The sequence below is a fragment of the Simochromis diagramma genome, unplaced genomic scaffold, assembly GCF_900408965.1.
Source record: "Simochromis diagramma unplaced genomic scaffold, fSimDia1.1 OVJJ01000155.1, whole genome shotgun sequence".
In the NCBI taxonomy this organism is placed as follows: Eukaryota; Metazoa; Chordata; class Actinopteri; order Cichliformes; family Cichlidae; genus Simochromis; species Simochromis diagramma.
In genome coordinates, this window is record NW_024387413.1 from 4,308 (window position 1) to 67,234 (window position 62,927).

The 62,927-nt window shown below is 38.7% G+C and overlaps 2 protein-coding genes and 3 long non-coding RNA genes across 14 annotated transcripts; 3 read left to right on the forward strand and 2 right to left on the reverse strand.

Moving 5' to 3' along the window:
* Positions 1-869: 869 nt before the first annotated feature.
* On the forward strand, positions 870-1,368 carry LOC120720817. The gene is made up of 2 exons (XR_005693053.1): positions 870-1,005; positions 1,147-1,368. It is a non-coding gene; the product is annotated as an uncharacterized LOC120720817 (long non-coding RNA).
* A 17,599-nt stretch (positions 1,369-18,967) lies between these two features.
* LOC120720820 lies at positions 18,968-26,055 on the reverse strand. Its single transcript, XR_005693059.1, has 3 exons — positions 25,829-26,055; positions 19,086-19,175; positions 18,968-18,998 (listed from the first exon to the last, which is right to left on the reverse strand). It is a non-coding gene; the product is annotated as an uncharacterized LOC120720820 (long non-coding RNA).
* A 4,643-nt stretch (positions 26,056-30,698) lies between these two features.
* On the forward strand, positions 30,699-37,775 carry LOC120720819. 4 transcript variants are annotated; one of them, XR_005693058.1, is made up of 4 exons: positions 30,832-30,910; positions 31,011-31,045; positions 32,984-33,030; positions 36,051-37,775. It is a non-coding gene; the product is annotated as an uncharacterized LOC120720819 (long non-coding RNA). The 4 variants fall into 4 exon arrangements; XR_005693054.1 differs by lacking the exons at positions 30,832-30,910; positions 31,011-31,045 and adding an exon at positions 30,699-30,812; XR_005693056.1 differs by lacking the exon at positions 31,011-31,045 and having other exon boundaries at positions 30,802-30,910.
* An 874-nt stretch (positions 37,776-38,649) lies between these two features.
* On the reverse strand, positions 38,650-41,560 carry LOC120720818 (CD276 antigen-like). The gene is made up of 8 exons (XM_040010615.1): positions 41,435-41,560; positions 41,231-41,342; positions 40,774-41,094; positions 40,371-40,634; positions 39,927-40,214; positions 39,692-39,793; positions 39,565-39,613; positions 38,650-39,265 (listed from the first exon to the last, which is right to left on the reverse strand). The coding sequence occupies exons 2-8, from the start codon at positions 41,322-41,324 to the stop codon at positions 39,262-39,264; spliced, it is 1,122 nt and encodes a 373-aa protein (XP_039866549.1). The 5' UTR covers positions 41,325-41,342; positions 41,435-41,560; the 3' UTR covers positions 38,650-39,261.
* Positions 41,561-42,818: 1,258 nt separating this feature from the next.
* Positions 42,819-58,046, forward strand: LOC120720816 (protein NLRC3-like). 7 transcript variants are annotated; one of them, XM_040010608.1, is made up of 11 exons: positions 42,819-42,968; positions 43,151-43,215; positions 45,120-45,297; positions 46,603-46,688; positions 48,343-50,119; positions 50,719-50,892; positions 52,230-52,397; positions 52,997-53,170; positions 54,210-54,380; positions 56,083-56,155; positions 56,580-58,046. In XM_040010608.1, the coding sequence occupies exons 2-11, from the start codon at positions 43,194-43,196 to the stop codon at positions 56,664-56,666; spliced, it is 2,910 nt and encodes a 969-aa protein (XP_039866542.1). In that variant the 5' UTR covers positions 42,819-42,968; positions 43,151-43,193; the 3' UTR covers positions 56,667-58,046. The 7 variants fall into 7 exon arrangements, with proteins under 7 accessions (XP_039866542.1, XP_039866546.1, XP_039866547.1 ...); XM_040010612.1 differs by having other exon boundaries at positions 45,132-45,297; XM_040010613.1 differs by lacking the exon at positions 42,819-42,968 and adding an exon at positions 44,608-44,670 and having other exon boundaries at positions 42,988-43,215.
* Positions 58,047-62,927: the final 4,881 nt, after the last annotated feature.

A 62,927-nucleotide genomic window follows, 5' to 3' on the forward strand; every position in this document is an offset into this window, starting at 1 on the left:
TAGACTTAATATTGGTTCATCACTGCAAAAAAACGCGTTCAAAGTACCACAACGGTAGCCCGATATCAGGCAGTAAACACATTAAGTGTGTATGTTTTTTTTGCTCATGAAAAACAAAATGCCATAATATAGATTGAAAATGAAGGTCATTTAATTGCCATTAATGAAAAATGAATCCAATGTTTTCTACAGTGAAACGTTTGAACAGTCATTAATTCTTTTTAACACCAGGTTGGATGTAATGTGTTAGAACTACCAGTAGGTGGGGATAAGAGACCTTTAAGGTGTTTGGTGCCACACTCCACCTTCAGGTTTAAAACTAGTGTTAATGGAGGGAGTTTGAATGTTGAGTTTGTTCCACGACTGCATTTCACTCACTGCCTCTGTTTGTATCTCTGTCACTGCAGGACCAACATGGAGCGAGAAGTCAGCGCTCTCAGGAGGCCGACAAACTTCACAGAAGAAAGAGAGACAAAACATACAGCTGTGACGAGTGTGGGAAGGAGTTTACTGAGAAGGGTAATCTAAAACAGCATCAGGTCATCCACACTGGAGAGAGACCGTTCAGCTGTGACTTGTGTGGAAAGTCTTTTTCCTTGAAGGGTTACCTAAAATCACACCAACTCATCCACAGTGGAGTTAAAGCGTACAGCTGTGATCAGTGTGGCAGAGCTTTTACTCACAGTAGCAGCTTACAGAAGCATCTAGTTACCCACTCTGGAATTAAGGCATACAGGTGTGACATCTGTGGCAAAACTTTCAGCCATATACGGAATCGAAATAGACACCTACGCATTCACACTGGACATGATGTGTACTGCTGTGATCAGTGTGGCAAACAGTTTACAACAGACGCACAGTTACAACAACACATGTTTTCCCCACACTGAGGAGAGACCTTATAAATGTGACCTGTGTGAGAAGACTTTTCAATCTCCACATTCCCTAAGACGACACCAACAGATCCACACCAGAAAGAGACTCTACAAGTGCAGTTACTGTGAGGTATGTATTTATATTTTTATCTGTGTTAACTGAAACAGTCAAATGTAATTGGACGTCTGCAGAGATGCTCTTTCCTTCAGGCGACGTTCAGGAAAAAAATGTTGAAGGACTGACTTACACTGTCTTTGTGTCTTTGTTTAGAAGCAGAACGACACACATGGATCCAGTTCTCAACCCTGTCATCACTGTGGTGGTGGGAAAGACTTTCATTGTGATCTTTGTGGAAAAACTTTCAGTTGGCAAGCTGACCTAAAAATACATCAACGTAGACACACTGGAGACAAACTGAAATACTGCAAAGAATGTGGGAGAAGCTTCCCCACATCAAGTTACTTAAAACAACATGAACTGATTCACAGCGGGGTTAAAAAGCACCTCTGTGATCAGTGTGGGTCATCCTTCATCACTGCAGTCACCCTTAAAAGACACAAAACGAGTCCACACAGGAGAGAAACCATACAAGTGCAGACACTGTGAAAAAAGCTTCTCACATCCAGGTAGTCGTATCTATCATGAACATGCACACATGGAAGGAAACTACAGCTGTGACCAGTGTGACAAGAGCTTCAGGAATCTCAGTTCATACTCCGAACACAAACGATCCCACGTTACTAATAAACTGTTTCACTGTTACCAATGTGCCCAAACATTCACCTCATTGTCTGCTCTGTGCAAACATCAGCGTGATCACTCAGGGCTGAAATCACTCCCATCACTGGATCACAGTGAACCTGAAGAGACAGAAAGTTCTTGTGGTTTCAGTGTCAGACTTAAAACCCTTGAAATCAGGCTCCACAGAGTTCAGATCGAATCTCCTGTAAAGATCTGATGAAAATGTTCCACTGGATGGATGGATGTATAATCTCTTTTTCTGAAGGTTGCTCTCTTCCTGTTTCTGCCAGTGCTGACTGCACAGATGTAATATAGATCCATGTCACTGTTTGGAAGTATCAGAGAACTGCTGATGCTGTAAAGCTGCTGCTCAGTCTATTGGGCTGTTGTGTTGTTGTTGGTGATGCTGGATGAAGGACTGGTGGACCAGGTGGGCTCAGGGTGAGGGTAGATCCCGTCTGAGCTGCAGGTGATCCTTTGTCCTACTCTTTGGAGATTAACTTTACGGACTGGTGCTGAAAAAAAAAAACACCTAAGAATTAAAAAAACCAAAAGAAAAATATATTTCTAAAGAAGTCAGAAAGAGATTTTCATGTCACAATTTTCCTTTTCTGAAAATTGAATCTGAATCTCAGACCACAGTAAAATATAACATTCGTCTTAGTGTTTTGACAAAGCATTTCTAAATACAGATAATGATTAATGATGTAACATGTCATGTAATCTTTATGTTTTTGAAGTGTTATAAAAATGACTCTGGATCAGTCCTGGTGTCACAGACAGGCCTCGGGGCTTCAAACCTCAGAAAGTCTCTTTGGCTCTCAGCTGAATTCCTCTGACACACTTTAACAACTATGAGTCAAAGGTCAGAGGTCATATGATTTGGGAATGACAATGCTGAATAACCACATCACTGATTAGGTATTGTAGTAACAACTCAGACTATTATAATTATTTAGTTAATAATACGGGTTCAAGATGTTGTTTGTGGTTCAATTTCTTGCGTAGGTTGTAAACGTGGCAGCTTTAGTCTTTCCTCTCTTTTTAAAAAGAGTTTTGTTACCGTCCACATTCAGGATGATGAACATTTCACTGATGGTGCTGGTGTGGCACTGGTATCTCCCCTCATCCTGAATGTTCACCTCTGTCAGCTGGAGTGAGGCGTTTCCTCTGGAGACCTGATCCTTGGAAAGTGAAGTCCTACTTCTGACTTAATATGTGATCGAGCAGTTATATAAACATGAATCTATCCACCGAGCTCCTCCTCGTCTGCTGTGCATCCGTGTTCAGCAGCCTTTCATCTGTATCTCAGCTTTTGCTTCTGGGGTTCGACATGTTTCGGTTGTCTTATTTTACGTATATAATTAAGATGTTGTGAATAAGTATTTCAGTTGTATCCCGTAGTTGTTTTGCTTGACATCGAGCTTTATCGAAGGAAAAGATTTAGCAATCCTTATATTTTGCTTGTTTTATTTTATTGTATTTTTGCGCAACGCTGTTGCTTGTGAAGCTCGCACACAAGAATTTCACTCGCATGTAATGTACCAGCGTACCTGCACATGTGATAATAAAAGTGATTTGATTTGAAAAACAAAAACACTGTCTGTCTTTCCTCCAAAATCACACTTGGATTACAGTTGGACTGATTTACCAGGTGGTGATACAAAAATGAAAAAGTCTAAGCTATTTAAATCTATAGAACATAATCAACAACAGAGACCAGACCTGAAAGTGTGAAACATACTGTATTTGGCAAAAATATATATACAACAAAATATAATAAAAAATAATTATAAACAAAAATATTTTTTGAATAAGTGTTTTCATTAAGTGTTAGATAATAAACTCAAAAAGCTGCACTGTACCATAACAGCCAAGGAGCAACAAAGTCAGTGTCCACGTCTACGTCACATTAAACAGACATATTTCATATGAAATAACTGAAATGTAAAACTGTAGAAAGCTGACTAAAATATTTTAATTCTCTTGAAAACACCATGAATGGTTTTCATGGGTACCCCCTTTAATGAGCTGATGGGGGCACCCAGTGTATTTATAACTGAAGCAGAGTCTCTCCGAGTGAACGTCCAGATGTGATCAATGGTGAGTCAGGATGTGATTCCTTCAAGAGTATACAGTCGTGGTGAGAATTACATAAATATTGGAAATTGGAAAAGTTGTTGCTTAAGTTTTATAATAGCAATTTGCATACACTCCAGAATGTTATGAAGAGTGATCAGATGAATTGCATCATCCTTCTTTGCCATGAAAATTAACTTAATCCCAAAAAAAACCCTTACCACTGCACTTCATTGCTGTCATTAAAGGACCTGCCGAGACCATTTCAGTAATCGTCTTCTTAACTCAGGTGAGAATGTTGATGAGCACAAGGCTGGAGATCATCATGTCAGTCTGATTGGGTTAGAATGGCAGACCTGACATGTTAAATGGAGGGTGATGCTTGAAATCATTGTTCTTCCATTGTTAACCTGCAAAGAAACGCGTGCAGCCATCATTGCGTTGCATAAAAATGGCTTCACAGGCAAGAATATTGTGGCTACTAAGATTGCATCTAAATCAACAATTTATAGGATCATCAAGAACTTCAAGGAAAGAGGTTCAATTCTTGATATGAATGCTTCAGGGCGTCCAAGAAAGTCCAGCAAGCACCAGGATCGTCTCCTAAAGAGGATTCAGCTGCGTGATCGGAGTGCACCAGTGCAGAGCGTGCTCAGGAATGGCAGCAGGCAGGTGTGAGCGCATCTGCATGCACAGTGAGGCGAAGACTCTTGGAAGATGGCCTGGTGTCAAGAAAGGCAGCAAGAAGCCAGTTCTCTCCAAAAAAAAACCCATCAGGGGCAGATTGATCTTCTACAGAAAGTATGGTGAATGGACTCCTGAGGACTGGGGCAAAGTCATATTCTCGGATGAAGCCAGTTTCCGATTGTTTGGGGCATCTGGAAAAAGGCTTGTCTGGAGAAGAAAAGGTGAGCGCTACCATCAGTCCTGTGTCAGGCCAACAGCAAAGCATCCTGAGACCATTCATGTGTGGGGTTGCTTCTCATCCAAGGGAGTGGGCTCACTCACAATTTTGCCCATAAACACAGCCATGAATAAAGACTGGTACCAAAACAGCCTCCAACAGCAACTTCTTCCAACAATCCAACAACAGTTTGGTGAAGAATTATTGGAATTATTTTCCAGCACGATGGAGCGCCGTGCCATAAGACAAATGATAACTAAGTGGCTCGGAGACCAAAACGTTGAAATTTTGGGTCCATGGCCTGGAATCTTAATCCCATTGATAATTTGTGGTCAATCCTCAAGAGGCGGGTGGACAAACAAAAACCCACTAATTCTGACAAACTCCAAGAAGTGATTATGACAGAATGGGTTGCTATCAGTCAGGATTTGGCCCAGAAGGTGATTGAGAGCATGCCCAGTCGAATTGCAGAGGTCCTGAAGAAGTAGGGCCAACACTGCAAATACTGACTCTTTGCATAAATGTCATGTAATTGTCAATAAAAGTCTTTGAAACATATGAAGTGCTTGTAATTATATTTCAGTACATCACAGAAACAACTGCCAACAAAGATCTAAAAGCAGTTTAGCAGCAAACTTTGTGAAAACTAATATTTGTGTCATTCTCAAAACTTTTGGCCACGACTGTACTGGTCACTTACATAGCAGCTGCCTCTGTTCCAGTTCATCTATCCCTGCCTTTGTCTTTACTGTTTAAATCCAGAGTAGAAACAAGAGTCTAATACATAAAAACATCCATGCAAAGTGCTCAAACTGTGGTACCATTCACACTGAAATCACGAGTTAGCCAGATGACTTCAAAAAACAGATCTAAAGCAGGTTTTCCATCTATGAAAGTTCCTGTTGAGTTTACATGAGAGACAAAATTATTTCAGCTCCTAATTTGATTCCAGAAACAATGTGAGCATTCAAAGTTGGCATTGAAAATGTTTTTTAAAATGTTTAAAAAATCGAAAGTAAACTGTACTCATTAAACTGAACATATTAATACTGCTTTGAGAATTACATGGAAAAAATAATTACAGATGAAAAAACATTTCAACACCAGCTTTCAGAATCTTCTCCTGTGGAACCAGCTCCCAGTTTGAATTCAGGAGACAGACTCTTCTTTCTGTTTCCTTCCCAGCATCAAAGTCCTCACTCGTCTGCTTGTTGAGGTTTTTTTCTAATACTGCAGAAGTTTGGACAAAAGTCGCAGCACTCTGTGGGACACTTTTAGTGTAAAAACTGATAAAACATTATTTTACCTTCACGTGACCCTAAGACTCCCTTGTAAATATTGTTTGGTGTCACGTGGCATTTCTTTCCTCACAGGAAAACTGGCTTCAGTGAGTCATGAAAAGAAGCATTTCTGTTAAATGACAATAAAAACAATCACATACTGTGTATTCATCACGAAGCACAACTTCTACAGATTTAAATAAACTGCAGTGATTCCAGCTGTTTTCTATGATAACATATCAGTTATGCATAGTGGTGAAATAATTTCAATCCTGAATTCAAATGAATAAGTAATAATCTATTAATTATTTATTAAATCATATCAAAAAACTAGAAACTAGACTGAACGGAGAGAACAGTTTAGACCTTTAGATTCCACACTGTTCACAGAGAGCTGCTCTGTGTTTTAAGACATAAGATTTAATCATGTTCTGGTTTCACTCTTGAAAGTTTTCTCACATTTTCTTTGTAACCTGAGGAATGTTTTACAAACCATGAAAAATCATCACTTCAAACAACAAACACAATATTAAGATGGAATTAAATACTGTGTGTAAAATGTCTTTTTACCTGATTATTCCGCAGTACCAGGAGAGTTACTAACAAGCCTAAAACTACAATGACTGCAATGACCACTCCTACGATTGCTCCAACATTAGATGAATTCCCTGAAATGAAAAAGAGGTCAGATAACTGATTTTTTTCCTTGGAAGAATTTAAAAATGCATTTTGAGTTTATTAGCTGTGAGATGAACAACTCTGAGTCTGGCAGCAAAACATCATCAATGGAGCTTTATTAGCACAGTTCACCATGGCAACAGGTAAATAAATTGTAAATAAATGTGGACCAGGGAATATAAAAATGTCAGTGATATTAATCTTTAAAAAGGAGGGAAGAAAATAGTCAGTTTGATCAGCTCAGTCCACTCCACCATCATCATCACACGCGGGGAAAAACTTTTTTATTAAAAAAACAAAACAAAATATTGACAGTGTTCCTGACAGATTACTCAGTTATATCAGTAAAGGTATCGAGCAAAACATTTTCCCCACTGATATCTGATATTCAAAAATTGCAGTGTGTTTTTTTTGCTATGCTTACACCCATAAAAAGGAAAATAATGATGTTAATTTACCTTCATTGATCTTCACAAGGATATTAGTTATTTTAGCCTCCACAGCATCAGCGAGTTCACACGTGTATGTTCCCTCCTGATCTGAGGAGAAGTCCTGCAGTGTGAGGCTGCCTGACTCTGACACATCCTTTACATGCTGCTTCCACTCCTCTGAGACTGTGTACTGACTGTCAGTCTTTGTCAGGATGATCTGACTGTGGTCGAATCTCCAGATGAGGTTTGTTACAGGGGTGTGTGATGGGGAACAGTGGATTATTGTTTCAGACTGGCTCTCAGTCACTAATCCTGAAAAAACAGATGCAAACACAAAAAACCCCATTTTTTTATTTGATTCTGATTTAAAATGTTTGGTTTCACCTTTCTAGTGTGTATAAGCTGATGACTCATTACAACGTGACTTAATTTTTAAAATATCTGTAGAGACTTATCCTCAGACACCAAACTCTGAAGGATAGACTAATATTTCCTTTGATTACATGAAATACAAAAAAGTAAGGTATAACGTTTAAGAAAAGAACAAAATGACTTCAACAACTTTTCAAACCTAAATGAAGATTTTAAAAGGAGGAACTCTTATTTTCCAAATGAGATGTTAAACTCACCTTGTTGCCTGAAGGTTGCGCTCTTCCTGTTTCTGCGAGTGCTGACTGCACAGCTGTAATTCAGATCCATGTCACTGTTTGGAAGTATCAGAGAACTGCTGATGTTGTAAAGCTGCTGCTCAGTCTGATGGACTGTTGTGTTGTTGTTGGCGATGCTGGATAAAGGGCTGGTGGACCAGGTGATCTCAGGTTTAGGGTAGATCCCCTCTGAGCTGCAGGTGATCCTTTGTCCTACTTGTTGGAGATCGACTTTACGGACTGGAGCTGAAAAAAAGAAGAAAAAGACAAAACAAAAGAAAAATAATTACTAAAAAAGTCAGAAAGAGATTTTCTTGTCTTTTCTATTTATTTCATGTTAACATGATTTAATTCAACAAAAAATGTGTAATTTGTGAATCTCAGATCACAATAAAATATAGAATTTGTCATAGTTTTTTGACGCAGCATTTCAAAATATAGTTATTAATTAATGACATAGCATGTATTCTTTTCATAATTTGAAGTGTGATATTAAAATACTACGTCTCAGCCCTGGTGTTACACACAGGCTCTGGGGCTTCTAACCCCAAAATGGTCCCTTTGCCTCTCAGCTGAATTGTGCTGACACACTTTTACAACTATAAGTCAAGATGAAGTCAAATGATTTGGTGATGACAATGTAAAAAACCCACATTATTATGGTAACAACCAAGTCCATTATAATTATTTAGTTAATAGTAAATTAGAGCATGTACACCAAATGTAGCAGCATGACTGAGGAGGACACTTATTTTGGAGAACATAGGCCTATACGAGTCGGTTTTTGAAAGCTGGCAACCCCTTGTATAAGTAAAAAATATCATCAGTTCATGAGATGGTCTTTAAGACATGAACTACTTGATATGAGTGTACTGTACGTTTATGGTTATTGTGCAAACGGGTTTGTGATGTGGTTTTAGGTTGTTTATGCTTGAATTTGTTGTGTAGGGGTGTAAATGTGGCAGCATTAGTCTTTTCCCTTAAAAAATGAAATAACAAAGTGAGTCTAACCTAACTCCATCAGACCTGGTCATTCTGCTCTGGTGCTGATGCTGCTATTAGTCAAGTAGAGTAGAACCAGGGGTAATAACTGGATATATATTTTAAGTATTTTAAAATACAGTATTCTCAGTCAACAGAGGATTTAGACCAACACATAAGGTTGGAACCCTGACCTCATCTTCCAGGCTCCACCAGTACTGTATTTATTGGAGAAGATGTGTGACCATCTTTTCACAACCATGTAGTATCCCGATTAGCTGCCATTATTGTAACCCCCCCCCCCCCCAAAAACAAACAAACAAACAAAAACAAAACAAAAACAAAAAACAAAGCAAAACAGGTCCGTGCCACCTGCCCGCACACCCAAATTTGCATCCGTTAGCTTGTGAGTGTTGTGTTGTTGGTATTTACTTGTTATTTACTTCATATGTGCAAATAAGTGTTAAAACTTGTGCTGTCAGCGTTAATCTCATTAAAATGACATTTACACCATAACCGCATCAACGGGGCAAATCTCTGTTTGCGTGCAGTCCCATGCACAGGGCGATCCGCGCTTACTCACTAACGGAGATTTGCCCCGTTAATGCGGTTATGGTGTAAATGTTATTTTAACAACATTAACGCTGACAGCGCTAGTTATAATAAATGTATATTCATGATGCTTTGACTCCATAGAAGATGCCACTTGATTTTCATTTTATATATTTATTTCTTTACCGTCCACATTCAGGATGATGAACATTTCTGTGTTTCCACTGATGGTGCTGGTGTAGCACTTGTATCTCCCCTCATCCTGAATGTTCACCTCTGTCAGCTGGAGTGAGGCGTTTCCTCTGGAGACCTGATCCTTGAAAAGTGAAGTCCTACTTTTGAAGCGCTGGTGTTGTATTACAAGCTGGTCTTGGTCACCGTAGTATGAATGGACATGAAGGTTTCCTTCTGTCTTAAACCAGTGGACAACAGGTTCAGAACTGCCATGGAAGCTGCACGGCAAGATGCATCTCTCCATAAAAATACAGGAGACCTGAGAGTCTGAGAATCAGTTAAAGACTGTGTTAGTGGGAGATGACATCACATTTACAGCAGATATTTACTTTTAATTATTGTCCTGTTAGTGTCATTTGTGTCTTGGCAGGAGAAGCAGAGACTAACATTGGGTGACTGTTTACAACATACAGATAACAGTGTGAATATCAAACCTCTCATACAGGCTAATGTGATCAACTAAACAACTTCAGTCTCATTATGTGTCCCTGTGGACCCGTAACTGGAAAACAGTGGCTTGTGGTTACAACTGGTCCATTAAAAATTACAAATTTCTTTCTTTCTTTTTTGTTTTACAGATCTGCTTGTATAAAGTTTTATTATTTCCATTCAGCCTTTTGCTTGAGATAAGCAAAAATATTTTGACATTACCTTTGCTCCATGGAAACTAAAATGTAAGAATTGTCTTATAATCTGCTGAATTACAAGGGAATTACAGATTTATATGAATATAGTGATGTAAGAAGTAAGAAAGCTGTATATTTGTTATGATAATGCTGCTTTTATGTCATGTGCATTAATATGTGCATACGCTTGTACATACTTGGTAGTGATTTAATAAACTCAGTCAAATAGCAAAGTTTCACTTCATTAACACTTAAGAGTTGAATATATTGTGATATCAAGGGCAAGTTAAAGCAAAGTAAATATTTTGGCATCATGCTGCTCCGGTATTTGCTTCACTTACCTGCTCTGGAAACTCTCAGTAGCCACAGAAACTCCACGACCACCAAAAACATAGTGCAGGAGACCCTGATCATATTTCTCTAAGATTTCATGTGATGGTGCAGCAGTGAACAGAAAAAATTACCATACGGGGTGGCAGTTACATCCAGATAGGCAGGGTTTTCATTCCTTTAAGTAAAGTTTGAACATGCCTGAAATACAAGGAAGAAAAAAGTCAAACAAATGCTGAAAAAAGAAATGCTGTTAACAGTCATTGCCCTTTTCAGTTCTTTTAACTGCAACAGTTCAGTTCACACACAGAACAACAGAAAAACCTGCAAAACAAATCCAACTATGCAACACAGAGGACAAATCTCTTTCTACAGTTGAAAAAAACTGAATGATTATTATAAGTTCTTCAAAAAGAAAGTCCAATGCAGACTGTAGCAACATTATGTACATTTTCCCAGTTAGTGGTATGTAAGACATCAAGCAAGCATAACCTAAATAGGAAGATTACAGATAGATATGAGTAGATGGAAGTCAGAAAAATCTCAGGAATATGTCCTGAAAATAGAAAATGCCCCAAAGCAGCTGAAGGAATGAAATGGAATTTACATCGAGAAAAGCCAAAACAGTGTTAGCAGTGTAATGCATTTGTTAATGATTCCAACGTTTTTCTACTTGGTCTGCAAAAGAAACATCCAACAAATAAGTTTTTCATTTTAAATTGTATGTCTCACAAAGACAGAAACTCGAGCCATTAAACAAAAATGTTTTATATGTTTCGGTGATTAGTTTATTTTCTACAACATCCCAGATGTGTGCTGATTTCATTACTTTTTCAGGTGCTGTATCAGAAATCACCACAACAAACAAACAAATGTGTCGATTAAAACAGACTATTTTTTAAAATGTATATCAATGAGCAGAGTTTAACAGTCTCAAACCTAGAACCAGATGATCTGGTTCACAAGTAACAGAGTTAGTTAGATCTCAAATGCCCTACGACGGCCAGAAACTTAAAATTAAAACAGCAAGTATGAAATCACACCCAGTCAGACCACAGCGAGGAACAAGAAAATGAGAATCTCTCACCCACACATTAGTTTCATAACTCTCCCGACAGCCTGTGTGCAGAAACCCACCGGAGAACAGTACGAGGCAGGATTTAGCACTCCGTGAAGTAGCTCCACATGTGTTGTGGATGTGAATCACTGCGCTCCAGACGTGAGAAAAACAAAATGCAAAAGCTCCGCCTACGGATGGGAAGGAGCATGTCATTCCTCCAAGATCCCGAGAAGCTTGGAGTGCAGGTAGAAAGTGTCTAGTTTTTTCTGAGTATCAATAAGAAATTTAGATTCTGTTTTCATTAAAACAGCGAAGATTTCCAAATAAAGTTAAGCCAAGGCTGGATGTTAACCTGACACACAGGCACGGACACGGTGTATCAATACATTTTTCAAAAAATGCCTCTCTGTGCAAAATGGGTTTAAAAACATAAACAACTGTAGGATACTGTTTGTCTGTGTTAAGAGATATACTCTAAAACACTTCTTCAGTAGAGACTCAGAGAAGAGAAACACACAGAACTTCTTGCTAGCAAGGGCAGCCTCCAGAACTGAGACTCACACTGAGGACTGCCCTGGTCTTTATTTATATGCTTCAGTGAGCGTTTGTTCCTTACATTGGAATGTGGAGGTGCACGTGTGTGTGTGTGTGTGTGTGTGTGTGTGTGTGTGTGTGTGTGTGTGTGTGTGGTGTCAGAGTGTGACCCCATAAATGACTTCCGGAAACCTGCTGGTCTCGAAGTCCAGCAGTTCATCTAAACAAAGCACTTAGACTAAGACAGATATAGCTACGTTAATCCTACTGTAAAACAATAAAACAAGGTACGACCTCTCCCATACTCCTAGGATGTGGGGGTGAACGCCAGAACACCCTGGAATGTTACAGACCTCCTAGGATGAGACATTCTTTCAATATGCCACCAACTATATACTTCTAAACACAAATGATTACATGCAGTATTCTACCATATGCAAACTTATATCATTAAAAGACTATACTGACTACTAAGTACAATTTTCCATTGACAGTCTGTGATTTGAACAGCCCAGCGTTGCTCCCGACGAAGGGAAAACCAATTCTGCAAGGGAGACCTACCTTGGCACTTGTACAGGTGAAACCAAAGGGCAGATATGCTTCACCATATTTTCTAGTCTTTGGCTTAGAAAGAAGTTGGTTTGTAAACATATTCAGCTATGCTTCATCTCCTGCTTTGCGTTTCTGTGGGCGCCCCGTGCTAGCAGTGTCCAAGCGTTTTGTTTTTTTTCCCCCCCTTTTCATTCTGCGCCCCCCTGCAATGGCTCTGTGCCCCCCCTAGGGGGCGGGCCCCACACTTTGGGAAGGTCTGGGTTAATTAATGTATACCAGAGGGTCCAACAGGACAGATATTATGATCTTTATGAACTTCATGATTTTTTACTAATATGAAATTAAAACAAATAGCAAAAAAGGTAACATTTTATAAAAATAATTCATATTATACAATGAAAACATGTTTCCTTTATTTAGTCATTTTGGTAAGATATCGCTTAACAACTTGCACAAATAGAACACATTTGAACAACAGAGAATTTGAAAAGAAAATGTTTATTTGTGAATACTTCATTACAAAGGATTCTTCAAAGAGAGTTGTAATACAGATGTATTTACTGCTGTTTACACTTATCTAGATTAACACGATGGTTTTGTGTTTAGTACGTTGCTCTGTTTTTTTTGCTTGTTTTCTCTTCTTTTTCTCTAAACAGGTGTTCCAGGAGATTTTTTTTCTTCTTTCTCTTTTTAAGTGCCCTTTCTCACTGTCCCTCTTCCCTTCTGTTTTTCTTTTCTTCATCTTTCTTTCCTATAAATAATATCAACAAGGGTTGATCAAATGGACCAATACGGCAAGGCCGTGATGATCCATTTGGCAAAGTAAATCCTTGTTGGTCTTCAGACAACAATTCTGATGGCTAAAGAACCAAATGGGACAGGCAAAAAAACAAAGGGAGTTGTAATATACAAACACAAAGTTCTTCATTTTCCAGGTATGCTACAACTAATAATTTGAATTGAACTGGACTTCTACTTTTGTTTTGTTAAAGTTAGGAATATATCGCCACCTGTTGCTTCGGCATGATTCTAGCAGCATTTTCCTTCATTTCTGCGTTTACGTGTGGACGTGATAATTTTTTAAAACGAAAACGGAAAATCTCAGTTTTCAAAAATATCCGTGTACGTGTGGACGTAGCCTAATACATGATCTAAAGTGCAGAACAGACTGCTTTTTTTCCCAATGTGAGCATCCTCATATCAGTTGGTTGAGAAATGGCTGTCTTGCTTTGTTACTTCTTGAAATTTGCAGGAAAGAAAGATTGCGTTCAGACATATGGAAAAAAATAGGAAAAAATAACTGAACAGTAGTGCTGTAGGGCTACATGATAAGAAGATCACACGACGGTTTCACATTATTATCTGAATTAAAAAATGTCATTTGACTGAAATTAACTGCTCTTGGGAGAGAATTGGACCGTCTTCGGGGGTTCTGATGAAGCATTGCTGTCGTCATGTTGTCAGAATTGTCTCTGCAAGCAAGAAGATATTAACGTTTAGTGAAATCAGACTTTTTCCTTTCGTGTGTATCATTGTTCGCTATTCAAAAAAACAAACAAAAAAAACATGGAGTTTTCATAACAGTCGGTCTGGTCCTATCCTTGCTTTGCCATACAAAGTTAAAATTTAAATTGAAGATGAACCTGAAGGTTCAAAGAGAAACCAAAAGGAAATAGACTTAAAATTTAAGAGGTGCCTACACAGGGAATTTATATAATAAAGTGAGTATCTTCACATATATGTACAAGTTATATACAGGTTATTTATGCCATATAAAGTAGCAGGTGCAATATAAGGTGCAATGTGATCGGTTGTAGTGCACATTAGAGATGGCACGATACCACTTTTTTATGTCCAATACCAATATCATAAATCTGGTTATTGGCCGGTACAGATATGAATCCAATATAGTGTGTTTTTTAATCAATAAAACTGTTTTTTTAATATCTTGCTGCATTTTGTATAAGTTCATACTCAAGTTTAAAAACAAAAACATTATTTTAAAAATTATAAGTCTGTATCATAATGTCTGGTGTTTTGGTGTTTGTTGGTTTGTTTTTTATTTTGTTTTATTTTGCGAGCTGGTAGATGCTGCTCCAGCCACAGAATCCCCCGCCCCGCCGCCCCGCCCTCTCCTCCCTGTGCCGCAAGCAGCAGACGCACCTCTTAATAAACAGAGGGCGCCCTTACTCCCAGCAAATGGGCGATAGAAAACCGATCGGTGCCTGTGCCATTCCCAATATGTGCTGGCATGACGTTGGGGCAGCATGAGCCCGAGCAATTATTTATTTATTTTTTGCCAATGCCCACGATGCCGCCCCGGGCAACCGCCCGTGTCAAAAACCGCTACTGGTTGTTAAGCTTAACGCTGGAATGCTTTACAAACATTCATAGGTGAACTTACACACTTGCTTTACTTCTCTCTGGGATAACTTTCTTGGAGATGAAATGCCGGTTTGGTAGCGAGGCTCCAAATGCTCAACCAGACCACCGACAGGTCCCGCACGCCACAGCCACTCTATTAGGTGATGTATACTACTCCGACGTGCTACAGTTATGAGCCGAGTTTTACCATGTCGCAAGTTTTGTGGGGTGCTTTTTTGATATTTAATGGATTGGATTACATTTTACATTTCTCTCCGATATCCGATCCAGTAACTTAGGTCACTATCAGACCGATACCGATACGTGATATCGGATCCGTCCATCTCTACTGCACATTGAGTAAGAATTAGGACTAGAAGAAGGAATGCTAATTACTAATGATTACATATTGATTTTCTTGCACTGTCAAGCGCTTCAGTGCATTCTAATAAAAAAAGAAAAATAAAACTTCTGACTTACATCTGAGTCACTTCTTGCCTCTTTGCAATTCTTGGCTCCTTGCATTTCTTCTGATGATCTGGGGAAAAGAGAAAAAGCATCAATACAAACAGATTAACCCAAACTACCTCAAAGTCAGTTCTTTGTAAAGTAACGGGAGACGATTATTTTATCCTTTTTCTTTTTACAGTGAATTAGCAGCACTACTTTTATTAGTACTGCTACTGCTATTGCAATAGCATGCTATAGCCAGACTGGGTGTGGTGGTGTGGAGGTGTTGGAGAGGGAACAGTGGATTATTGTTTTAAGCTTTGAGGTTCCAGGTTAAAAGAGAGTTTTTCCTTCCCACTGTCGCCAAAGTGCTTGCTCATAAAGGTCATATGATTGTTGGGTTTTTCTCTGTATGTTGTATTGTAGGGTCTACCTTACAATATCAAGTGCCTTAAGGCAATTGTTGTGATTTGGTGCTGTATACATAAAATTGAAATAAATTGAATTACAGTGGAATTACATATTTATATAAATATAGTGATTTTTTAATATTCATAACATGTTTCTCTTTTACACTGTCAGTCAGACAGAAGTAAGAAAGCTGTACATTTTTTATGATAATGCTCCTGTTATGTCATGTGCATTAATGTGAGCATAGGCTTGATGCAAACACTTGGTAGGGATTTAATAAACTCATATAGCAAAGTTTTACTTGATTAACACTTAAGAGTTGAATATATTGTGATATCAAGGGCAAGTTAAAGCAAAGTTCATGCTGCTCCGGTATTTGCTTCACTTACCTGCTCTGGAAACTCTCAGTAGCCACAGAAACTCCACGACCACCAAAAACATAGTGCAGGAGACCCTGATCATATTTCTCTAAGATTTCATGTGATGGTGCAGCAGTGAACAGAAAAAATTACCATACGGGGTGGCAGTTACATCCAGATAGGCAGGTTTTTCATTCCTTTAAGTCAAGTTTGAACATGCCTGAAATACAAGGAAGAAAAAACAAATGCTGAAAAAAGAAATGCTGTTAACAGTCATTGCCCTTTTCAGTTCTTTTAACTGCAACAGTTCAGTTTACACACAGAACAACAGAAAAACCTGCAAAACAAATCCAACTATGCAACACAGAGGACAAATCTCTTTCTACAGTTGAAAAAAACTGAATGATTATTATAAGTTCTTCAAAAAGAAAGTCCAATGCAGACTGTAGCAACGTTATGTACATTTTCCCAGTTAGTGGTATGTAAGACATCAAGCAAGCATAACCTAAATAGGAAGATTACAGATAGATATGAGTAGATGGAAGTCAGAAAAATCTCAGGAATATGTCCTGAAAATAGAAAATGCCCCAAAGCAGCTGAAGGAATGAAATGGAATTTACATCGAGAAAAGCCAAAACAGTGTTAGCAGTGTAATGCATTTGTTAATGATTCCAACGTTTTTCTACTTGGTCTGCAAAAGAAACATCCAACAAATAAGTTTTTCATTTTAAATTGTATGTCTCACAAAGACAGAAACTCGAGCCATTAAACAAAAATGTTTTATATGTTTCGGTGATTAGTTTATTTTCTACAACATCCCAGATGTGTGCTGATTTCATTACTTTTTCAGGTGCTGTATCAGAAATCACTACAACAAACAAATGTGTCAATTGAAACAGACTATTTTTTAAAATGTATGTCAATGAGCAGAGTTTAACAGTCTCAAACCTAGAACCAGACGATCTGGTTCACAAGTAACAGAGTTAGTTAGATCTCAAATGCCCTACGACGGCCAGAAACTTAAAATTAAAACAGCAAGTATGAAATCACACCCAGTCAGACCACAGCGAGGAACAAGAAAATGAGAATCTCTCACCCACACATTAGTTTCATAACTCTCCCGACAGCCTGTGTGCAGAAACCCACCGGAGAACAGTACGAGGCAGGATTTAGCACTCCGTGAAGTAGCTCCACATGTGTTGTGCATGTGAGTCACTGCGCTCCAGACGTGAGAAAAACAAAATGCAAAAGCTCCGCCTACGGATGGGAAGGAGCGTGTCATTCCTCCAAGATCCCGAGAAGCTTGGAGTGCAGGTAGAAAGTGTCTAGTTTTTCTGACAAGTATCAATAAGAAATTTAGATTCTGTTTTCATTAAAACAGCGAAGATTTCCAAATAAAGTTAAGCCAAGGCTGGATGTTAACCTGACACACAGGCACGGACATGGTGTATCAGATTAATCTTCTTTATCGATATAATTATACAGACTACATTCTTGCATAAAGGACCTACGAGCACTGAAAACAGCCCATTGGTTTATTTCCAGTACTGACACTGGATTGTCCAATCAAATCTCTTAACGCAAAAGACCCCTCCACAGTGTTTCTTGTGAAAGAAGTGTTTGATAAAGATGAACAAACAAAAGCGAAAACGTCTAGTTCAAAAGCTCAGAGAGAAAAATAAACTAGAAATAGATGCAGGAAAATGTGTTAAATGAAACTGCTAAACCTCAGCAGCTGCACCAGCGACAACAACCAGTAACAAAACCTCACAGTCACGTGAACCTGCAGTTACTAACGGTAAACGTGCAGTACCTCGTTAACCCGCAGCATCACGTTACTACCACAGTGTGATGGTGTCATCGCCACATTACGGATGATTTTAGTTCTTAGTTAAAGGGTAAATGAGCTCACCACTGCTCGAAGTAAAGAAAAAACAGATCCAATTTACTTTCTCAGAGAATATTGAGCCACTGGTACAAAGTTTGTTTTGCATTTGTTGTTTTTAACCATGATCGTCTACAGATATTCAAGCAACACGCTTTCATTTCTGTGCTAGTGATTGCTGTTGTGTCTTGTATGGAGGACCAGAAATTCTTAATTTTGATGCTTGTGACTTTTTGTGACTCGTCCGATATGCTGCAATAACACAGCAGAATTTTGAACTCAGTCCTTTCCCCACAGTGGTGACAGCAAATTGTGCCAGTCGATGCGTTTCTCGCCTCCTCTTGAAATAGTCAGCATACAAGTGACTTGAGGCAACTGCTGTTGTGATCTGTTGGTATATAAATAACACTGAATTGAACTGAATTGGATGAACCACAACAATCGACAACAAAATAAGGCACTGGGGTTTTGGCACAGTGCTTTCACCAAGGAGAATAGGATTTAATGATTCGTGCATTATTTTAAAGGCATTTCATACTTGCCTGAGGCCATGTTGGAACTTCCCAACATACCTGATACATTACCTGTATTAGCTACATTTACATTGTTTTTATCTTTTTGTGCTGTTAAAATTATTTTCTATTTTTATTTAAAGCAGTTAGGAAGATTTTCTATCGTAAAGAAAAAGTAGCTAAAATGTACTTTAATTAAAAAACTTAGTGTTTGTTTTGTTTGTTTTTTTGGATAATCTGTTCTCAGAGTTTACCTGAAATATATTCACCATTAAAGTGTTTCTTCTAGAGTCACTGCTCGATTTCACACAAGCAGGGATGTTTATCTTTGAGAGAAGATTATTGGTTTCTCAAAGCATGTTATTCCTAAAGTCTTTAAAAGAGAACTGGCTAAGACTTCGTCACTCTGATGGTCTGAAACTGTCAGGCATAATCAGGCATACACAGATTCATTATTGTTTTCCACAGCAGATTTTCTCATGCATGCATTTCGCTGTCTTTACGTTGTTGCTCTGAGGAATTGAATCCAGAAGATATGATCATCAGTAGAGATAACATAAACAAAATGAACTGCAAAGTGAAGGGAGAACGTCATTTACCTCTTCTGCTTTTATACAGCATGAAGCCTACTGCTTCTCCTGTAACCACAATAGGTCTAATCACCCCTCCTAAAATAGCTCCTGAATATCCTGAAACACAAAGAAACAGAGTCAGTTTTAATGTCTTTTGGCTCTGAACTCTGAACTGGATCTTTTTTTTTTTTTGTCAAAATGATTATATAATTTCTTGATTTATAAAGCTTTTATATAATTTGCTTTATGGCTTTATTGGAAGAGGTTTGACGTCAAACACATAAACAAACTTAAAATGGAGATGGAAGACCAAGTAAAATGAATTTTGAAAGATGTCAATGGTTACTTGCTGAACTATGAAATCAAGCAGGTTTTCTGTTGCATACTGTGGAGTAAACGTCATATAATATTGGCTTCTGCCTACATAATTAAACAGGTACGGAGGTTCAGACTCAAGCTGCCTCTCCTTTACTTGTCTTTAAGATGGCATACAGACCAAATCCAGCACTTTTCAATCTTTTATTCTTTCCTGTTTGTCACTTTTGCTTCTTAATAACCTGGCATTAAACAGCTGCACTTAACCTGAAAGCTAACATGTTAGCTAACATTAAATGGCACCACGTCGATGCTGAAATCAGACAATTAAGAAAGTATGTGATTGAGTGTAACAAGAGGTGCTTATATTTTAGAAATGTTTACTAGATAATATGTACTAGGAAAAAATGGAAAAAATATGTATTCTTTTGGTTTAATTCAATGTTTAGCATTACAGCAGCTTTCATATTAAGATAGTAATCAGTTCCATTGTCTTTTTTGACTCAATGACAGTAGTTAAAACAACCTTAAACAAAATAAACTAATTAATTTGATTTATTAAATGGGTAGTTACTTTTTCTTAAAGTTTTTGTCGTCTCTTCAGCATCACTAACTTCACATGTGTAAATTCCCTCCTGAAAACCTCTGCTTCCATTTCTCTGAGATTGTGTAGTTGGTCAGAGTCCTATTCAGGATGACCTGATTATGGTTGAATCTCTACATGAGTTGAATGTTTGAGGGACTGCATGAGATTGTGTTGTCATACTCATGCACATTTTCAGAAGCTGAAATATTATTCCAAAAACACAAAATTTCCAGCAGGTGATCTAGCAGATTTTTAGTGTCTTTTCTGTCTCTCTCTTCCCCTCTGTTTTTCTTTCCCTCTGCTTTTGTTGAGCCTCTTCCTGGCTTCTCTTTTCTTTGTCTTTCTCTGTCCTCTCCCGCAGTCCTGTCTGTTTCGACTGTAATAACTTATTACAAGTAAAATAAATAAATAATAAAGATTGAAAAAACTATGACAATCAAGTTGCCCAGTATGGCAAAAGCCATAATGATCCATTTGGGAAGATAAATCTGTTGGGCAGTTTTCTTGGCCTTCAGACAATAATTCTTGTTGGAGCTATTTGTTCTTATTTTTTTTTATTATTTTGAAATTAGTTAAAGTTTGTTGTTAGTTTACTTATATTTGGGGTTTATTTACAAGTTTATTTGTAGGTTAATATTTGTTTCAATGTTTTGTTTGTTTGATGTTACCTTGTTAAATTAGTCAGTAAGAGCTGTAGGGCCATTTTGTTTCTATAAATAAAGAGACTGGTATAGGACCAGCATGCACTGGGGTGGGCTTATGGTTTTTTACCAGAGCAGGAGAAGCAGCAGGAAGTAACAAAAATGGATCTTGTTAGTGCCAAACTGGATAAAATAAACCATAAAAACACAACTTTCAAGTTTGGACAGTGGACTTCTTTTGCCTGCGTACGAAATATTATCTCAGTGCAGCAGGGGCTTGTGGACTTTTAATTGTGGGATGTTTGGTTTGTCAAACAAAAGGAATTGCCACTACAAAAAGTAAAAAACCTGCCCGTGGACAAAGGAATAATCCTTCATTAATGGATATGTTGGATATATGGATTTCAAGGATCACCGTCGAACTCGAATAAAAGTTACTGGATCGTCTGTGAGTAATCCAGACGGATTTGATGTTGAGGCCTGGATCAACATGTCACTCGTTCATCAAAGCTGGTGAGTGATGATATTGTTTAAGCCTTAAAGGAAAACGGTGAAGCCATTGGAGTTTAAAGACATTATTTCACTACAAAGACTGATGAACTGAGTTTTGATGTACTAAATTGGTGCATAATTGGATCGCTAATTGAAACATGCCAACGCCCTCTGTGGAAATGGTTGTTTGCTGCAATCAGCAGGTAAATGGATGTCGTGTTTGCGCTTTATGCTATGGATTCTCAGTGTGCTGTGCATCTTTATAATGTTTGAAATAATCCAAGAGGACAATAAAAATGTCGGATATTAAGAGTAAACAAGAGGATGACACTCAGATGCAAGCAGAGAAAAGAAGCATCAAATTTACGCCAAAAGGTTTGGATTTGTATATAAAGACATGCCAAGAAAAGTGGAGTTCAATGTGTAAGCAAGCATCTAAGTACATGGGGAAATTTCTGCTTTAATGACCTCACATGAGAACGTTAAGGAAGTGTCTTCTGAATTTGGGAAGTTTATTAAATGCTATCAAGATGCAAATGCTTTGCAAGAATCCTTTTTAAGTTTGCCACTGCCAGAAGATGAAGTGAAAAGGCAAAGCACACATTTTCAGTCTAAGGTGACAGCATTCTCTGTTTTTATGGACAAAGTAAAGGTTTGGTTGCAGGAAGCAGGCGAGCCGTATACTGAACAAAGCAATACTGCTCTTAATGATCAAGCTGTTGAAAGTTTGGATGAAATAAATCCTGAAGACAGTGTCTCTAATATCTCAAGTGTAAAGCCACCTTCGAAAACATTGTCACAGCAAAGTCGAATTTCATCAACATCTTCCGCACGCATTAAAGCTGCGGCTGACAAGGCAGCGCTCATGGAGCGACTCGCTGCATTAAAGAAAAAAAACATTCTATTGAAGCGCAAGAGGAAAAACTGAGAAAAGAAAAGGAGAAATTATCCTTGGAAACAGAGTTGGCAGCAACCAATGCAAAGCTTCGTGTCTTAAAAATAAACTCAGTTTGTAGCTCTGAGCCTTCTGATGGAATGAACTCTTATTTTGAAAGAGGGCACGTACAAGAAGCGCCTAATTTAAATCCTTGTGCTGATACATTTGTTCCGGCAGAAAGAGATTACTCTGGTATAAATTCTGCATCTGAATCACAAGTAATCATACCTAGACAAAGTTGAAACCAACATCAGGTGGATGAGATGATGGTAAAAGTTGATGCTTCAGCTCAAGTGACGCAGCAAACACAGCCTCAGTCTCATACTTTGACTGAGAATTGCACGAAGGAGATTGTCAATGTTATGCAAAAACAAAATGACATCACTACTTTGCTTGTAAAACAAAACATATCTTCTGTCCTCCCAGCCAGAAACATCCCTGTTTGATGGAGACCCTTTACAGTATACAGATCATTTATGAATGTCTTTGAAAATGGAGTGGAAGCTAAAACTGATAACTGGAGCGACTGTTTGCATTTTTTAGAGCAGTTCACTAGGGGGCAGCCTAAAGACTTGGTGCATAGTTGTCAGCATTTACCTCCTGAGCAGGGCTATTCCACAGCCAAATATCTTATGAAGAACATTTTGGGAACGAAAATAAAATTGGCTCTGCATATATGGAGAGGATTGTGAGTTGGGCACCTATTAAAAGTGAGGATGTGAAAGGTCTTCAGTCATTCTCTTTTTTTCTTAAAGGATGTTCGAATCTAACACAGCAAGTTGTTTATATGAAGGAGTTGGATTTGCCCTCAAATATGAGAATGATTGTTATGAAACCTCCATACAAATTGAGGGAAAAATGGAGAGTTGTTGCCTATGAACTGCAGGAACAAAATGGTCACAGAGCAGTGTTCACTGATCTGGTTGCCTTCATAATAAAACAGGTGAAAGTAGCATCAGATCCAGTGTTTGGCAACATCCAAGACTCACAATCTGGAAGCAGCTTTAAAGTTTCAAGTTCCACCAAGCAAAGAAAAAAGGGAAGTCGTTTTGCCACTAATGTCAGTACAGTGCCAGGAGTCAAAACTCAATCAACTGTTCACAAATTCCACTGTTCTGCATAGTTGTTTGTTTTGTTCACACAGCAATCATTTACTAGAGAATTGTAAGCAGTTTAAAGCTAAAATGCATTGGGATAGGTTGACTTTTATCAAGGAAAGGGGAATTTGTTTTGGTTGTTTAAAAGTTGGTCACACAAGCAAAGACTGTAGGAGTCGTTTGGATTGCAAAGTGTGTCACCAAAAGCACCCAGGGGTTCTTCAAATAGAGCGAAAAGATCCAGGAGTACCCTCAGAACAAACTCAACATATGACAAGCTCTGATGTCCACTTTTCAACTGCAACCACTCAGACATGTGGGCATATTGGGGCCGGTCATGAAGTTAATGTAGTTTTTCCTATAGTTCCAGTTGAAGTTAAGAGCCAAAAGAGCAATAAAATTGTGCAAACCTATGCGTTTTTGGATCCTGGAAGTTCAGGTACATTCTGTACAGAACCCTGGCAAAAAGACTGAATCTTAAAGGTAAAACGACCAATATCCTTTTGAGAACAATGAGTCAAAATAGGATTGTTAGTGCACAAGTTCTGTCTGGTTTGGAAGCAAATGATTTCATGGCGTTGCCAGATGTGTTGACTCAAAAGACCATGTCAATTTCTACAGTCAATATTCCCCAGCAAGGCGACATCGATCAGTGGCCTCATCTTAAACCTGTTAAACTTCACAACATTGATGCAGAGGTGGAGCTACTGATAGGCACTGATGCTTCCAATGTTTTAGAGCCATGGAAGGTGATAAACAGTGTGGAGGGTGGACCTTATGCTGCAAAAACAAAAGTTGGCTGGGTCATAAATGGTCCCCTGCGCACTGGAAGTAACAGTGGAAATAAAAACAACCGCACTGCTGTAACAGCCAATAGGATTTCTTTTGAGCGTCTTGAAGAAATGTTGATTAAACAGTACAATCATGATTTTAATGAAAGATCCTCAGAGGAGCAGACTGAAATGTCCAGAGAAGATATGTGTTTCATGGATATTGTTAGTAGTTCAATAAAACTTATTGGAAATCATTATCACATTGATTTGCCTTTCAGGAGAGAAAGTGCCAGCTTGCCAAATAACCTCTGTGTCGCGGAGCAGCGTCTCCAGAGTCTCAGACGGAGATCTGAAAAGGATGCTCGTTATAAGGATGAATACACTGAATGTGTAAACAACATGCTTGAACAAGGATATGCCAAGCTTGTGTCTGCAGATGAGTTGCACAAAGATGATGGAAAGCAGATCAACTTCCAGTTGAGAGAGCACTGGGTTTACAGTGGTGCATAGAAACAGACAAGTTCCAGTTCAGAACCTCCCTGCAGGACCGTCCAACAACCAGAAGGGGCATTTTGCCTGTAGTCAGCTCACTGTATGATCCTTTGGGAATCTTGTCTCCCTTCAGTATGCCAGCTAAACTGTTGCTACAAGAGCTTTGCCAAGAAAATTTGAAGTGGGGTGAAGTTATTCCCCACTCTCTTTCCCAGCGGTGGCGTGATTGGCTGGAGGATCTCCAGCTGATTTTACAGTTCAAAGTGGAATGTTGCATTAAACCAAGTTGCTTTGGAAGACCAAATAAGGCACAACTTCATAATTTTTCTGATGCAAGTCAAGATGGTTATGGAACAGTGTCATATTTAAAGTTGGAAAAGAATAACATCACGCATGTTGCTTTTATCCTGGGAAAGGCTAGAGTTGCTCCTCTCAAGCAAACTACAATTCCCAGGCTGGAATTGACGGCTGCAGTTCTTGCAGTTCGAGTGAATATGCTGAGTGAACGACTCAGAGGGATTGGTGTTTCCTCCAGATTAAACAAGAGATCTTGTGCTTTTTAGGCAGGAGTGTATAGCACTACACTATTTTTTTTTTTTTTTTCAAATTGATTACATTGTAATGTGAAAAAGTTACTTGTGACAATGTTCCTCCATGATGGAGTCCAAAGAAAGCAATCTACAATTTATTTGTCTGTTAAGACTGTGTGTAATGTACAGTCACATTGCATCTATTACACATATGCTACAGGGTATTGGCAAACCGTGCCTTTTATGCACAGTAGTGCCTACTAGGTAGGAACTAACATCCAGGTGTATATAAATTCTTACCCTGCCTCGTTCTGGGCTGCATGATGAGGTTTGTATAGGCATCTGGACTTTTACAATATCTACAGCCTTCTTAGTCTCTTAAAGTAATCAAAATTAGTCTATTGTGTGTTACTTTGAATTACAATTGCCAGAAGATATACAGACTAAGGCATTGTGTTAAACATGGTGAAGTAAGAAAGAAAGATCCCATCCTCACTAAGGTGTTATTTCTTATAGTATCATTGCTACTTCAATGATTAAAAAAAAAAAAAGGTACATAAACTCTCCCATGCTAGAAGTCAGGAAAAGAGATAAAGAGATCAAGCCAACTGACTATTATTATAGCATAAATATACTGCGCAGGACTCTCAAGATTCCTCTGGTAGAGGACCCGAGCTTGAAGGATAAAGACCACCATATGACACAGTAACTTTAATAGATATTCAAGCAACAGGCTTTTATTTCTGGGGTAATAACTGCTTGAGTTACTGCTGCTGTGCCCGTGTATGGATGCAGCCTTTAGAGGCAACATATTGCTGCACAGATTTAGAAAACAGCAACACTGACCAAAACGTGTAACAGAGTCATTTTTCTCATCATGGTAACAGCAGAAAAATGTTTTACTCACCTCCTTTCGAAATCGTAGGTATTAAAAGAACTATAACAATCACCACATACAAGGCAGCAATGATGATATGCATCACTGGACTGCAAGGAAGGAAACACAGTTCATTTTGAGCATTCTGGGTACGTCTTCAGACATCAAAGTCCCATAGTTCCTGCAGTCAAAGGCATTTCGTTTTGTGCACAAAGTCATGTTGGAACACGAAGACTTGGAGATAAGATCATGAAGGATCTTCCCCGCCCATCTTTACTTTTATTAAATTTTCTTTTTAGCAGAAGAAAAGGTTGAATGGCTGCACATATCATAACATGTGCCATCTAAAGACACTTTAGACTCAAATCTTCCAGATTTTGCAACTTTACTCCACAGCCAATTAATGCCTTTAACATTTAACACATCACTTCAAAGACAGCATTTCAACAAAATCCGTATCCCATTACTGTAACTTATATATATTTCACTTTTCACCTTTCAAATTCTTTCAGATGTATAACAGTAAATAACAACATAAACTGACTGACTACACTGGTCAAGATTTACAGTGATACAGAAACATCTGAGGTTGTTAGCACTGTTGCTTCACAGCAAGAACGTCCTGGGTTCAACCCCACCATCAGTGAAGTTTGCATGGCCTACCCATGTTAAAATTTGTAATGATGGTGCAGTTATTAGCAATGTGATCTTGGGCCTTTCTGCATGATTCTACATGTTCTCTCTGTGCATGTGTGAGTTTGATCCTCATGTATCGATTCTTATGTAATATTTAATGTATAAACACACAGGAAGTGAAAAGAGACAAGTAAAAACTAAATATTCCCCACAGCATGCTAAGGCTGCAGCATAACTCCTCTCTGTCCATCTGTCAGTGTATGTGTTGTAGTGATGTTTATTTCCCTTTTTCTCCAAAGGTGACTCCTCCTGGTTCCTCGACTACTCTGCCAGGCACTCACCTGTCAGCAGAATACAAGCTTTAGTTCACATTGTAATACAGATATTCAGTAAATCAACATATAAACACCATCTGTGTAAAGATTTATGCTTCTAAAGTGAAACAGTGAAACATTAAAGCACTATTAATAAATAAATATTGTGCCTTTGTGCTTTTAGGTTCTTCTTTTGCGTCTGGTTCAGTGAATTTTGGTTGGAGCGTGGTGAAACTTGATGTTTGGAATAGGTGATAGCTCTGCGTGCTAACAAGCCATTATTTATAGTGTTACATGAAGTCTGGAGAGTTTGGGTGTTTTTAGCGGACTTTTGTGTATTTACATAACTGCTCTTTTAATCATTGCTTGTTTTTGCTGTGTTTGGTGGTTGTAGAAATGGGTTAAATGTGCATTTAGCTGAGATTCTAAGGTTTCTGTGGATGCTACATAGGCTGATATTTGCATAAAAGGCTTGAGGCCTTTCTCTCTGTATAATCATAGAGGGTCACATACCTCTTGAGCCCCAGTGCCCCTGTATGAGGGGCAATGGAGCTTAAGCTGTGTGTGGAAAATTTAACAATAACCTGCAACACACCCAGTGAGCTTGATGTAATCTGACTCACTGGCTACATCATGTGGCAAAAAGTTGTTACTGCAGGTAAATGTTTTACAGTCACATGATGTAATCTCTATGAGTGCTGTCTGAGTTCAAAAGTAAGTAAACTATTATAACTATTATACAACACTGGTTGGTCATTGTTACAGGGACCATGATGGGGACAACTGTTTTAAATATCTGGTCGTGGACTGAAGTGAAGGAGCAGCAGCTCAGAAACTGAAACAGGAGTTTTAGTGTTTAGTTAAGCCTCTAAACTCAATTACAAACATTTCAAAACTATGTTAGCTCCTATCATACCCTGTCCTCTCGAGCAGAGCACCTGTTTGCAATGCTTTTGGGAAACCAGTTCCCAAACCCCCTCTCTGTAAAATCAGTATTGCAGTTCAATAAAAAACATTTGTTTTGTTCATTAGTACCAAGAAGAGAACCTCCTGCATGTTGCTTTAAACTCCAGACCAGCAGGTGGAGCCAAATCAGCTCTGAACTGGTGGAACAACCTCCAATAAATCCAAAGTTCACCTGGAGATTTCTTACCTGTAGAGCAATTGAGTTGTTAGTGTCTGTTTATCTGCAGAGGCGAGAAAAGCTGTTTGTGCTCTTTGCTCATAGAGTTTTTCTCAGTTTGTGCCCTGGCCTACTCTAAAGGTGACAATCAGCAATTAATTCTACACCCAGGTCAAAAATGTGTATAAGAAAATTGGCCTAATATAATATTATTTATAAACATACCTGTTCAGCTGTCCAGTGATTAATTACATAAGTACATGGAGGCAGGGACTCAGAACAGTCATATTCCTCAGGATGAGCTGTTCTAGTTGGGCCTCTTGTCAGCTTTCTCTCCGACACTATAAGCAATCGAGGGTTTTTTTTCCTGGAAAGTTCATTTAATCTTGATGAACAAGTGTTTTCTGTAGTTAAATTTGGCTTCTATCACCTGCGCCAAATCTCTAAAACTAAGCATTATGTACCGCACAAGGATCTCGAAAAACGTATCCATGCTTTTGTGACTTCCAGATTATTATGTCCAATCCGTCCCTCTTCACAGATTACAGCTTGTTCAAAATGCTGCAGCTCGCCTCCCAACTGGAACTGGAAAGTTTGCTTCTATCACTCCAGTTCTAGCTGACTTATATTGGATACCCATCAAATATCGTATTGATTTTAAAATCTTGTTGCTTACTTTTAAAATCATAAATAACATTGCACCGAGCTATCTCACTGACCTTCTCAGCCTGTACACTCCAAGTCGAGCACTAAGATCATCAGGTTAGTTACTCTTGGCGCAACCTAGGTCTCAGCTGAGGACCCGAGGCGATTGTGCTTTTGTCTCAGCTGCACCTAACCTCACGAACAACCTTCCTGCGACTATTTGTGCCTTGAACTCTATTCAATCTTTCAAATCATGGTTGAATACTTACCTATTTAATCTGGCATTCCTGACTAGCTAGTGCCGTCATCTCATCTATTTTAATCTTATTATTGTGTATTTTTTAGTTTCTTAGCTGATATCTTATATGTATGAATTGACCCTATCTCATAATTGAGGTCTGATACCTACTTTATTTAGCCCACACTTCTGGTGTGTTAAGGCCCTAACACTAACAGAGCCTTAACACTTTAACAGAGTGGGAGTGTCACCACAGGGCTTAAATCTGGGACTCTCCACCATTTGAACCTAGAACTGAAGAAACTTCATTTCGCCTCAGCTGTCTCAGATCAACTCCACATACAAAATATGAGAACAAGGGACAGTGTTTCTGTATATATTCATTAAAACATTTTGAATCTTTCAAGCAGGCTGAAACGCTACATCTGTATTTTCCTTTTTCTTTTATTTGCTTGTTTTTTGTAAGTACAAAACAATACTAGGTAGAGCAATACTGGTTCATGCAAATTTATTGAGCTATATTGTTTATTTCTTGTGCTTCTTGGGACCCTGTTTTGGTTACTGATCAAAGGGTGTGGTGAGCTTTGACTGTTTGTTGCTAGTAGGTTTTTCTCTGGTTCAATCTGGGACCCTGAGACGAAAATAAAACTGTTATATGAACACCGTCTGTTACAGATTGATAAATTAAAACTATAATTTTATTGTTAGCATAAGCTGTTAGTTGCTACTTTAATTAGGTCCATGCCCAAATTTATTGATGTGTTGCTTAATTGCCCCGTGGGGATAAATAACGTTTTCTGATTCTGCTTTCACAGAAGTGTCATCAATGACCATATAGTGTATATGCTGGGACTGGAGAGGACCAGCACACTGGTGTGAAAAGAGCTTTGTGTAAAGACAGCGAGTTAATAAAGTTTTAATCCAAATAGTGTCAGATTGAGAGCAAGAACCCTTTTTATTGTTTGAGTACAGACAGCAACACAGAACATCTGAATAGAACCTCTTCAAGATACCAATTTAAACTTAAAAAAACACTGAAATCCTATTCATGCAATGATCACTGGAGATGCTCCATCAGTCCTCCTGTCAGTCACCTGCTTCACTCTTCACTCATTCATGTTGCTTTGAGTGAACATGAACCATCACATTTTTATTATCTCAATAAAAACCGCAGCTGGTAGTTTAAAATAATGCAGTTTGTAGGTGAAAGTGTAAAATATCCCAGTCATATCGATAACTGGGACGAGGTCACCTTCAGTTCCATCAATCAAACATTTGATTCACATTATTGTAATGCATAAAACATTCACGTTGCCGGGCGACACTTGGGTTCCCACTGCAGAAGATCCTTTTTTCTTCAGCTCCCTTTGATTTACACTTACATATCAAACTTTTTTCTTTTTAGTTATTAAGGTTTGGAATCTTTAGTTGGATGAATCAGAGGGACGTTTGGTGTATTAACAGCTCACAGGAGACTTTGCTTCTTTAAATCCATGAAGTTCAACTTCTCTGTTAACTGAAATTGAGGGAAAAACGCATTACAACGATTAGAATTCATCTGTATTTTTTGAATTTCCAGATTGAAGGGGCTTTTGAACTCTAAGATTTACTGACATATTGGTTTCACCACTGTCTGACACTGTCATGCATCTTTTAGATCCATGAGATCAATACAAATATACAAATTATTCCAGTAGTTCAGACAGAACCTAGTTTTATCTCTTTTCCTTTTGCAGTACAGCAAACCCCTGTAGTAATTACTATAATAGGCATGTATGCATTTTCCAAATTAAAAAATAAGGTGTAGAAACAGTAACAAAGGGGGCCCAAGTTTTTCCATAAGTAGGCTCCATTATTTGAGTAAATTACCTTTCACCGTTTGTCAGCAGGAGTAAGAAGAGAACCTTTATCTTCCTGTTTGTTGCTTTAAACTCCAGACCAGCAGGTGGAGCCAAATCAGCTCTGAACTGGTGGAACAACCTCCAATCAAACCAAAGTTGTTCACCTGGAGAATTCTTGGTGGAGAACCGAGTTGGTAATGTCTGTTTATCTGCAGAGGTGAGAAAAGCTGTTTGTGGTCTTTGATTAATGAGCCAAAAATTGTTAAAGCTTCTTCACAGAGTTTTTCTCAGTTTGTGCCCTGGCCTCCTCTAAAGGTGAGGAGAGCCTTTGTAGTTTTGTCATAGATAGTTATTTTTATACATTTGAAAACTTGCTGTGATTGTTGATTGTGGTTGTTTTTTTTTTTTCCTGGAGTAATCTGGCAAAGCAGCAGAAACCATCAGAACTAGGTATTATTATTGTGTGAGGGTGTTTTCTATTATTTGTTTCAATTATTTGAATGTTTTAACTAGAGATGGACCGATCCGATATTACGTATCGGTATCGGTCCGATACTGACCTAAATTACTGGATTGGATATCGGAGAAAAATAAAAAATGTAATCCGATCCATTAAATATCACGAAAGCACCTCACAAAACTTGCAACACGCCGTAACTCACCTCAGAACGTTAGCACGTCGGAGCAGTATGCATCACGTGATAGAGCGGCTGTGGCATGCGGGACCTGTCGGTGGTCTGGATAGCATTTGGAGCTTCGCTAGCAACCCGGCATTTCATCTCCGACAAAGTTATCCCGAGAGAAGTAAAGCAAGTGTGTAAGTCCATCTCTGAATGTTTGTAAAGCATTCCTGCGTTAAGCTTAACAAACGAGCACTGCCTCTTCTTGCTGCTACTTCAATCATGAAACTGCTTAACGATCAGCTGATCGGCTTTTCTGTCCCGATCCGTCTCTCTGTTTGCTTTTGGCCCACTTTGCACCAGAAAGAGGAAACCAGTGGCTGAACAACAGCAGCACGTTTAAGCTTGATCAGCTGTTGTTAGAATGTATTTAATATTACTTTCTACTCGAGGATCTTTTTCTACGTAGCTGACGCTGGTAACTGTGCAGGGGCGGATCTAGCAAAGTTTAGCCAGGGGGGCCGATAGGGCATTAACAGGGAAAAGGGGGCACAAAGACATACTTTTCTTTCTTATTCTCATTTAAAATGTCTAGCTTTTAATAAATAATTATCTGACACCCAAAGTTTTAATTTGATGTAAAAGGAATAGAAGTCCATTACTGTATAGTAACTATTAAGTCTAATATATATATAATATATATATATATAACCCTAGTAAGCTATAGTACTTTTTCCTTTGGGAAGGTACCATCTGTGCAGTCTGCAATTTTGTTGAAGAAAGATGTTGAATCTATTTATATTTCTTGAAAAATAATTGATTTCTGTGCATTTTTTTTCACACTGCATCAAATTAAGGTTGATTACGTCGATTAGCATCAGGAGGTGGAGCGTGAGGGGTGGTTCCCTATTTTTTATTTTTTTTATTTTTGTTGTTGCTGGGAGTTGGAACCCTTAGTTAGGTTTGCTTAAGATTTATGCTAAGTACTCTTTAAAATACCAGAATAGGGAGGATGGTGTAGGTTTAAGTTTATTAGATTGATCAGCATTGCTGAACTATGAAATTTTTTTTTTGCACAGGTATAACAGAATAGCTTTAGGTGTTTGTTGTTTGAACTTGAGTATGAACTTATACAAAATGCAGCAAGATATTTAAAAAACAGTTTTGTTGATTAAAAAACACTATATCGGATTCATATCGGTATCGGCAGATATCCAAATTTATGATATCGGTATCGGACATAAAAAAGTGGTATCGTGCCATCTCTAGTTTTAACCAAACTGTACTTAAGTGTTATTTCTGCGATTGTGTGAGTACGGTCTCAGAGCCTTTGTGACTTTTAGTTTGCTGAATGCTCTTGCAGCTTTCACTAAGACCTGATCTGTTGCTATTGTGATGAAAAATAAGTTGAACTTTGTACAGAAGTGATTCCTGCAGGGAGGGATCAGTATTCACAGGATTCAACCCTCAGGATGACCTCCTTTAAAGCCACCCCCAGACCCTAAAGCTTGGCTCTTGGGTTCAGATGGATTTGGACCTGCTGGACTGAGGGGCATTAATTAGCATTCAGTTTAATTTTCAAATTATATTATCTGCCTCAACTGGTATTTGTGGATGCACAAAATGTATCTGCAGAGTTTTGTTGGATGTTTGTCCCAACAGTCAAATTTGCATGAAGCTCAGGGGTTTCAAACATAAGTCATTACTCTAATCCGGCCCGCTGGTTGGTTAATCGGTGCTGGTAATTCCAATGTGTTTAATCTCACAGGTGATTGGTGATAGGAAGAGGAGACTTGAATGGATTCTTCACAAAAGGTAAAAAAAATCTGTCTTTGGTTAATGCTATTGTGTGTATCTGTTGAACATCTGTTGTTGTTAGACAGCTGTTCAAAACCTGTAACTTATTCAGTAAAAGCAAAAGAATATTTATCAATTAAAAAAAGTCAAGCACAATGCATGTCTTATTCACATTCTTCATAAACTGCATTTAAATTACATTTAAAGGTGCAGCAAGTATTTCTTTTGTTGCAATTACATAACAGCAGAATGTTTTGCTCATAAATATGTGTATAATTTTCATCTTCCAACAAACTGATGCGTTCTCATAAACGTAGAATTGGGCACTGGTTTGTGGAAGCTACTATATTATCTTCTCTCTGTACTCTATATGTGACAATTAAATATTTTTTGATATTTTAAATTTTATTTTACTCAGTCACCCCAGAGTAACTTCAAATGTTCTGCCTGGCGTTTATTTAGTGGGTGCACGCTGTCAGATCACCGTTTACTTGATAATGCCAGTGGAACATCCACTATTTACTGTGGATGAGGCAAAACTTTGAATGGATTTTATTTAGAGGGAGTCAGTGAGGCTCACTCCTGTGACCGCTATGCTGAGGTGAGGGTCAGATGCCTAATCTGCAGAGAAATTGGAAATTGTAACAATATCTGGAATAAATAAGAATCTTTTCCTCTGCTGACCAGATTACACTTTCAGATGTATGAGAGTTTGTTTCCTAAGTGTCTGAGTCCAGCATTGTTCGATTGAGTTCGAAGAACTTTTAAGAAATGTTTGTAGAACTGCTTAACACTGGCCAGCTCGCAGCAACACTTACGGACAGAATCAAAGGAGCTTGCAAAGAAACGGACAGAATATTCTCAACAACTCGACTCCCTATTGCTGTCACATGTCAGAGGTGAGCTTCACTGACTATCAGACTCCTTTCACAAAGATTTACATCCTCCTCCAGAGTAAATACAGACAGACACCAGGTGATGTAAACGTCAGACTGACATGACAGCCTACACTCGCTACAGATAGAGATGTTTGTCCTACAGCGGCCGTCAAGTCAAGTCAAGTCAAGTCTATTTATAGAGCACATTTAAAAACAACCAAGGCTGACCAAAGTGCTGTACAGTAAATACAGATAAAAATACAATAGAACACAATTTCGTAGTAACACCTCGCTGATAAAAATAAAATAAAAATAAATAAAACAAAATAAATTAAACCTTTCTAAAAGCCAATGAAAAGAGGTGAGTTTTAAGAGCGGTTTTAAAAGTTTCTAGGCTTTTGGAGAGTCTGACGTGAGGAGGTAAGCTGTTCCACAGTCTGGGTGCAGCCACAGCAAACGCCCTCTCTCCCTTTGTCTTTAATTTATACCTGGGAACATCTAAAAGCATCAGGTCGGCTGACCTCAAAGATCTCCTGGGGCGATAAGTACTAAGGAGTTCTGACAGGTAAGAAGGTGCAGTGCCATTTAAAACCTTAAAAGCCAGCAGTAAGATTTTAAAATCAATCCTAAAGGCAACTGGGAGCCAGTGGAGAGAGCAGAGAACCGGAGTGATGTGGTCTCTTTTTTTTGAACCGGTCAACAGGCGAGCGGCAGCGTTCTGCACCAGTTGAAGGCGATGTAGACAGGAACGATCTAGGCCAGCATAGAGGGAATTGCAGTAGTCTAGCCGTGAAGTAATAAAAGCATGGACCACTCTTTCTAGATCGTTCCTGCAAAGGTAAGACTTGACTTTGGCTAAAATCCGCAAATGATAAAAAGATCCCTTAACTACAGAGCTGATTTGTTTATCAAGTTTAAAAGCATTGTCAAAAATAACACCAAGACTCTTAATGGAAGAAGTGCAATCGGAGGTTAGGGGTCCCAAAAAGTCAAGAGAGAAGTTGGGATCTTTGGGAAGCCCAAACACGATGACTTCAGTTTTGCTTTCATTAAGGTGTAAGAAGTTAAGAGTCATCCAAGTCTTAATGTCAGACAAGCAGGAGAGTAGCGGCTGCAAAGAAACATTGCAGTTCAACCTCAGAGGGAGGTAGATCTGAATATCATCGGCAAAGATGTGGAAGGACACATTATGTTTACGGAGCACATCGCCCAGAGGGAGCAAGTACAGAATAAACAACAGGGGGCCTAGTATGGACCCCTGAGGTACGCCACAGGTTAAAGGAGCTCTGGGAGATGACAGTTCACCAAGGTGAACAGAAAAACTCCTATTATTCAAATAGGACTGGAAAAACTTTAAGACAGTGCCCTTTAAACCGACACAATGTTGAAGGCGGGATAGCAGTATGTTGTGATCAACAGTGTCTAAGGCTGCTGTCAGGGCCGTGATAGGTAGCACTATGAACTTAAAGTAGGAGGGATAAGAAGACAGAATTTAGTTGACTGCAGTCTGCTGCTGACATGTAGCAGTGAGATTTTAAACTCTGTACTTTAAGTGACATTTTCATCAAACTTAAGATTAAATTATGTTTTTTAAATGAACCTTTTGACACAGGTAGCCCACAGTGACTATTCTAAAAGTAAAGTGGGAGAAATTGAAATCGATAAACCTAATAAATATTTATTATTTGTGTCTGAGGGTGGCCGGTGGTGGTTAGCACAATCGCCTAACATCAAAAAGATCCTTGGGTTCAAATCCACTGGAATGAAGTCTTCATGTTCTTCCCTTGTGTATATGGGTTCTCTCCGGGTACTCTGGCTTCCTTAAATGAAAATTGTAAACTGGCTGTAGGTGTGAATGGCTGTTTGTCTCTCTGTGTTCGCTCTGCAATTGATTGGTGTACTGGACTGGTGTCCAGTGTGTACCTCCCATCTCAACCAGGGTCACCTGGGATAGGTTTCAGCCTAACTGCTACCCTGAATTAGATAAACAAAAGAAAATATATGAATCGATGTACCTGAGCAGAGTCTTATATAGATGCTAGTAACTCTGCACAGTGTAGTTTGATAACTCTGGTATCAAACTGCATTAACTTCATCCACATCATAGGTTACCCTTTTTCCTTTACTGCATCTCATTGGTTTGTTTCTCTGTCACTACAGGAACAAAGAAGCAACAACCGACAGAGACCTCGGCACTCTTCCGATGATGACAATGCTAACCTCACACAAGCAAAGAGAGAGAAATCATTCACTTGTGGTCTTTGTGCAAAGAGCTTTATCACAAGGAGGCAGCTCGGGAGACACCAATGTTTCCACAATAAGAAAAGATGCTTCTCTTGTGTTGACTGTGGAAAATCTTTTACTACAAAGAGTAACTTGACGAGGCATAAGCTCATCCACACTGGGGTTAAACCATTCAGCTGTGACCAGTGTGGAAAGTGTTTTACTCGGCAAAGTGCCTTAAAATCACACCAACTCATCCATGCAGGAATTAAACCATTCATCTGTGGTGAATGTGGAAAGTGTTTTACTCACCAAAGGAACTTAAAATCACATCAACTTATCCATGCTGGAGTTAAACCATTCAGCTGTGACCAGTGTGGAAAGTGTTTTACTTGGCAAAGTGCCTTAAAATCACACCAACTCATCCATGCAGGAATTAAACCATTCATCTGTGGTGAATGTGGAAAGTGTTTTACTCGGCAAAGTGCCTTAAAATCACACCAACTCATCCATGCAGGAATTAAACCATTCATCTGTGGTGAATGTGGAAAGTGTTTTACTTCGCAAAGTGCCTTAAAATCACATCAACTTATCCATGCTGGAGTTAAACCATTCAGCTGTGATGAGTGTGGAAAGTGTTTTACTCACCAAAGGAACTTAAAATCACACCAACTCATCCATGCTGGAGTTAAACCATTCATGTGTGGTAACTGTGGGAAGTCTTTTACTGTGAAGGGTCACTTGAAACAACATCAGCTCATCCACAGTAAAGCAAAACCTTAAAGTTGTGACTAGAAATGCACCAGTTCTACGTTTGGTTGGTAGATCAGTCTGATCCAAATGAGTCAACAAGTTGGATCAGATATTGGTGCAAATCTACTGCTGTTCACTGACTTCAGTTATGTTTTTTGTAACACTTGTTTAGAAGATTTTACTGCGGTCACAGCACCATGAAGTATTGCTACCAACTCCGTTACTATCGTTTCGCTTCAGGTGTTTCAGGTCAACTCGACGAACAAAATATGAGAACAAGGGACAGAGTTCCTGTATGCATTCGTTAAAACATTTTTGAAGCTTTCAAGCAGATTGAAACGGTACCTCTGTATTTTTACTTTGTTATTTTGTAAGTAAAAAGCAATACTTGGTAGATTAATAATGGTTCATGCAAATTTATTGAGCTATTGTTTATTTCTTGTGCTTCTTGAGACTCTGGTTTGGGTTCTGGTCACATAGGTGTGGTGAGCGTTGACTGTTTGTTGCTGGTAGATTTTTCTCTGGTGTTCATTTAACATAAAACTGTTGCATGAACACTGTCTGTTGATGCTACAAACTGCCAAATTAACACTATCATTTTATTGTTAGCATAAGCTGCTAGTTGCTACATTAATGAGGTCCATGCCCCAGTTTATTGGTGTGTTGTTGCCATAAAATTCAAAATGTTCTTTTTTTTCTTATAATTGTACATTTTTATCAGTTTTTGTTTTCAACATTTTATCATGTGTAAAACATGTCTTTATAAGCTTTTAAATCATTGCATCCTGTTTGTAACTATCTTCGTGTCCATTTTGTTTTTACATATTTACTCTTTATTCAGGGCATTGGACAGTGAAAATGGGAGTCTGATTGCCCAAAACCCAAATAAAACATTTTTTGCAGTGTAAAGGTTGTGCAGTCCTGATCAACCTGAATTAATGTTTTAGTCAAATGGGTTTAAAACACAGAATTGAACTTCATCTTTAGCTCATTTTCCAAAGTTTCCTCACTGCTTAAAAAAACAATTAGAATTTTATCATGTACGCTGAAGTTGAACGATTCAGCTGGGACCAGTGTGGAAGGTCTTTTGCTCAACAGTTCACTCCATTCAAATTCATTTATGTACAGCTTAATACTCAGATTTTAGTGCTCTTATGGGACCATGATAATCAGCTCCATTAACACTTGTACTTGAACTGAATTCTGTCAGGTCAAGTACACATGTAAGATGAAACACCATGAAGCCAACTACCCTGGGGTTAAATGGCACCTCTATGAGCCGCATGGTCAATGATGTCACAGAAGTGTCATCACTGACCATATAGTGTATATGCTGGGACTGGAGAGGACCAGCACATCGGTGTGAAAAGAGCTGTGTGTAAAGACAGCGAGTTAATAAAGTTTTAATCCAAATATTAGTGTCACATGGAGAGCAAAGACCCTTGTTATTGTTTGATTACAGAAGGAAACGTAGGACATCAACACAGAGCCCAGATCACTGGAGATGCTCCATCAGTCCTCCTGTCAGTCACCTGCTTCACTCTTCCCTCATTCATGTTGCTTTGAGAGAAAAATTTGGTCCAGCCATTTAATCATTGTGTATTGTAGGGTCTACCTAACAATAAAAAGCACCTTGAGGCGACTGTTGTTTCTTGGCACTGTAAAAATAAAATTGAATTGAATCTTGATCTTCAAGGCTTATCCGTATCAGTAGGCCTCGCTGATGTGGTGTTTATAGAGCTTGTGTTTATGATCACTCTGGACCAAATGTTGGACATAGCTGAAAAGTTAAGCACATATAGAATTGCCTTTTTAATGACTGAGGTGATGTAGATGGTTACAAAATCTTTGGTACCCGTAGCAGTCTGTTGTCATAATTTTGTAGTCCCATAGAAATCTTTCCAGCATGCAGATAGCAATGCTCTTATCTTAGAAACCCAAACACAGATGTAAATAGATAAATAAACTAAATACAAAAATATTTTAAAAAGTCAAAAACCTGATTGTCCATCACATTTTTATTATGACAATAAAACCTGCAGCTAGTCGTTAAAATCATGCAGTTTGTAGGTGAAAGTGTAAAATATCTCAGTCATAGTGGTAACTGGGATGAGGTCACTTCCAGTTCCATCAATCAAATGTGAAGCCAAATAGCTTCCTTTCACATTATTTTACTGCATAAAACATTCATGTGCCTGGCTGACAGTTGGGTTCCCACTGCAGAAGATCATTTTTTCTTCATCTTGCTGTGGTTTACTCTTACATATCAAACATTTCTTAAAATTCAGTTATTAAGTTATGCAATCTTTAGTTCGATGAATCACAGGGATGTTTAGTCTATTAACAGCTCACAGGAGACTTTGCTTCTTTAAATCCATGAAGTTCAACTTCTCTGTTAACTGAAATTGAGGTAAAAGCATTACAACAATTAGAATTCATCTTTATTGTTTGAATTTCCATTTGTCAGACTGAAGGAGTTTTTGAACTCTTATTCTGGAACTTTTTACTGAAATTATTTTGGCTAAGCTGAATTCATCAAAGTAAGATCTCAAGTAGGGAATTCTTATTTGACTAAACTGGCTTTAGGGAATATTTAGATTCATGTGTGAGAAAACTGGTCCTAACTCCATGATAAAAATGTTCTCCAATATGATAACTAATAGCACGGTGTGCATTTTTATTCACAATATTTACTTACATGTTGGGTTCACCACTCTCTGACGCTGTCATGCTGTTTTCTTGCTGACCTGAGACATGTTTTGGATCCATAAGATTGATACAAATATACAAATTATTTCAGTAGTACAGGCAGAATGTACTTTTACCTCTTTTCCTTTTGCAGTACAGCACCAGGCAGACTGACGATAGGATGCATACGAGTACTACCACCCCTGCAGTAATTGCTATAATAGTCATGTGTGTATTTCCTGAAACAGGAAAAGAATCTAATTTTTAAATTTCTCCTGGATGCCTCAATATATTTATTTTGTTTGTATGTCAAAAAGTTTTGAATGATTCTTGCTTTTGTGGATTAGAAGGATGCAACATAAATCCCTTTACCTTGACTTATTCGAATAATGGTGTAATTAATCAGCATCTCCTCAACATTACTAATCTCACATGTGTATATTCCCTCCTTCTCTGAAGATAAGCCCAGTAATGTGAGGCTTCCTAACTCTGATACAGCCTTCACATGCTGCTTCCACTCCTTTGAGACTGTGTAGTTGGAACCAGACCCAGTCTTTTCCAAAATTGCACGATTAAGGAATCTCCAAATGAGGCTTGTTGGAGAAGTGTTAAAGCTGGGGCAGGGGATTGTGGTTTCAGTGAAGCTGCCAGTAACTGAAGCTGAAACAACACAGAAGAAGGTTGAGCATATGCCAGGTATAGATGAACAGCCTACACATGAAGTGCTTCTGTGTAAATCTAATGCATGTGTTTCAGTATTCAACAATAAGCAGCTTTCAACCTCATTTCCTAGCTCATATGTGAGGTCATACTCACGTAGCTGCCTCAGACTGGCTCTCCTCCTGTTCCTCTGAGTGCTCACAGTGCAGCTGTAGACTCGATCACTTTCATTGAGTGAAGCTATCAAAGAACCGTTGATGTTGTAGAGCTGCTGCTTGGTCTGCTCGACTGTTGTTGTATTCTTGAAGGTCACCTTGGATGGAGGTCTGGTTGACCAGGTGAGCTCAGGTTTAGGGTAGAGGCCCTCTGAGCTGCAGGTGATCCTGTTTCCTACATGCTGAATGCTGACTTTGACTGGGGCTGAAAAATACAGAGTAAACCTGTGGCTTTTCAACGTAACACTACAACTGCTACATATATTAGAGGTTGGTATAAATCTTTTGAAATATCGAGCACTTAAAAGAAAAGAAAATCCCCCAAAACCTCAGATTTGTCATACTGTGCACTTTAAGGTTGATAAATGAATCCTTTTCTGTATTAATGGTGCTGATGTAGCAGCTGTATCTGCCCTCGTCCTGAACCTGCACCCCTGTCAGCTGGAGTGAGGCGTTTCCTTTGGAGAGCTGGTCCTGGAACAGCGACGTCCTGCTTCTGAATTGTTGGTCCTGGGTTCTGAGCTGGTCTTTGTTGCCATAGTACAAGTATACAAGAGGGTGTCCCTCTGACAAGTGCATCCAGTGGATGTATACTCCTCTAGTGTTTCCCTGGAAAGTGCACGGTAAGATGCACGTTGTCATGAAAACACAGGAAACTTCAGTATCTGAAACATCAGATAAAGACTGTTAATGACTGATGAAGTTTTGCACATAAAATATTTTGCAGTAACATGAAGGGAAATATTAAAGTGAGCCATTTCTCAGTCTGACTCAGCTGGTGCTAGTGAATGCTTCACTCACCTCCTCTGGAAATGGTCAGAATCCACAGAAACATGACAATCACCAGACACATGGTACTGCCAATCCTGGTAATTCTGATCCTGTAACATGTCATTTCACATGGAGCACTGGACTGCAGAGAGATTTGTTTGTATTTTAGAAATGTCGCTTTCACTGAGAGGAACAGGCTTTTATGATTAATGTTACCAAAAGTATCCAATTTACCTGCACAACTTCATGATGGAACCTGCTGAAACAGACATGAGACAAAAGGAAGTCCAAAGGCAGGTAACAGCCCTGTGAACACCTGCACCTGGTATCAAATCAGCCATGTGGGCTTAATTAGAGAGAAGATGGAAACAGGGCAACATGAGGGAGAGAGAGAGAGAGAGAGAGAGAGAGAGAGAGAGAGAGGGGCCATCTGATCTGTTGTTGGCAGATATGGGCCATAGGGGCTGAGCTCTGCTAAATAACGCTCACTGTATGGACTGATAACACAGTTCTGACCTCCTGATTAGATTTCTCACTCTTTAAGGACAACGTGGTACATTTCAACAAACCCCAGTGGAGCTGGCCTGTGGTCCACACTGTTGACAAACAAGAAAGTCTGAGAAAAATGTTCTCAGTTTTCTCAGTTTCTGATATTTAGTTCTTTTAAATACACTCTTAACACTGTTTAAGATGAATTAATTTTCTGCAACCTGCAACTGCAACCCCCCCCTGGCTTCTGCTCCACGGCTGCTGAGTGAGCCCTCATCTGGGACTCTCCTCAGCTCTTTCTGGGACAGTGGCGCGGCTGCCCCTCTGTTGGTCTTCCTTGGTCTCTTGTGTTCTGGGGGCCTCTGGATGTCTGGAGTTTTGACCTCCTCCATACCTGCTTCATGCCCTGGAGGACGGGGCTGTGGCCCCCCCACACCCTCTAGCAGATCATTACATGAAGGAATCTTTTAAATACAAGCGCATCCATGCTCACAGGTGTACACACAGGTGCTCACACACACAAACTACACCCTCCTACCTCAAAGCACACTGTGTGCTGTCGATCTTACGTGCTGCACAATAATGTTTAATATTTAGTATTTACTGTCATATTCCCATAGATCATCGTGATGTTGTTTATTACGGTCCTCTTTTTTCTACTTCTGCTTGTTCTCTCTTTTTTCTTTCTCAACAGGTGATCCAGGTGATTGATAGATGTATTTTTTGTCTGCTTATTTTGTTGGTTTTTGTTTTTTGCCCTTTATCCCCGTCCCTCTTTCCCACTGTTTTTCTTTCCCTCTTTCTTTCTCCCCTTTCTTTTCCCCAGTCAAGTCTGTCCCGTATTTAGCGAGTGAAAATAAAAAAAACCAAAACAATAAAAGGTGAATCAAATAGACCATTACGGCAAGGCTGTGATGGTCTATTTGGTAAAGTAAATCCGTTGGGCATCTTTCTTCGCCTTTAGACAATAATTCTGATGGCAAAAGAACCAAACGGGACGGGCAGGAAAAAAAAGAAAAAAAAAAAAGCTGAATTCATTTTTTAAAATAAATTAATGAAGGGTATGATAGAAAAATAGTGACTGTAAAATGCATTTTATATATTATTAAGTAGATTCTGAAAAAAGTATAAGTCTCTTGCTAAAGGGAGTGCCTGAGGAAATATTTGTTTTTGTGTTGTTGGACGTCAGCAGAGGACGCAGGCGTGGTTTAATGTTCACTCACAGCAAACACACCCCCACAGAGAGAGAAAGAGAAAGCAAAAGGATAAACTGACGCAGGTCAGCAACCACAGTAGGATCCTGACTATTGTTACTATTATTAATAGTAGTATAGGAGTACTGCTACTACTAGTAGTAATTAGTGGTACTAGTATTGATTTTTCTCCAAAATGTGTTTTTAATTTTGCTTGTTGGACTATCTACCCACTCAGTGAAGGTGCATTTTCACTTTATGTTGTCAGCGCGTCTCATCAGCCTTCATTTGGGTCACACAGCCAGTAATTCATGACAACTCTACTAAAATACAGTAAGTATTTGTACTTCTTTACTTCCCATTATTATGACAACATCTGCTAACATCCCATCTCTAAATAATTAAATAATTAAAAAACATAAAAAGACTATGTTTAAATGCTTTGCAGTCAGTTTAGCTCTTTGTGGGCTCTTAAAAATAAGATTCAATAAAAGTGCGTACAGAGAGAGAGAGAGAGAGAGAGAGGGAGAGAGAGAGAGAGAGAGAGAGAGGCCATCTGATCTGTTGTTGGCAGATATGGGCCATAGGGGCTGAGCTCTGCTAAATAACGGTCACTGTATGGACTGATAACACAAACTGAGCGAGTGTGTGTTATCTGCTTGTGCTGTGGAACTGGTTCAACAGGTATACACTATATACACAGTGTGCTGACTGTAAGGACAAATTGTTGATTCTTTTCCACACGTAGGAAGAACATTTAGGATTGTGACACAGACCATGCAAATGTTCTTTAACAGTAAGATTTTAATTTCAGGCCTGTTGATATGTTTGGACTTACAAACAAAAGACTGTTAAACAAACAGCTCCTTAGACCTACTTGGCACGGCCACGTTTATCCTTCAACATAGCGTGAAATCGCTTAGACAAGCTTTCTTGTAATTTCTTTAAATTATTGCCAGGAATAGTTTTCAACTTCCAAGCTCTTCTTTGCAGTTTGTCTTCCCTTTTCTCCCTTGTTCATCAAAGTGATCTCACTCTGCTTCAGTAATGTTGAGGTCTGGGCTCTGGAAAGGCCAGTCCATGGCATCATGAAGCCTGCAGTGGCTGGTCCCTGACCCTAGATCAGACTCAATTTGAAAAAAGAGTGAAAACAAAAGAAAAAACGTCAATCTGATCATGTCTGACTGTTTGTGTTGGGACCTTGTGGTGACAGGGATTTGCTACAGCATCACTTTCAGATACTCTTCATCTTCAATAGTTTCCTTTTTTTGTTCTCCATTTGTGCAGTTTCCACATTTCTTTTCAAGGGTACACTGGACACTATGTTAAGATATGCAAAATTCAGGTTTAAGATTTAGGTTCAGTTAATAAAATTGGAATAATTTAAGCTTTTGTGATAGTGTGGCAGGCTGCCAGTAACAAAGTCCCCCAGATACACTTTAAAAAAGTGGTTCTTTGCTAAGTCTGGTTTATCCTTCTGCTTTTCAACCAATTCAAATTAAATGTCTTAACCTTGTTTTTCAATTAGCAAAAAACTGTCATGCGATGTGAAACTGGACAAAGAAGTTTATGAGAGTGAAAAAATGATTTTTAGGACACTCAGACTAAAAATTGCTGGCATAATGTTCGCTTAACCAGCTGTTATTTTTAAGCTGGGTTGTTGTCCGGGTTGTAGTATTTGCAACACCATAAACATACATGTTTATGCACATTTTTGTGTATTAGAGCCCCGACTTCACTTCAGAAGATAAAGATTGAGGTGAGGAGGAAGAGGATGACAATTTGTTGGTCAGTATATCAGTATACTGTCAGTCGTCTCTTTTTTTGTCCCATGTTTTCTTGTCTTTGGTAAATGGAGCCCGTTCTCAGATGATACAACATCGGTATGATTCATATCTTGAGTCTGAAGGTTTTCCTCTATGGTCTGAACACCTACAGGTTTCTTCTTCTCTGACTTGGGCATAGTACCTGTATGGCTGGTCTCTAGGTACATTCATAAAATGTGATTGAGGTAATGATACTGCCCATCTCAGCCAATGTATTCAACACGGCAGGTTAACATAGCAGCATCCACAAACTAGTGCCTGCACAAACTAGTTTCTCTCTATTCCCTGTGTATCATGATGATCTGGTTTTTAGTTTACATGACAATTCTGAAATTGGCTCAGTGGAGAAATCTGACCGTAACTTAATAACCTCTGCTAATGTGAACTCACTGTTTCTGGTTTACCTCTCAAACTCACTTTCAGAAGTTCACAAGATGAACATTTGTGCTGAGGAAGAAAAGAGTGGAGCAGAGTCTGAAGAAAAGACTGGAGCAGAGTCTGCAGGATCCAGCTGTCCTTCTATGAGAAGTGACAGCTCCAGAATTGATCCTTTAAACTTCAGGGATGAACCTGGACCCTCAGACACAACGTAAGACTCAGTTTCTACTAAGATTTTCTCATCCTCCCTCAGTGTGTAACCACGAGTCCATTTAAATTTGACCTTTATGTGAACAGTACACCCTATTAGTCCAGTTCTTACTGAAGTCATTTTTATTTTCAAATTAAAACGGTTTCAGCACAAGATTATAATATATTTTATGTTAAATGTAAATGTTTATGTCAGCAACATCACTACATAAACAAGTGTGAGTAAAATAAATGATCCTCACATACAAAATACTGAGTGAAAGACAAAGGAAGCATTAAGAGGACTAATGCTGCTAGTATACAACGAAGCAACTCCCCACAACTTTGTTTCCAAACATATAAAATATTCACAGTCAGCTTAATCAAATGAAATTCAGCTGTTAGTTGAAGTATATCGTCTTCCCTACTGCTCTTTACGCTAGTGAAAGACGATGCAAACTCTGTGTTTGTGTGTGTACGTGCGAGCACGTGAGTGCCTGTGTGTGTGCGTACCTGTGTGTTTATGTGAGTGCACGTGAGTGAGTGTGCGTGTGGGTATGTGAGTGTAACAGTTAAAACACTGTGTGTGTGTGTGTGTGTGTGTGTGTGTGTGTGTGTGTGTGTGTGTGTATGTGACTTCCTGCTGGTCATAAAAGTAATCTCCCCTCATGGAAGCTAAACCAAATTCCTCTACAAAAAAAGTTAACAGATTACAAGCACTGAGACCCCCACTCTGCATCCACTTTTACAGGTAAGCATGTGGAGAGTCTCCTGCAAACCTACTTCTAAGTTATGACAATTATGAGCTTTTATTAAAGGTACAAGCATCAGCAACCCCCAACTGTAGCTTCCTGTCTCCTTTTATGACAGCAGACTCCCAGTGTCCATAAATTCCTTTCCCTCTACACAATTACACACTCTCAGGTCTACAACTAAGCCAAACTAAAACACACAGACAAATCCTTCCCTATTCCTCTGATCTGCTGGACCCTCTCATCTAAGCAAATTTAACACATTCTATTATAATAATTATTTTCTTGCACTCACAATCACTACACCTGGCTGAGGTTGTAGTTGTTGAAAACTGGACACAGATCAGTGTTAGGTAAGACAGGCTGACAGGGAAAACACTTTATTACTGTTGATGAAATCAAAAGCAAACATCACATTGATGATTCAAGCTCTAGTTTTCTTCATCTTAAAAAGTATTTCCCTTTTCTCGTTCCTCTTTTGGCCATAAGACCGTCTGCACAGTTGTCAAATTTTGATCCATTTTTAAAACTGATAAACAACAATTGACTTTAACGATTAAAAAATGTGTTCACAGAGAGAGGAAGGCGATCTCAGAGGATCCAGTGTCTACCAGCCGTGGACCAGAAAAATCCAGGACTGAAGCACAACTGCAGATATCCAGTAAGAGCAGCTGTCTACAAAGTAGGATTAAGCATCCGCTTATTCATGGACTCATTTCTGAGAAAAACTGTTACAGTCAGAGTTATGTAATACATCCTCGGTACTTAATGTGGCATAGGGGAGGGGAGTGAACTGAGTACTCCAGGTGGAACTGTCGATCTTTAATAAGTGTTATTGTGTAATAAAGACACACAGGCTTTTATTGGCAAGTTGATTAAAAATAATTAAAAACAAACTGGAGCTGCCCACTTACATACTGAAAAATTAAAAGTTTTGACAGAGTGTGATGTTCTTTGACCATCAGTTTTACAGATACAGACTGCCCTAATCAAAAAAATGCAGGATTACAATGTGTGTAACATTTTGGCACACACTGGAATACTTGTGTCTATCTTTAGAAAGAAAGCACTACAAAATTCATTGATGGTGGATAGCTGTATTCTGAGTACGGCACATCTCTAATCCCCTCTCCTAAACTGAAGTGCTTAATTTTTTGAATTAGCCACATTATATGAGGATTATCTGAAAGTATAACTAACCATAACCACCAGTTCTCTCTTCATATGTATAATAATAAATCCACAAAACTGAGTTTTTCTCAACAGAGAGGTTCTATTCTGCTTTCTCTGTCAGCTGTCATATGACTTGATGAAAGTGCTTAGATAAGGACTTCATTTCCCATAAACATTTGCAATATTTTTTATCAGCGACATTTCAGTCCACATTGCATAACAGTTGTTGGTGGTAATGCACAATTTCATTGTTTGGCAACTGCCAACAAAGTAACAAGAATAAGACACTTTGCAGGCCAAACATTACAGTTAATAGAAAAGATGATCTGATGAAGGTTCACAGTGAGCTCAGACATGTGAAATAATAAAAATGGAGACAAAAGAACATTGTGTATCAGAAACAAACATCCTAAATCATCCTAAACAAGAGCCTCAGACTTTGACCAACAGCCCACAGCAGGTTTTTCTGTAATTGCGCTTCCCTAATTTTCACACGAATTGCTCAGCAGATTCACTTGCTGAACAAAAACAGAAAACAAAACAAAAATAAAAACAAAACACACTTCTGCCAAGAAAAGCTGAGCATGTTCTAGAAAGCAGGTTTAGTAAAACTTTAAGTTTGTTCCTGCTTGAAGAAGGAAGCTCTGGTTTTCTGTTCCACATTGAACCCTGCTCACAGCGAAATTTCTTTTCATCTCTTTTCAGTACAAATTTCAGCCTCATTTCCCCTTTTCAGTTGAATTTTTTGCTTTTCACCACTTTTCAGCCAAAAATTTCTGCTTCTTTACCTGTTTTCAGCAGATTTTTCAGTTTCTTCACCGCCATACAACTTTTTGCAACTTTTCAACTTTTTCAGCTTTTTTCAGCAGATAGTTTCAGCGTTAAGGCATCCACACAGCATTTTCGCAGGAAATGCAAATTTTTCTAGTTTCTTATTAAATTGTTCTCCACATAAACACATGAACACATCTCGAGGGTCTGAGAGAAAAAAAATTATCTAATGTGTTCTTAAAAATATCTAAAAAAAAAAAATCAAAAAATCTCAAAAAATCTTATTGCAAACCATTTAAATAATGTTATGGTTAGATGTAATAAAAGCATAACTGTTTTCTTTTTGTGTTATATTTGCTCTTTTTTAACAGCAGATGTTGGTCTGCAGGAGATTTTAAATGAACATAAAATACATCTAAAGAGACAATATGAACGTGTCACTGAAGGACTTGGTGACTCAAGAAGTGGAACCCTCCTCAACACAATCTACACTGAGCTTTACATCACAGACAAAGAGAGTGAAGAGGTTCATACTCAACATGAAGTGAGACAGCTGGAGACTACTTCACAAACAGATACCGTTCATGCCCCAACAATCACGTGTCACAAACTCTTTGAAGTTTTACCTTGCCTGAAGAGACCAATCAGAGTGGTTCTGATGAACGGAATCGCTGGCATTGGAAAAACCTTCTCAGTGCAGAAATTTATTGTGGACTGGTCAGAGGGCTTGGAAAACCAAGACATCAACATAGTGATTCTGCTTTCATTCAGGGAGATGAATCTCGTTAAAGATGAGCCGTGCAGCCTTCTGGAGCTGCTCCATGTTTTCTATCCAACATTACAGAAAGTCACCACAGAGAAACTGACTCTTTGTAAACTTTTGTTCATCTTTGATGGCCTGGATGAAAGTCGACTTTCACTGGAGTTCACTAACCGGAAGGTTGTTTCTGACATTACTCAGACATCATCAGTCAATGAGTTAGTAACAAACCTCATAGAAGGGAATCTGCTTCCCTCGGCTCTCATCTGGATAACTACCCGACCTGCAGCAGCCAATCAGATACCTCCTAAATGTGTTGACAGGGTAACAGAAGTGCAAGGCTTCACTGACGCTCAGAAGGAGGAGTACTTCAGGATGAGATTTAGTGAGAAAGAGCTGTCCAGAGTTATCTCCCACATTAAGAAATCCAAAAACCTCAATGTCATGTGTAAAATCCCAGTCTTCTGCTGGATCACTGCCACAATCCTTGAGTACATATTGAATACAGACCAAAGAAGCGAGCTACCAAAGACCCTGACTGACATGTACTCGTACTTCCTACTGGTTCAGACAAAGAGGAATAAGCACAAGTACCAAAAAGAACATGAAACAAGTGCACAGGAGCTGACGGATGCTGACAGGGAAGTTCTTCTGAAGCTGGGGAAGCTGGCGTTTGAAAATCTGAAAAAAAGAAACATCATATTCTACCAAGAAGACCTGGAAGAGTGTGGTCTGGATGTCACAGAGGCCTCAGTTAATTCAGGGGTTTTTACTGAAATCTTTAAAAGACAGTGTGTGATTTTCCAAAAACCAGTCTACTCCTTTGTTCATCTGAGCATTCAGGAGTTTCTGGCTGCTGTTTACACGTTTCACTGTTACACCAACAGGACAACAGAGGTACTAAAAGAAGTCCTGGGGGAAGAATATAACAAGACATCTCTGGACATTTTTCTGAGCAAAGTCATGGAAAAGTCCCTCCAATGTAAAAATGGCGCTCTGGACCTGTTTGTTCGCTTCCTGCATGGCCTCACACTAGAGTCCAACCAAAGACTCTTAGTAGGTCTGCTGAGTCAGACAGAGAACAACCCAGAAGTTATCCAGAAAATCATCAACAACCTAAAAGAGATGAGACGTTCTCAAATTTCTCCTGACAGAAGCATCAATATCTTTCATTGTCTGATTGAGATGAATGACAGCTCAGTGTTTCAGGAGATCCAAGAATTCCTGAAATCAGAGACAAAACTCTGTGAGATCCACTGCTCAGCTCTGGCCTACATGCTGCAGATGTCGGAGGAGGTTCTGGATGAGTTGGACCTGCAGAAGTTCAACACATCAGATGAAGGACGACACAGACTGATTCCAGCTGTGAGCAACTGCAGAAAGGCTCTGTGAGTCCTGTTGTGATCATTAACACAATTAATCAGATTAGATCAGTAGTTCCCAGGGTGGCTGTGGCTACAATGTAGCTTGCCATCACCAGTGTGTGAATGTGTGTGTGAATGGGTGGATGACTGGATGTGTAAAGCGCTTTGGGGTCCTTAGGGACTAGTAAAGCGCTATACAAATACAGGCCATTTACCATTTACAGGTGAATCTTTCCATTAAACTGACTTTATTCAAAATCTTCTGGAGCCAAATTAAAACAGGAAACAGTCCAAATGTTTCTCTTCTTTAGTTTATAATCTAAAACATTGTTATAGAAAAGGTGAATGAGGCAGGTTCTATAAAACACTTTGAGTAGAAAAACTTTTACTCAAGTAGAGTAGCAAGGTCCTATATAAGAATGAATCCATTTACCATTGACGAGGATCAGATTTCACTGACAAAATGTGGACATGATCATGGTTTAAATGTAACACAATTTTGTTTTTATCTGTATATTAAATATGAAATCCCTTTGTTTTGTCTTCCTATTCACTAAGTCTGTGTTTACAATGCAAAATTCCTGCTTTTATAATAACATATTTGATGTTTTCTCTTGTCACAGACTAAAAGCTTGTCATCTCTCAGAGACTCACTGTGAAGTTGTGGCCTCAGCTCTCAAATCCGACAACTCCAATCTGGTGGAGTTGGACATGACTGGAAACAAGTTGCACGATTCAGGACTAAATATTTTGTCTGCTGGACTGTCTAGTCCAGACTGTCGACTAGAGACTCTGAGGTGAGTTTGCTGACTGGAGCTGTTGTTGTTTAATCAAAGATCTAAGTTTTACACTCTTGGCTAATAAAGGTTCACAATTTGTATGAACAAAAATATATAGAAGTGTTATTGATTTCAGAAATGTTTGCTTTTCCAAATGGCTGAACGATAATTTTTACTTTTGGCTCTAAACAGACGTGACAGACTTGAGCAAAGTTAAGTTAAAAGCTGACAGAAGTCAGGTTATGGTAGAGAGATATTTTTACAGTTGTTCAGCCTCCACAGGTCAAACTCAGTCAGTCAGAGAAGATGAGGTGATTGGTGATGAGGCGTTAGGGTCTGTGTGGGGTGTCAGTCACTCTGATAAATAGCAGATAAAAACAGGCTACAGAGATTTTGACAACCCACACAACTGCTTTGGTGATGTATGTGTTAAAGAAAACAGCAGCCTGACACAGTCCGGAACATAACAGCAAAGCAGGATTCTGAATGTATGTGAGGATTTTTTAAAAACAGCTGGAGAAGAGAGAGGCTTCTTAAAAAGACTATAAGAAGAGGGAAGCTGAGAGTTTTTTTTTAAAGTTTCTGTTCCTCTAAAAATGATCCTGTTTTAACTCATTTTGAGTATTACAGCACCAAATATCGCTTATGTTGTTGTAAAGCAACATAACAACACAAGAAGTCATAAAAAAACAGAAGATCTGCATTGACAGCAGACTGAAAGCTGCCTTTACCAGCCCAATATAACCTCACTAACCAGGCAGACAGACTACCATGGTTTGTGAAGTAGTGCCTGCCTAGAGTCTAAGAGTATAGTTCTAAATCATCTGTTCTGTAGATAGAGAATATTTTCAGCACTAAATCTTTAAAGAGAAACTACTGACCAGTTTGAGTGTAAAGAACATTTTATAAAGAGTTGTCAGTCACATTCTTCAGCAGACCATTTCAGGCTCTCATGAACTCAGACGTTGAGCTCAGGTAATGTCACTTCAGTTCACTTCAGGTTTAGAGCTTCAGTCTAGTGTAGAGATTAGGACTGAAACCGTAATAGTGTTCATGTAGAAAATACTAATGAAAAAAGATCAACTGACCACTGTTTCTATTTTAAGAATAAAGGAAACACATTCAGATAACTCTGTCATGTTGGTACTTTGACTTCTGCTCAGCAGACAGATAAAGTCACGTGGTCAGATCCAGCTGTTTCAATATTTATTTAGTGTCCACCATTCTTTAACAGTTTTGTACTTTGAAGACTGATGTAATAATGATTTTAGAATCCATGATAAAAACTTCTGTGCGTTAATCTTGAAGAGAACCTCACTGATGACTGATATCTGCATTTTTCATTCTTTATTCAGGTTGGAGAGCTGTTGGTTGTCAGATATCAGCTCTCTGGCTTCAGCTCTGAATTCCAACCCCTCTCATCTGAAATATCTAAACCTGAGCTACAACAACTTGGAGAATTCAGGAGTGAAGCATTTTTGTGGTTTTCTGAAGAATCCCCACTGTCTATTGGAGACTCTGAGGTTAGACACCAAATTTTAACTGTGCTTAGATCCCAATCCCGGATAGTATAGTATTTATAGTCTAAGTATAGTATAGTGTTAATTAACAAACATCTTGGGAACATAGTTTGTACCAGGAATTTTGGCACATTTACAAACTGACACTGCTGAACAGTGACAGTAAACTAGATGAAGCTAAGATGACGAGTTATTTGTGTCAGAAAGCACAAAGAGCCACTGCAGCGCTAAAGTTGTACTTTACACCTTCACTGGGGTTTGTAGTGCTTTCATTTCAGTGTTGGAGTTTGTGATCAGTGCCTAATTTAATACATTGCTACATATTTAGCTATTTTAATGAAGGTATTTGCCACACACAGTTACAGTGATCTAAGAATGTTTTCACCAGTGAGGAATGACTGACCAGCAGTTTCAGAGGTAGACCTGCATGACATCTAGAAAAAGCAAAGCAAAAAAAACCCCAGGAGAGCTAGTGCCAACCGCTCACCAGGACTATCCTAGCTCAGTGCTGACCTTCTTCAGCTCCTGACATATTATGACACTGGATGCTTTCAAGCACAGACTCTGAGTAATAAACACATTTTTTAAAATTCCTTATGCAGATTGCAGCGCTGCAGTTTGTCAGAGATCAGCTGTGATCATCTGCTTCCAGCCCTTCAGTGCAACCCCTCCCATTTGAAACATCTGGACCTGAGCTGGAACAACCTTCAGGATTCAGGAGTGAAGCAGCTGTGTGTTTATCTGAAGACTTCAGATTGCAGACTGGAGACTCTCAGGTCAGACACCATGTTTTAGTTGTACTTAGATATATATGATGTGAAAGCTGGCATTAACCTACACATACATCCTGACATTAACCTAATTAACACTTTAACTGTGGCAGAACAATGGTTCACATTTCAAACATTAAAACTGTGTTACTTATCTTAAGACAAACAGCCCACATCTGGGCTCCACCCTGATTAACATTATTGCTATCAACTCTTGGTATACAACACATTGATTAATCATTTACAGTTAACTCGTTTTCATGGTACAAAGGTCATGACACACAGGAATCTGTGGAACAGAAACAGTTTGTGACAGGAATTATTGCACATTTACAAATTGTACTGCTGAATGGCATGCTGGGTAATGCTAGCTATACAGGTCTGTCAATAGTGGCCAAAGAGTCCGTTGCTACAAAAGGTTTTTCAATCAGACTTGTTTTTCTCTCATTTCTGGTCATGCTGCTGCTTGTGTGTTGAAAGACAAAGACAAAGTTTAGGTGGGGTTCAGGGAGATTTGAGTTTAAAAAAACTATTATTAATCGATTTAAATAACAAGGGATAATATACAATATTACTATAAATGTTGCCATTTGATGCATTATATCAGAGTTTATTGGCAGGTTACATCACAAAAATAACACATATAAAAATTGCCAGCTTTTAAAATGTGTCTGGTATAAAAGTGTCCTCAAATATATACATTTCTTTCAAACTAAATCTTTAAAACTGAAGTAATGTAAATACTTTTTTCACAATTTTGATCTAAAAATTAGGATTTTTGTCAGAATTTCATACCCCCGCTCTCCAAGACCCTATTTTTTTCTTTTTTCTTCAGTGAACAAACAGCATGTCGTCAGTCAGATTATTGAGAGCTCTTTTTTTCACTTGTACCTTTTGTCTGAACCTCCATCCTGTTGGCTCAAACTGTTTGGATTTTAAATTTTTTAAACTTGAACATTTCAAATCTTCTGAACAAATTATCAAACCTTAAATGATTTTACCACAGATTTTGCCTCATAAACTTACATCTTCTATCTTCATTCAGGTTATGGGGCTGCAAGTTGTCAGAGACCAGCTGTGATTATCTGTTCAAAGCTCTTCAGTCCAACACCCATCTGAGAGAGCTGGACCTGACATTGAACAACCTGCAGGAATCACATGTGAAGCAGCTGTCTGAGCTTGTGGACAGCCCACATCACACACTGGAGGTTCTCAAGTGAGTAGAGGCTTGGACTCAGTCCAGGCTGCTTTCCCAGTATAACACAGTGTGAAATCAGTGACCCAGTGTTTCTTGTACATCTGCAGTCTTCTTAACTCAGTGAGGCTATAAGAAGAGAACAGTGGCAGGCTTCAATATTCGACAGAAAGACAACAGACATCCAATCAAATGACACAGAAGTTTGTGATCATGTGTTTGAGTTGATGTGACGATAACTAATGTTCACATCTACAGAGAATAAATGGATTTGTAAGGGTGTCAGCTGGAAACAAGCTTTATTTCCTGTAGACATGAACACAGAAACATCAAATCACACAGGTGTATTAAATATTTTTACAGAATTTTTAGAGGAAGAAATTGTCCAGAAACAAAACATTCTACAAAGAAAACAACCAACTCGCCTATCATGGAAATCCAAAATGATGCAGGAAAATTAGTCAAGAAACACACGCACAGAGATATGTTGGAAGCAGGAAGCAGGCAGGATCTGTCAGTCTTGACAGGTCCCAGTTTATAGCCAGACCCATTTAATCTCGAACCAGTGGTCAGCCTTCACGTGTAAATTACATTAAACTGCTTACTAAATGAACACCACTGCTCCAGGTGTGGAGGAGTAAATGCAGTACAGAAAATTATGACCTGGATCATAACCTCCAGGAATCAAGATTGCATATGTCTTACTGTCAGTGCTTTCATTGACATTTGTTCAGTAGTAGCCTCCATGTATATTAGTAAGCTGATATTTTAGCAACAGGTAAGAAGTTCAACAATACACAGCAACCTTTGGTCTTAGTGAAACAACAGAAAATCCATTCATTGGCAGGAGGCACATTGCTTCATCAGCTGACTGTATACTGTTAGTCAGTTCTTCAGCACCAAAGGTTTTCATGCACAATAACAAAGCCTCAGCTCCGGCCTGTGAATCTTTTTCATCATTCCAAATCAATGTTTTGATTCAAATTCTGGTCTGTTCATTCTAATTCCGTTGTTTTCATTCAAATTCTATTCATTTCATTCTAATTCCGTTCTTTTCATTGAAATGCTGTTGTTTTCATTCTAATTCTACTCTTTTTTATTAAAATTCTATTGTTTATTTTAGAATTCTGTTGCTTTCATTCAAACTCTGTTCTATACGTTCTAATTCCGTTGTTTTCATTCAAATTCCGTTGTTTGTTTTCAAATTCCGTTGTTTTCGTTCAAATTCTGTTGTTTTCATGCAAATTCTTTTGTTTTCATTCAAATTCTATTCTTGTCATTCTATTTCCATTGTTTTGATTCAAATTCTGTTCTGTTCATTCTAATTCCATTGTTTTGATTCAAATTCTGGTCTGTTCATTCTAATTCCGTTCATTTCATTGAAATTCCATTGTTTTCATTCAAATGCTGTTGCTTTCATGCAAATTCTTTTGTTTTTGATCAAATTCTGTTCTTTTCATTCAAATTCTGTCGTTTTCATTCTAATTCCATTGTTTTGATTCAAATTCTGGTCTGTTCATTCTAATTCTGTTGTTTTCATTCAAATTCTATTCATTTCATTCTAATTCCGTTCTTTTCATTGAAATTTCATTTTTTTCATTCAAATGCTGTTGTTTTCATGCAAATTCTTTTGTTTTTGATCAAATTCTGTTCTTTTCATTGAAATTCCATCGTTTTCATTCAAATCCCATTGTTTTCATTCTAATTCTGTTGTTTGTTTTAGTAAAGTGTTTGTGCAGCAAGGAAGCATTCAGGCCTCTCAGCGGTTAAGCTCCACTGTAGACTTGTCCAAACAAGTCAGTGCTGCCCTTAATAATATTAATAACACCCAAAAATTTGATTCTGTTCATCTGCATGTAGCGTTTTTAGTGGGAGAAACATTTCATCACTTGTTCATGTGACTTCTTCAGTCTCAGCTGACTGCAGGTTTCCCCAACCTTATAAACAGGACATTTGCACAATCACTGAAACTAGCACCACTGAATGAACAATGGGCTACGAGGTCAGTTCCTTAATCATTAATGCAAATTCTCTCTCACTGAAAACACCACGTTCAGATGAACAGAATCAACCTTTTGGGATGTACGTACCTGGATGATTGAGCATGCATCAAGAAAGATCAATAATACTTAATACTGGATGTGCTTTAACACTGAAAAATGATGAAGACAGTCTCTGCAAACACTCATTTATCTACTCTGCCCTTTCTTGTCTTTGCAGATGGAAGGACCCATAAACACAGTTGTTTGTCTTTGTTGTGTGTGTAGTGTGTGTGTAGTGTGTGTGTGGTGTGTGTGCGTGTCCTGATGGTCCAGAGAGGTTGAAACACCAGCAGCTTGTGTGTAGTGATGCTGTGACAGGGCCAGGGAGGTGGAGTGGACAGCAGAGCTTCATCCAGCAGTGACAGAAATCAGACGTGCAGATGGCTGACAGTGCTGTAAAAATGCTCTGAGAGCTCCTCTGTTAGACACCATGTAGAATCTATCGTCATCCCTTTGTGTTCTTTCATCACAGTGTCTTTTGCAGACACTAGGTTCAGTTTTATTTTCTTTGAAAAGTTTCCTAAATACATTTCAATATCTTTTGTATAATTGATGTAATTTTAAGTTATTTATCATGGTTTTGAATAATATCGTGTGACAATGACTTCAAGTATCCTTCTTGAAAGAGTAAATGTTTTTTTCATCTACATAATGTGTATAGTGCAACTGATCAGGTAAAAAATGTTCAATAATTGAAAAAAAGATAGATTTGTTTTATACTTTCTAACATAATAACTGGGAACATGTGATATAAACACTATTGTAGAAAATTGCAAACTGTCCAGAGTTTGGTGTACTATATATCTTCAGTAATTTAGATAATGAAAGTATCCAGTGGTTCAGCAGATGAAGTGCAGGAGGTAGAGATTTTTTCATGGATGCTAAATCCATCAGTTGTTTTGTTACTGTTAGAGATGTTACACAGTCATGTGACTTCCCTGGGTGAAGACAATTGGCAGCAGTCTGAAGTTTGAAATTCCTCAGCTGATGAATAAGGCTACGTTCACACTGCAGGTCTCAATTCCAATTTTTTGATCAAATCTGATTTTTTTTTTGTCTGATTGTTCACACTTCAAATACAATGTGACAGCAAACGTGCTCTAGTGTGAACAGTTCACGGCCCTCAAACCGGCCCGCGTGTGCAAAAGAAGATGTCACACACAACGCGCTCTGTTTGCAGAAGTAAAAATGGCAGCTACAAAGCCAGTAGGTTGTTGCAGCAGTCTATCAATTTCTGCACAGTCTCAACCGACAGAATTTTGATAAATTAATTACGGAAAGGACACTGAGACAAAAGAGAGCCGTGCTTTAACAATGGCCTTGTTTGCAGCAGTGGCTGCTACCTCCGTGCACAAGTATATATGGACACGGAGTCGGAACCAGGAGTGGTGGGACTGGTTTGTCTTCAGATATGTATCTGATTCAGTACCACATACGAAAGTGACCCAGGTCGGATTTGGAAATATCAGATTTGTGCTGTTCAAACTGTCAGACCATGATCGGATATGGGTCACATAGGGTCAAAAAGTTGGATTTGATGCGCTTTTGCCTGCAGTGTGAGCGTAGCTTTAGTTATCTGTCAATAATGAACCTTAATGTTTTATATGGATAATAAGGATCAATAAATGTGTGGATTTGACTCAAAGGAATGACTCTGACTCATGGAACGACTTCCTTCCTGCTTTTCTGTCATGTCGATCAAATTCAGACCTCTAGCTTAATTAGTCACCCACCACCACAGCTTTCCAATTAAAGCTCCTCTGGAGCCCAGTCTTGACGCCCATCATGTTTCCTCCAATTCATGGGACCAAAACACCAAAAAAGAAAAGAGATTTGAGAAAAGACGTTTCCTGGTGCCGTAGTTAATCTCAGCTGTATCTAGACAAACAGGTCTGTCCTGACTCGTGTCAGCTATGTATCGTTGTTTCATCAACACGGATGGAGAAACAAAAAAGGAGGTGGAGAACTAAGAAGGACAATTAAGTATTTTTTAAGATGCTTAGCCACAACCTCTTCTAAAATTCTAGCAACAAATGGTATTTTTCGAGATCTACACAGCTATGACGAGAAGGGTCAAGCGTTGACGTTATTTTACATGGCAGCATATTTAAAATAAAAGGGACTTGACAAATGAAGCATTGATTATAGTGAGCACACAGGAAACTGACAGACTGAAAGACATTTTCTTAGAGGCTTCATTTAAAAAAAAACAGCAGGTGGAACAGGAGTACAGAAGCAGGCAGCTCTCGCATCTGTGACTCACATCGCCTCGTTTTTACTTTGGGTTTGAATATTTGCTGTATTTTTTCTAAAGACAGATGTCAGAAAGAACTGCAGAGTGTGGATGAGCACTCCTGAGGTGACAGGGTCTCAGAGACCCAGGCCCTGCACATTCAAGGAAGGCAGAGAAAGAAGAATCCCCCTCCTTGGAAAAGATCTAGGCACTGAGGCATTTTCCACATAGGCAATCAGAAAAGCTCAGCGTTGTTCACTAGCTACCCCACACTTCTGAAACAGTCTGAGCTTCAACCTGGGACACCTGCTCTTTCCTTCTCCTCCTCTGTGGTCTGCATGGATCCACAAAGTCCCCATTGAGACCACCAGATGAGGATCTAACCAGCTGCAAATCCAACAATAAGTGTCTCTCAGTAAAAGCACACAAACTCTGCATTGTGTTTATTCATTAGCTTTTCTGTTTAGTGAAAAGTAGCCTGAAAATAACTTTGTCACATTTATGTGTCTTTGGTTTAGAAAACTCATGTTTGTGTTTTTTTGGCTATTCTTTTTGAGTTTTGTTGTTTTGAATGAAATCAAATAAAATTCAGTCCTTGAGTCATGCTATCTCAAGTTTTCTTTTCTTTTAAACTAGTACTAATGAATGCTACTTTGGTGTTAAAATGCAATGAATACATTTAGTCAAGATTTTAAAAACAATCTTTGTACTTACTCTCCATGTAAAATATTAACAAAAGAGTAACATGAGTTGTTTATATATATATATATGAAGACAAAGAAAAAAAGGAACAGCAACAAAACTCCAAACCCAGATTGTAGCTGGTTTTTTTCCCCCCCTTCCTGCTAACTGTACACTTTTTATGATTATCTAGACAATTATTTCAATTCTTTTCACTGAGGTATTTCAAATACATTTCCAACATTTGGACATTATTTAAGAAAAATATTTTAGTTTTACTTTCAACATTTAGCTCTTTTAAATTAATAGTATCCTTCTGTTTTTTCCCTTTAATGTGGTCCCAACAGTCCTAAACAGTTGTTGGTTGGTCAGGTTCTGTTTGGGTTTTTTGAGTAGAAACCGTCTTCACTGAGTTCTTGCAATTCAGCATCTCTGTTAAACGACAGGAAGAAAAAAAATTGATATAAAGGTCAGTCAGACAAACCAGCTGTTTGATTTTCTCACATATTCATATCACGTTTTATGCTTTCATATGATGGATGTTGATGAATTCTACTTCCAGCACATCTGCAGTTCATTTTAATCTTTGACGCAAATAAGCAGGAAATTTAAATTTCACTTATTTCATTTTTAAAAATATAACATATCAACTTCAGAAAACGATCAGAGCAAACAGAAGTAGGCTCCTCTGTAGTAATGTTTAGGATACTTACACATTATTAATGGACTTTGACCTTCTGTGGTTTTCTTGTTGACCTGAGAAACATTTGCATTCATAAGACATCGTCCATGAAAGAATAAACACAATGCACAATTCAGCAGTGCAGGCATGTCAGTAGTAATATACGTGTTTGTTTTGTGTGCTTGAATGTTAAGTACACGGGCATGTGTACTTAACATTATAGTGTTAACTGCAGACATCCGAGGTAAGATAAATACAGAAAATACGAAAAATGATAGCAGCATTTGGCAGGCCTTCAAAAACAAAAAGTAGGTGAAGATTATCTGTCCTTATTTAGTGAGGATGTTTTACTTCCTGTCCTTTATGTCCTCGCCTGTGCTGTGTGTATGGTGAGACTGTTAAAAAAGGGTTGAGCCATATACAGGGTGAGGTGAGATGACCCAGGAACTCACACAAAAACACCCACATCCCACACACCAGTGCCTCAGTTTTTGACTGGCTTTTAAGGCTGCAGGGGTGCTGGTTCTTTGGAGTGGTCTGACACCGAGGGCAGAGGTGCTACCGAGCGGTTCCCCTTGCTAGCAAGTAAAAACTGGTTAAGCTATTCGTCTTGCTTTCTTCATGCGTGATAAGTCTCTAAACTAGCGGCCTGCTGAAGCGCAGACCCAACACTATTATTTATTTTGTCAATTTATTTATTTATTTTTTGTAAATTGTTAATTAAAATAAAGAAACAAAAATTATTTTTTGTGGATCCAACAATCAGGATTATCTCTCAGACCGGCTGAGAGATCTCTCTCCAGGGCTCCCTCAGTCTGTCACAAGGCCCGGTGGGACATCCCTGAACAATGCCCTAGTGAAACTCCACATCCTATCTCTAAGGGAGAGGCAGGCCACCCTTTGGAGGAAGCTGATTTCTGCTGCTTGTGTCCATGATTCTTCTGGTCACTACCTAAAGCCTGACCATAGGTGAGGTTAGAGACACAGATTGACCTGTAAAATCAAGAGCTTCGCTCTTCCACTGAGCTCTCCCTACATCCACATCACTGCAACCACAGCACCAATCCATCTGTCGATCACCCGCTCCACTCATCCTGAACAACACCCTGAGATACTTAAACTCCTCCACTTGTGCAGCAGCTCATCCCTGACCAAGAGTAGGCACTGCATCCTTTTATGGCTGAGGACAATATCCCCAGTTGAAGTCAACAGCACTCCTCCTGCACTATAACACACTGCAGGTGGAGAACCTGCGTTCCTTCCTGAATCACTTAGCAGTTTGCAGAGTCACTTAAGACAGTCTGAAAGTCTTTTCAGGTGTAAGATGTGTGGACAGCCAACTATGTGAACAGGATAACTCAACAACAAGTTGGCCAAAGGATTTTTTCTAATTGATAGCTTAGCTGCATTTGACAATCAGACACTTTGGAATTGGCAGCCTTCATACACTTTATGCATGTTTTATTTCTCAATGGGACAGTATAAAGCAGCACCACCGTTTCAGTCTTTTGACAATACAGATAAGAAACTACGTCATCAGAGTGTCCCAAGCTTTCCATCTCTTCCGGAAGAAGGGACCAATTTTGATCGCTCCTGAGTTCGCCAACCTCTAAAGATGTTCGGTTCTCGTTTTGTTGTAAACGCTTTTTCAGAGTATTTGAGTTTGCGCTCGTCCAAATTGGAGATGATGGTGGGCGAGGATGTTTGTGTGGGATCCAATTCTTATTCAAAATGACAAACATCAGTTCCTTTCAATTTTAAAGGCTTCATAGACTTCATTACTGAAAAACTAAATTCTTCTCAAGTCCAGTATGTGATCGGTGTTAAACTTGGCTGCAGTGGAATCTTCTGTCTTATTTGTGGTTTGCCCTCACTGCTTGTGCTTTCTGTTTTGTTTTTTTTGTTTGTTTCTATATTCAAAAATCTGGATAAAATGCTCCGTAATTGTGGATAAAAAGCCTTTAACAAGTATTAAGTGCTTGTAATTATCTTTCAGACCTCAACCGACCCCAACCAGAAGAAAGATCTACCCGCCGCAGCCTTAGCAGCAAAAAAGCAAACTTTTTGAAACTACTCTTTCGTCGTCATTCCCAAAAACCTTTGGCCACGGAACTGTATTGTCCTCATCGGTGGAAATTATGGGTGCTCCACGCCCAACTGTGCAGCGAAGAAAATATAAAGAATAGAAAACAGGGATAATAAAAAAATCAGGAGAAATATATACAATGAAGTGCAATAAACAACACCTCTATCAGTTCCTGATGATCTGAAAGTGCTCAGTACGTTTGCCTTAAGGAAGATGGAACAAAAAAGGCAGAAACAAAACACAAACAACAAAGGTTCACCGTAATTCGGATTGCTGTGCCGCTGCTCATGTCCATACCATTTTTACAGTAGAGGCTACTGTCAATGGCGTCTGTAGTGGACTGCCTTATGTCTCATTGTTTAAAACAGCTCATTCTCTTATGAAATAAAAATGCCACACAGTTACGGACACTGGTATGGAAAATGCATGGTGCGTAAATACAACAAAGTTATTTCGTCACAGTTTGATTACCCAAATCCTAGAGCAGATTAGTTCCGTTTTCAAATTCACGTTCGGGCTGATGTGCTATACTCTCACAACAGGAAATTTCACCAACTGTGACCTCAGGAAGTTTCTGTCTTGGACCATGATAAAGCAAGCTTGCTTTCACTTGTAGTCACGCCTTCCCAACAGTTGCCCAGTCATGAGGCACTAACTCACCAAGTCATCTACAGACGGTTAAAACATGTCCACCTTAATGCTGTAACCTAAGCTGTGAGACATCTTTTAACACTTCTGCTGTCAATTTGTTCCTGGTCTGGAAAATGAATGCCTCTAAATGCAGACGGTTTAGTATATCTGAACATTCACTGAATTCAAATTAGGAAAAAGATTGACTGTCATT

Bases quoted from the DNA above. Each gene is read 5' to 3' on its own strand.
- LOC120720816 (XM_040010608.1), top strand. From the start codon at position 43,194: ATGACAACTCTACTAAAATACA. The intron at 50,893-52,229 runs GTGAGTTTGCTG...TTCTTTATTCAG, and splicing joins TGTCGACTAGAGACTCTGAG to GTTGGAGAGCTGTTGGTTGT. The intron at 53,171-54,209 runs GTCAGACACCAT...ATCTTCATTCAG, and splicing joins TGCAGACTGGAGACTCTCAG to GTTATGGGGCTGCAAGTTGT.
- LOC120720818 (XM_040010615.1), bottom strand. From the start codon at position 41,324: ATGACATGTTACAGGATCAGAATTACCAGGATTGGCAGTACCATGTGT. The intron at 40,635-40,773 runs GTATGACAAATC...TGTATTTTTCAG, and splicing joins TATCAACCTTAAAGTGCACA to CCCCAGTCAAAGTCAGCATT. The intron at 40,215-40,370 runs GTGAGTATGACC...GTGTTGTTTCAG, and splicing joins AGCCAGTCTGAGGCAGCTAC to CTTCAGTTACTGGCAGCTTC.